This window comes from Papaver somniferum, chromosome 10 (genome assembly GCF_003573695.1).
Source record: "Papaver somniferum cultivar HN1 chromosome 10, ASM357369v1, whole genome shotgun sequence".
Taxonomy (NCBI): domain Eukaryota; kingdom Viridiplantae; phylum Streptophyta; class Magnoliopsida; order Ranunculales; family Papaveraceae; genus Papaver; species Papaver somniferum.
Window position 1 is genome coordinate 157,651,117 of NC_039367.1, and position 72,089 is coordinate 157,723,205.

At 38.7% G+C, this 72,089-nt stretch overlaps 1 protein-coding gene, 1 long non-coding RNA gene and 1 pseudogene across 4 annotated transcripts; all 3 read left to right on the forward strand.

Moving 5' to 3' along the window:
- Positions 1–8,842: 8,842 nt before the first annotated feature.
- On the forward strand, positions 8,843–9,250 carry LOC113316673. Its single transcript, XM_026564826.1, has one exon. It carries the CDS (start codon positions 8,843–8,845, stop codon positions 9,248–9,250), a length of 408 nt encoding a protein of 135 aa, XP_026420611.1.
- Positions 9,251–21,500: 12,250 nt separating this feature from the next.
- On the forward strand, positions 21,501–38,552 carry LOC113316674 (annotated as a pseudogene).
- An 8,828-nt stretch (positions 38,553–47,380) lies between these two features.
- On the forward strand, positions 47,381–50,243 carry LOC113317463. 3 transcript variants are annotated; one of them, XR_003343553.1, is made up of 6 exons: positions 47,381–47,512; positions 47,645–47,734; positions 48,698–48,781; positions 49,398–49,555; positions 49,659–49,724; positions 49,858–50,243. It is a non-coding gene; the product is annotated as an uncharacterized LOC113317463 (long non-coding RNA). The 3 variants fall into 3 exon arrangements; XR_003343554.1 differs by having other exon boundaries at positions 47,645–47,738; positions 49,398–49,724; XR_003343552.1 differs by having other exon boundaries at positions 49,398–49,724.
- The last annotated feature ends 21,846 nt before the right edge of the window (positions 50,244–72,089 follow it).

Sequence of the window (72,089 nt, forward strand, 5' to 3'; positions counted from 1 at the left end):
AGATATAAGTAGATCAGTGGATTAATGCACTAAAAGGTTGTTTGGATAGTCACATAGAAGTTTATTTTGAACTTAATTAAGCTGAAAAGCCGGAAGTATGAATGGAAGCACAAAAAATAGTGACTATTTTTCCAGAAGTCAGATAAGTTGTTTCCAGAAGTCACTATTTTTTTTGCTATATCAACCAGAAAATTTTTCTCCCAGAAGAAAGAAGAACCACGGATGAAAGAAGAAAAATAAAAGGTACTTCTGGGAGAAACAAAAACGGTTTGCTTCTTGCTTCTGAGAAAAGCAAATTTTCTCCTCGAATCCCGTATTAAAACATTTTCTTTTTATTTTTCTTCTTTCATCCGTGGTTCTTCTTTCATCCGTGGTTCTCTAGATAGGATTTTCTCAGTTCACCATATTGGAATTAACGACCATGAAAAACGATGAAGGTGAGCAAGATTTCTTAAGGATAATGTTGATGGGGTAAAACGTGGGAAGGAGGAACTAGCCCGAATCGCAGAAACTCCCAAGATATAGAAAGGTATATATAAGAAACAATGGTGGATTAATGATATCTCAATAAGTGTGCCCTCTTTCCCCTTTTATAATGACCATCTTATGAATAAGTGCCCATAAAATTAACATATTACTAAACTACCATTTCCCTTTCCTTAATTTAATACCAAACCCTAAGAGGCTTTCTTCTTGGGCTAAAGCCCAACCAACTTAACATGCTCTTGGATGGACTAGAACTATCTCATCCTAGTGGGTTAAGCATAGTCCCCTAGTCTCTCCATCCTAGAAGGGACCCTTGATAAGTTAAGGGGCTATCTAGTTTAGCATTGGTTGTTTTCATGTATCAACATTAGTCCCCTGACTATTTGACCGGTCAAAGATTGTGTCTACAGTCACACATTGATGCAACGGTTACAACTGGTGAATTCTGGGCGGTTTAAGTTCATGACCCTTGGGATACTACAGTTACTGGATTATCCAGTAACCGATCCTTCTTTTACCTCCCTATAAATAATGGGGACCTCACTTCTCAATCATCATTTTTTTCACTACGTCCCTTTCTCTTTCTTCCTTTTCCTTATTACTCGCCATGTCTAATGAATCGCCTAACCGCGATGCGCCCCTCAGGTCAGAACCATATATACTGAAGGAGATAAGGGATAGTACCTGACTCAAAGATCATCTACGGCCGCCTGCAGCAGATGATAATACTACTTTTTTCCCGACCGATGATAATTGGATTTCGCGCATGCGGAATCCTCATCCATTTCCTCCGTCCGGGTATGAAAGCTGGCTTATTCGTCCTCAATCGGATGTGCCTCCCATACGTGCATCCGAGGATATGCCTCTTTTAGCAGTTCACAGGGGGGATTATGTCTTTCCTTCGATCATTTTTCGCTCGTTCGTAGACTCTCACGCCGCCTGGGACCCGAGGGTAGTATATTTGCTCCAATCCAGATCATGAGAGGATGATATGTTCTTTAGGAATAGAAGCTTATTTAAAAGCTCTAAAGTTTAGATTCGTCCGACGAGATCATGATAGCTTGATTCGGTTATGTGCGCGTTGGGGAATCGACCCTCACACATTTCTATTTTCTTGGGGTGAAGTGACTCCTATTCTAGAAGACGTAACAGACTTAGACTACCAGCTTCAAGACTTCAAAACTGAGACAGATCTGGGGATAGAAGTGAAGACATTAGTCTTAGAGTAGGCTAGTGCATATGGTAGAAAATACATCCTGAACTTGACCAATTCTGTTCTAAATAACTGGGAAGCCCTTTTTGTGTATCGTCTGTTTGTAACTTTGTTTTCTTTTTTCTACCCAGGGTGGAGTTTTTGTAAATTCTTCATCTTCAGTATATTTGAAAAAGCGGTGGTCTAACAACACCACCCAATATTTCGCTTAGCAATCTATATGGACTAACTTCGAAATACTTTGCTAGAGAATCAACTAGACAGTCAGACTCAATCTAGATAAAAGTATCTCAAGGAGTTAATATATCTCTCTCTTGTTTTTGATATTACTCAAGCTAATAGAAATCAACGAGTCCTAATCAAACACAAGGAATACTTGGACGGTACCAAAGACCAATGTCCAAGGATCAATCAATATCAATCAACAACCAAAGGTTGGATTTTCAATTGATGATCACGAATGCACAACCTGTATTATTTCAATTATATAAAATATAATGCGGAAAAGAAATAACGCAGACACCAGAAATTTTGTTAACGAGGAAATCGCAAATCCAGAAAAACCCCAGGACCTAGTCCAGATTGGATACACACTGTATTAAGTCGCTCCAGACACTAGCCTACTCCAAGCTAACTTTGGACTGGACTATAGTTGAACCCCAATCAGTCTCCCACCGATCCAAGGTACAGTTATACTCCTACGCCTCTGATCCCAGCAGGATACTGCACACTTGATTCCCTTAGCTGATCTCACCCATAACCAAGAGTTGTTGCAACCAAAAATCACAAACTTGATAATAAACAGATCTGTCTCACACAGAAAAGTGTATCAAAGGATAAATCTGCCTCCCACAGATAAACCCTAGGTTTTGTTCCGTCTTAAGATATAAAATCAAGGTGAACAGGAACCAATTGATAATCCGGTCTTATATTCCCGAAGAACATCCTAGATTAATCAATCACCTCTCTACAATCCTTCATGACTACACAGGCGGTTTGTCGAGGAATCACAAACAGTGAGACAAAGATGTTTTTTGACTTATTTATCTTGCCTATCGGAGAACTCTCACGATCTCAAGCCAATCAATCGATTGTACTCGTACGATAGAAGATGCAATATCAGATCACACAACTACGATAAAAGTAGTATCAGTCTGGCTTCACAATCCCAATGAAGTCTTTAAGTCGTTAACCTGGGTTTAGAGAAGAAAATAAAAGGTTAAAGGAGAATGGACTCTAGCCAGCGCACTAGTATCACACAGACGTGTGGGGATTGGTTTTGCTCAAAGCTAGATGTCTCCTTTATATAACCTTCAAATCAGGGTTTTTCCTTAGTTACAAAGCAATCCATATTCACCGTTAGATGAAAACCTGATTTAGATTCAAGCTAATATTTCTCAACCGTTAGATCGAAAACTTAGCTTGTCACACACACTTGGGTAGACGTTTACTGGGTTTGCGAAAACCATGCCCAAACGTGTACGTGTATGTCGGTTCAACATAGTAACCAAAAAGGTTAACCATATGAGCATTTCATATTAACCTTGTTCTTCTTCACCATAACTAGTTTAATTGACTCAAATGAACTAGTTAAAGAGTTGTTCAATTGCTATGAGATCTTATGTAACTACACAAGTCATAATTAAAACAAAGATGATTCGATTCGATTGAATCGGCTCATGAAAATTATAGCCAAGGTTTGCATAAAGCATTCCTTAGTAATTTAATGTTTCATGTTCAGAGAACATCTTTAGATCATAACCTCTTAAGTTCACAAACAAGTTCGCGGACATAAGTAAAAAAGTTGAATTTTCCAAACTCAGCAGAAATTCTCGGAAAAAGAACTTCCGCTAGTTTGCGGATTGGGTTCGCGGACTGAGTTCGCAGACTTAGCACACAAACGAGTTTTGGAAAATCCAGCAGAAATTATCGGTCGAGAACTCTGGACAGTTCGCGGACTGAGTCTTCGGACTGGGTTCGCGGACTTGGAAAGCCAATTCCACAATCCTTCTGATCTCTCTTGATCAAAAAAGTTCGAAAACTTCGGTTCAAGGAATACATGGTTATGTAATATAAACTCTCATTCCAATCATTGAGACATTTTCAGAGGACGCAATGTAGCCGTTATTCACAGACCGATTCACGTCAGAGCAATTCTCAAAGTGATTGAAACTTTTCATGACTTTCATCACTAGGTTAAGATAAAATTGATCAAAGCGAAACGCTTTACCAACACATGATTTCGAGATAAAGATAAGCAATGAATGCTCAGCTCTAAATGTGTAATGTGTATGATCTAGTCTATATAGCATACGACTTTTGTCTCATAAGAAGTAGGAGATAAAATAGATAGACTTTCGAGTGATAGATAAGTTCAATTCTCCACATACCTTTTTGTTGATGAAGTTTCACGGTTCCTTGTATAGATCTTCGTCGTTGTATGATGAATCTCCATGAAGTCATCCAAGCCATCACAGACAAAACTGATCTTAGCACTTAAGAAGATGATGTCTGCGTTAGCAGAAAACAACCTTCTTTCTCCACAAGTAATACAGCAGAGCCTTGTGAATGAATCCTTCTTGCCTTAGGTCTGGCCGCCTTTCAAACACCGTATCGAATGTCTTTGTAAAAGCTTTTCAGATTTATAACCTTATGCTCTCGAGTCCATATTATGTAGCTTCGAACATGGAGGAATACCATTGCATAACCAACATATCTCCCACTGATCAATCACACCAAATCAAGCATCCACTACTGCAACTCGCTCACAAGCAGCTATCATCAAATCCCTCGAGACAACCCGTATGAGATCAAAAAATTCTGGAGCATGGACATTAACTTCACCGGAATGAAAATTGGTTTCATTTTACTAACAACAACCACCAACCTTAAAGACAATCATATTTTTTCTATTGCTTCATTGCATCTTAGTACTACTTTAATTAGGTCTTAACTGACTGAAAATCTGATGCCATTTATACTTCAATGTAATACTGTCACTTGTAACCCTTGACACTATCATTGCTGTGTCTTTCAATATTAACACAAATAACCCCATGGTATTAGTTGGTCAATGCCAAGCAGGTAGCAATCCAAATGACATTACAATGACTTGATATGGGAACTATCCAACATCTTCAAATGCTCCAGATGCACCATCCATAATACTCCCATTCTGTCAAGTTAGAATTTTGTCCTGCATTTGTGCTTGGATAATTGTTTGATACTTGAATTTCTGATGAAAACATCAACCATGCAAAGACTAGGACCCTCAGTAGCTGCAGCAACACAACCTCTTCTCAAACTGTATTGAATGAGTCTCCTACTACATGAAATAATCCTTTATTTTCATGTTTACCGAAAACAGATCATGCCATCATTCTTAAAGATCATCTCAAAGGAAATATTACCGAATAAGTACATGAGGATAGTTTCATCCGAGATTTAACCATAAACATGGTTCCATATGTACCATAGTTTAAGAATATGAAATAACTAGGGGAAATAGAAGTAGAATGTTGGAAATTCATCTCCATAATCAACTAACTTTATGCTTAAACATGATTATAGAATACCCATTTACTGAAATAAAACATAACCCTAGTCTTAACATACTCTACAACATCTTATATCGCTATTCAGTACATTATTCATTAACCTTTAGTTGAACAGGTAATCACCAACAGTAGTAGATAGCATGGTATTAATGATACAAGTTCCGAATTATGTAACACAACATAAGCACAGATAAATAACTCAAACAGAAACATGATAAGTTTAGAAGAACAAAAATAAAAGCATATCAAAAGAAAATCAGGTATATGACTTAGCTTCTACTTCTATTTCCTCTTGCTTAAGTAATGGATAAAACATAAAAACTATATAAATACAAGAGTCTAGAAGAGAGCTTAGTCATTAGCTATGTGTAATCCAACCTATCCATCATTAGTTGGATGACACCTCAACAGATGACTCATAGGCCACCTAAGCTGCTGACCATAATCCAACTTAGCATTAATCCAGATTAACCAAAAATAATTACCTTAAGCTAAACAGGATTACCTTAATCCAAGCAAGATTTGTTGTTAAACCAACATTAAGTCGAACAATCTCATCTTTATTTATGTCAATAAAAAAACGAATGAACTACAATATGTTGTTTAGTCTCACAGTGTGTGTGGGTAAAATACCCGACGGCCACGTGTCAACATCCCAAGGGATGAATACATGGTAAGATGAGGAGGTTGGAGCACCGAATCATTCGTTGAGAGAAGGATTTGTCTCAGTCGAGGCAACTGCACAAGCTCCACATGAATGACGCGTGTATGTAAAGGTCTAATTTGCTCAGACAGTCAAGTCTAAAAACCAAGACCGCATTTAATGAAGGATAAGAACAAGACTTGGGTAGTTGGGCATCGTGACAGAAGACTCGGACAATCTATACTATGACCCAGAGGCGATGGAACACGAGGTTCTCCACAGAAGGGAAGCACAACCCAAGGGAGAGCGAGACAACTCGGAGGGAGCCAGGACGATGGAAGACAGCTCACCCAGCTCGGACGATCGAGCGACCACGAGTTTATTCTGTCTATAAATACCAGTCCATGTACCAGGAGATGGACAACTTATGTAATCTTAGATGGTCTTTCTACAGAGTATTCCTGAGAGAGACTTAGATAGAGAGAAAGTGAGAAATCTAGAAGAGATCTGTAACACTTTCAAGGGTAAGACCTTATAATCAATAAGAAAACATCTTCTTCTCCGTGGATGTAGGTCTTCATGGCTGAACCACGTTATATGCTTGTGTCAATCTTTACATTTCATGCTATTTACATCTTGTTCATGTTGAATCTTGTATGTTTAAGTAGTTTTTAGTCTTTAATCTTACTTGGGTGTAGTAGTCAGAAAATATGCAGCTACATTTTGGCACTAGGAACAGGGAGGTATGAAGATCTAATCTACCTCCCTAACAATAGCTCTATATTGTTTTCATAATCTCTGTAAGAGAAGTGTTTTCACACTACAAAGTAGATTTCTGTTGAGATGAATGAGTAGAGATCGGAATCAAAAATGATCTTCACGATCTAAGAATTCCAGGAGAACCTCAAGATCAACAGATCTACGTTTTTTTACTAATTTTATTTAATATTTTTTGTTATTTTCAAGATTTTTAAAGTCTTCCTCAAGTAGCTCAGGAGAGTTGTAGATCGGAGTAAACATGGAGTTTTAAACCCTTCGGTGCTCAAACGATCTCCTCCATGAAAGAGCTGGGAAAAAATGCTTGTCAGTAGGCTACATAAGGAAGCAATCACCTGATGAGAGTTGAAAAAGACGAACTTTTCATGATGTTCATCATCAAACTCACCATAATCTTGGAATCTCCTTCTTAAAAATTTAAATTTAAGTCAAGGGGAGGAATTAATGAGTATATAATGAGTCATCAAACTCAAAGTTTGTTTGAAATCATAAGTTAAAAGATGATGAGATATATTTCCTAGAATGGGAAAACGTACTATATCGTCATAATTAGATTCTTTCCCTATAGGGGTATGACGTGTTGAAGGAGATATTTCCTCAAAAAAAGTGGACTGGAAAAACACCTTTTCTCCATCATCAACACCTCATGCAAACATGGATGTTTTTGACATTTTCACATGTCTCCAAAATCTACTGCAAAGTCTTCCTATACCAAACTGTCCAGTCTGAACTATGACTTAGTAATTGCATGTGACCTGCAAATTTAGGGTCCCACTTTTCTGAAAGAAAAGACAAATTAAGTATTATTGCATATGTTGCAGGGAAGGTAATGGTGACGCGACGATCTACTCCTGCGATCCAAGGAGAAAATGGTGGAGCCCAAACAGAAGGACTCGACGATATGGAGCCAGGCGAGTCTCTGATCCCAGGCGAGGGACAACCCGATGACTAATATCGGGAAGGACTAACTGATAATTCTAGCTCCGAAGGCGATGTAAACCCTTTAGAGAAGCGTGATGATATTTATCTTACTTAGCCAGGAGGGTTGAACCGCGTGCCGAGACAAGCAACAAATGGTGAGGTCAAGAAGGACATCCCTTCAGACCTCGACGATGCTAAGGCTGCCGTCGCGGCCATCCTGAAAACCCAAGAGTCCCAGGATAAGAGAATGATGAAATTAGAAAGGCGAAATAGAAAGATGGAACGGAGAAACCGCAGGCTAAAACGCGAAGTAGAAAAGAAGGTATCACTCACCACCATTGACGAAATCCCAAAGGAGGAAAACCCTTTTGAGCATCTGCAAGACGAAGAACGAATTAACATCCCTAACACCTCGAGAGAGGAAACAACGAATCGATTTCCTAAGGGAAGTAGAGGTGTGCCCGACCACGAGGATAGCCTATCCGAGGGGTCATTAGATGTTGATCCCGAACACAAACGAAACAAGAACCAAACCGACGAAGTAAATATTGACTACGAGACCGAGAATCTCGCAGCCACAAACCCAATGCGAGGAGAAAACCCAATGTCAACTCGCTCTAAGATTGTGTCATACGTTGAACAATCGGACGATGACTCAAGGCGATCAAGGCATCGCTCCCATGAACCATCTTTCTCGCTCGAGAGAGCTTTGGGAAGAATAAAGGAGTCCGAAATCAGGCGAGGTGAGGACGAACTCCAAGACCGGGTCGACCGACTCGAAGCAATGTATAGAGAAACTACAGGGAAGCAGGAGAATAAGAAGTTGGCAGTAGTCATGCAAGAAGCAGGACAATCTTGCTTATCCGAAAATCCATTATGATTGCCAATCCCAAGGAAATTCTCCCTACCGGTGTTCACACCCCCGTTCACAGGAACAAGAGATGCAATTGAGCACCTTAGGACTTACCATATGACACTGACCACTGGGGCACCCATACATCATGTGGAGATCCACCGCGAGGCACAATACTTAGGCTGTAATACCATATCACACTCGGCGATAGCCACCCCGTACGAGAAGTAAATATTACTGGACGACTTCACAAACGAAACTTCAACGGCGATGAAGTTTTCAGTGCAGCCAGAAAACCCCAATTGGAGGAATGGATGAAACTTCTCATTACCTTTTCAGCCTCAGAAGCACCAAAAGGAGGACAAAACCACAACGACCCACTAGTGGTCACGATGGTCATCGCACTCCCCGAGCACAAGGGCGAGGAGACAAAAAACAAGGCACTGCCATGGGCGATGCCCAGAATCTTGATCGATGGCGGCAGTTCTGTGGAGATCTTATTCTGTGAGACATTTAAACAAATGGGTCTCAAAGACGAATGTCTTGTACCCTCCACTTACAGCATATTTGGCTTCAATGGGTCATCAACCCGCCCAAAGGGTGAGGTAACGCTAGAAATTCAGGTGGGAAAGATCCTCACCCTAACCACCTTCTGTGTGGTAGATGTACTATCACCTTACACAGCCATTGTGGGACGATCCTGGGTCCACGAAATCAAAGGAGTGGCCTCGACTTACCATCAAATCCTAAGATTTCCCACGCTTGATGGAGTGGCAGAAATCATTGGAGATCTTGCCTAAGCAAAATACTTCTATGAGACAGAAGTTCAATATGGAGAGAACAAAATAAACTCTGCCAGAGCAAAAAAGAAACGAGCTAAGAACGCCAAAAATCAAACCGAAATCGATGCTGAAATAGCTAGAACGAATGAGGCAAGACGATCAGGAGACGAACTCGCAATGGACAATACCCCCCATCGGACTCACCCATGGGACCAGTACAAAACCTCTCCGACATAGGGGAATTAAAATCAAATTTCTCGGCCTCGGAGCCAACCAAGGAGGTCAACATCAGAATACCCGAAAACCCGGGTATGGTGAAAATAGGGACACTCCTCAGCAAGGAAGAAGAAGAAGAGAATCTAATACAGGTCATAAGGGAATATTCCGATGTCTTCGCGTGGAGAATGGAAGATATGCCAGGAATAGACCCGGAAGTGTGATGTCATGACCTAAAAATTGACCCAAAGCACAAGCCCATGCGGCAAAAAATGAGAAAAGTGGCACCAGAATACCATGAAGCCATCCAGAAAGAGCTAAAGAAAATGGAAGCTTCAGGGGTGATACGAGAAGTCCAATATCCAACCTGGATATCTAACATGGTGAGCGTACCTAATAAAAACGGGGGAGTAAGGATCGGTATCGACTTTAGCGACCTTAACAAAGCTTGTCCTAAGGACACCTTCCCACTCCCTAACGTAAACCAACTTGTAGAAGCAACCTCAGGATACAGATTGCTGTCTTTGATGGACGGATACTCTGGTTATAACCAGATCCCCCTCGACGAGGAATATCAAGAACATACCGCTTTCTTCACCCCTTGTGGCCTATACTGCTATGCCAAAATTCCATTTGGGTTAAAAAATGCAGGGGCCACCTACCAAAGAATGGTGAAATTAAAAAATGTTTGACGGTTGGATACACAAAACCCTAGAGGTATACGTATACGATATGATTGTTAAGAGAAAACTCCCACAAGATCATGCACATGATCTCAGGGAAATCTTCGCACAAATGAGAAAATTTAACATGAAGATCAATCCCGCAAAATGTGCCTTCGGAGTAACCTCAAGCAAGTTCTTGGGCTACTTGGTCACCAAACGAGGAATCGAGGTCGATCCCGAGAAGGTACGGGACATATTGGAAATGCCTTCCCCAGCAACGGTCAAAGATGTACAGAGACTGAATGGCCGACTGGCGGCTTTGGGTAGATTCATCGCCCGATCTTCTGACAAATGCAGAGACATCTTCAACACGTTAAAGAAGGGTGAAAATTTTTCTTTGACTATATATTATGAGGAAGCCTTTGAAAAAATCAAGGAACATCTAGAAACCTTGCCAATACTCGAAAAGCCCAACCCAGGTGAAAACCTCTACATCAACCTGTCGGCGACCAATACTTCAACTAGTGCAGTACTCACTCGCACAGATGCAGATGCGGGGTAACCAATTTATTTCATCAGCAAAACTCTGACGCCGGCTGAGAAAAACTATTCAAAGATTGAGAAGATAGTGTTATCTCTGGTCTACGCAACACAGAAGTTGCGCATTTATTTTCATGCGCACACCGTAACAGTCACCACTAAAGCCCACATAGAGTCCGTCCTTGACCATGCCGACAGAGCAGGTAGAATCTCCAAATGGGGGGACCAAATCAAACAATTCGGTGTCAAATACCAAGCCCAGACGGCAATTAAGACCCAGGTGGTCGCCGATTTGTTAGCGGATTTCCCGATCGACGATACTGATGTGATTGAGGAAATCCTAGGGATGGAAGACGAGTTAGAGGATCCTCCCGAACTACTTTGTTTCGAGGACCCTAAACGATGAGAAGTCTTCTCCTATGGGTCGTGTAACTCGGAAGGATCAGGCATCGGAATGGTTTTCACAACCCCAACCGGCCGAAGGATCGTCTATATCTTAAGGCTCGAATTCCCTGCCACTAACAATATAATCGAATACGAGGCAGTAATACATGCCCTCCGAGTAATCATCGTGCTGGGCATCCATAATGTGCGTCTCACAAGCGATTCACAACTCATTATCCGGCAGATAGACGAAACGTACCAAGCCTCGGATCCATGTTTGCAGCGATACCTTCAACTCGCCAAGCACTAGATCGAGCAGATACCAAACATCACGTTCCGCCACTTAAATCGAATCAACAACAGATATGCCGATGCATTAGCATTCATATCTTCTATGACAGTTAACCCTGAAGCTACCAATGTCATAATTGAAAGGGTCCTACTCCCCTCCATACCCTTGGAAGGAAACATGGACATCCTCCCTGTCGACTCAGTAACCCAGGAGCAAAGTCTGCCGGAGGATGACTGGAGGACACCAATCATCAAGTATATAGCTAACGGATACCTCCCCAGCGATCAATTAATCACACACAAGATAATATCAAGGTATGGGAACTACCAACTCCGGGAGTGCGTGTTATACAAACAATCCTACCTTGGGCCTCTCCTCAAATGTCTCTCATTTGTGGAAGGACAAACCATACTTAAAGAAATACATCATGGTTACGCAGGAAACCATAGTGGAGGACGATCCCTCGCTCACAAAGCGAGACTACATGGGTATTTTTGGCCTCGCATGAACGAGGACTCGAAGAAAATGGCAAAAACTTGCATAGAGTGCCAAAAATTTGGCAAAAGAAGACATGCAACTTCAATGGACTTAAAGTCCGTCCTAAGTCCTTGGCCATTCGCCAAATGGGGGGTGGATATTGTCGGACCCCTAAGAGCCGGTACTGGACAAAGGAAGTATTTAATCATAGCCACAGACTACTTCACTAAATGGGTGGAAGCCTCGGCTTTAAGACACATAAGAGACCATGATGTATTTAAATTTCTCTTCGATCATATTATATGTCGCTTCGGTATCCCAACCGCCATTGTATCTGATAATGGGCGCAACTCCGAGGGAAAAACATCGACCTTATCTTCAATTGTTTCAAGATCAGAAAAAAAAAAATCTACCCCAATCTATCCTGAGAGCAATGGCAGGCAGAGGCCACAAACAAAATCATCTCCGACATCCTCTAGAAGAAACTTGACGGATATGGAGCTAGTTGGTGTGAACAACTACAAAACGTCCTATGGGCCTATCGAACCACTAAAAGGGAAGCCACATGAATGTCTCCCTTCGCCCTCACATATGGCACAGAGGCAATCATACCAACAGAAGCCATGATCCCCACAACGAAGACCGAGGCATGGGAGAGAAACCTGACCTCCGACATGATACTCTCCAAACTGGATGATTTGGAAGAAAACAGAGAAATTGCTCTCCAGACAATAAAAAACTATCACAGAAAGTTAGCTCGGAAATACAACAAATGTGTTCACCAGAGACAATTCAGCCCAGGCGATAAAATCTAGCGCGAGATTCCACCCTACCAACGCGAGTCAGGTAAATTTGCACCCATATGGGAAGGCCCACTAACAGTCCTAACTAAGGCAGGTGATGGAGCATACAAATTGCTTAAATCCAACGGCGAAGAACTTGAATGCCCATGGAACATCAAATACCTAAAAGCTTACAATGCTTAGGAAGACCGTCCAGCGGTCCTAAAATGGGGCACGATCCCTACTTGTACACAGGTCATAGACCCTTCCCAGAATGTACTTAGAGCTTAACAAGCTCTCTTTTGACAAATAATAAAACTTCTCCTTTTGTGTTAATTTTGCTTTTTGGCTTTTTTTATTTGATTTACATTTATTCTTTTTTGTTGTTAATTACTTCATCCCATACTTGCATACCACAGAAGCCCATACACCACTATGGCACGGTTCTAGCCACACCTTCCATTCTGAACATAATAATGCAGGTACTTTACCTAAGCTACCCGACACGGACACAGACCTAAGGTAATGCCATCACGATCACGAATCGGGTGATGTCCTCCACAGCAGGAGATATCCAGAATCGAGATACCTGCCCCTGGCCGGGGCAAGTATCACTCGACCGAGGTATCACCCTCCAAGCCATATGGGGAAAATCTAGTCCCAAACAGGGAACCAAAAAAAAAAAAAGAGCGTGAAGGAAAAGATCCTATTGTTTATGCGTGAAAATTGTTTTTGCTGATTTTGGTAATTTCGGTGAGTGGGTGAGAAACAAATCTAAATCCTAAATAAATGTACTGCGTGGGAGTACTTTAGATTCGAGAGATCAATCTATACAAATCTGGCCTAAACCAAGAAATGGCCGTTCCGGATTTGCGTCGGTCACAAAGAGGAGGAGTAGGGATGGTTTAGGGAGGGAAGCGAAGAGAGTGTTGACACCAGAGCAGTTCTAGAAGAATAGTACTTGACTTGTATCAGAAGATGAAAGCTTTGAGAAAGATAGCAAGAGTTGCTTTTCTGAGTTTTGTATTTCTCCTTGACCAAAAACTTGTCTTTTGGTAGAAATAGGTAAGACCTATTTATACAAGTCTAAGTGAAATGTACTCTGGCCTCGTAAGAAAAGAAACGGATGAGTTAAATGGAAAGAGGTGGTAACTCCTGGTATTGATGGAATATGATGGAATTGATGTTCCATAATGTAGGAGCGTTTCACTATTACTTCCTGCATTTACTAACCGTTTTATTCTTAATGAGCATCCCCCAGTTTGTGACATACGTTTTTGATGTCTCGAGTGTTTTCGTGGAAAACATGTAGCATGTCGCTAGTGTTTGATAATTTGAGCTTGAGAGACGTGCCGGCTCAGTGATGACCTTCATCGGTCGAGATTTTGCATCTTAAGAGGAATCATGGCCTTTGATGTAGGCGCGGCATGCCAAAGTGCAAGGGTTGGACGACATGTGCCAACATCATGTTTGGAATGCCTTGGATGTAGGTTGCACATCGGGTGCAAGTGGCAATGCTAAAGTGCAAGAGTTGTTTGGCATGTGCCAATGGCGCGTGTGGCGGCTTTGGCCTTGGTTTGCACGGCTTGGCATGCCTGGTTGCAAGAGTTGATTTGCATGTGCCAATGGCGTGTGTGGTGGATTTGTCCTTGGTTTGCACGGCTTGGCATGCCAGGTTGCAAGCGTTGCTTGGCATGTGCCAATGGCGCGTTTGGAGGCTTGGCTCTAGGTTTGCACGGCTTGGCATGCTAGGTTGCAAGCGTTGCTTGGCATGTGCCAATAGAGAATGTGGCGGCTTGGCCCTAGGTTTGCACGGCTTGGCATGCTAGGTTGCAAGCGTTGCTTGGCATGTGCCAATGACGCGTGTGGCGGCTTGGCCCTAGGTTTGCACGGTTTGGCATGCTAGGTTGCAAGCGTTGTTTGGCATGTGCCAATGGCGCGTGTGGCGGCTTGGCCCCTAGGTTTGCACGACTTTGTCATGCCAGGTTGCAAGAGTTGCTTGGCATGTTCCAATGGAGAGTGTGGCGGCTTGGCCCCTAGGTTTGCACGGCTTTGGCATGCCCTAAGTTTCAAGAGCTTCTTGGCATGCGCCAATGGTGCGTATGGCGCAATGATTGTGCAGCTCGGACTTGGCACGGTTGTCGTGAAGCGGAATGATTGTGCGGCTTGGTTTTGGCATGCTACTGGCACGGTGGTGCGCTGGCATGTCTGGCATGCTGCTGTTGTGGTAGTGCGGCTGGCATGTCAGGCATGCTGCTGGTGTGGTGGCGCGGCTGGCATGTCTGGCATGCTGCTGGCGTGGTGGTGCGGCTGGCATGTTTGGCATGCTGCTGGCACAGTGGTGCGGGATTTAGGGTTTGGTGTATCGAAACCCTAATTTAGTGTTAAAAAGGTACCCCGGTAATTTTTGTGTAAGCGCGTTAAATGCTCTAATAAATGTGTTAGTGTCACCGGTGAGGTCATGCTATACGTGAGGTTTTACGGTTTTACCCCTGGTCCTAAAACCACCATCAACACCTATGTATCAAATTTCAATACTATAAGTGATGCCTTATCCAATTACAGGAATTGATCACTCCTTGGCTTTGACATCCATGATCGGACCAACATTACATACGGCCACTCCTCCGAGCCACACAACTCGCACAAAGCAATCAAATAAACAAACTCTGAACAGTACATAGCTACAAATTACACGATGCCTTCGGACAAGAGCATCGCGCTCGCGCCTCGCTTGGAGCAACGGGTTCCTCACCTACTAGTTCCTCGTCCGATGAGGCATCCACGAGCAGGAGCACAACCAACCGTTCTCTTCAAACATACCCTGGACTGGAGCAAGCCGCCAATCGATTTCCCACCGCTTTAAACATATGACAAGCCTCCGGTGCTACGGCATAAAACAGGGGAAAGGTATATATATATATATATATATATATATGTTTGAAAACAGAAATAGTATTTTATACCCTAACACCTCCACACAGCATACATTGTTCCCAAGGCCAATCGTAAGAAGAAACACAACACACGAAGTGTTTCAAAGCTTGCCCGTAAAAAGAAAATCAGTGATAAATACGAGATCCCATAACAGGAGGTGCAGACACTTGACGAACAGACGAGACTAAAGATGTCATGCGAAAAGATAGGTCTCTCCGAGAAGACATTGGTGAGAAAAAACGAAGCAATACATGAATGAGAGGACATACCATCATGATAAAAAATACATGAATACTTACCTTGATCCCATGGAGGACGAGGAGGAAAAAACTTAACATACATCTGAGAAAAGAATGAAGAAAAAAGGAGACCATACCCTCATCACAAAAGGACCCTTCTTAAATAGAAGAGGAAATCTTTGGAAAACTAACTAGATCTCCCAAATCCAAGAAGGTCAAAGGCGCGACAAGCTAGACGATAAGAATTCCGGAGGAAAAGTACAAAAGAAAAGACATCATGTTCCCAGAAAATCTGAGAGAACCAATAGATATCTTAAAACGAGCTGACAGGTACACAGGTGTCGAAAAAGGTGGGACAGTTACACAGTTTTCTTCCCATCATGCCTTCGGCAAGTTGCAAAGAAAATAAGCAAAATGTGTGGGTAAAATACCCGACGGCCACGTGTCAACATCCCAATGGATGAATACATGGTAAGATGAGGAGGTTGGAGCACCGAATCATTCGTTGAGAGAAGGATTTGTCTCAGTCGAGGAAACTGCACAAGCGCCACATGAATGACGCGTGTATGTAAATGTCTAATCTGCTCAGACGGTCAAGTCTAAAAAGCAAGACCGCATTTAATGAAGGATAAGAACAAGACTCGGGTAGTTGGGCATCGTGACAGAAGACTCGGACGATCTATACTACGACCCAGAGGCGATGGAACACGAGGTTCTCCACAGAAGGGCAGCACACCCAAGGGAGAGAGAGACACTCGGAGGGAGGACCAAGTATGCCATCGAGAGGGACGATATAGAACGAGTCCGAGGGAGCCAGGACGTTGGAAGACAGCTCACCCAGCTCGGACGATCAAGCGACCACGAGTTTATTCTGTCTATAAATACCAGTCCATGTACCAGGAGATGGACAACTTATTTAATCTTAGATGGTCTTTCTACAGAGAATTCCTGAGAGAGAGTTAGATAGAGAGAAAATGAGAAATCTAGAAGAAATCTGTAACACTTTCAAGGGTAAGACCTTATAATCAAAAAGAAAACATCTTCTTCTCCGTGGATGTAGGTCTTCATGGACGAACCACGTTATATGCTTGTGTCAATCTTTACATTTCATGCTATTTACATCTTGTTCATGTTGAATCTTGTATGTTTAAGTAGTTTTTAGTCTTTAATCTTACTTGGGTGTAGTAGTCAGAAAATATGCAGATACACAGTGAACATGGCGAAATAAAGTAAAAATTCCTTTATCTATTTTCTTAGTAAAATGATACTTCTATCAATCAATAACGATCAAAGAAAAAGAGAGACGAATCAATGCAGACGAATTCACTTACATGCATCAATCTCAAATTAACCGCACACTAGATTTACCAAAACTGAGAGGGTTTGTTCTTTGCCCTTCAACCCAATCAGTTTACTCCAACATCACAACTGATTGCATCACATATATATCTTCTTCTTTCTAATAATCTTCTTTTTTTTCTTTTTTGGCCGACCTTTTTTCTTGTAATCAGTTCCCTCCAACATCACAAGTAGTACAAAACTTCTTTTCTTTTTTCTTATAGTCTTATTCCTTCCCTCTGCCGTAGCTGTCCATGTGCCTATCAAAAATAATAAATTAGTTTCTATGTTTTTTTGAAACTATCTTTTGTGTGGTCTTCATTTATTCAAGAGGTCCGGCAATGAGCAAAAACAGCTCCATTTTAATATATGTAATAACTCCGTATATATATAAGTAGGTAATTAACGATGATATAAACAAGGTAGTGATGCTTTTGTCATTTTTGATTACATGCTGGATGTGGCTTCATGATTCATAACCGGTTTACCACCTTAATATTGTGGATGGAAGACTTCTGGTGGCACTGCTTGTTTTCTTTGCAATTTGAAATGAAATTTAATCCTTGTCGACTTGTCGTGAGAAAGGGGTGTGAGGTGAATTAAAAGTTACACGCGTAAATTATAATTATTATCAAGAAAAATCAATCGACGCGATCACTTACAAATAGATAGACCAAAAAGAAAAATGGTATATCCCCATGGTCAATCGCCAAGTTAAAAACTGCAGTAGAATTGCCGATGGTGCATGTGGGAGCACATGTTGAAAAAAAATGTTGTATAAAACTTCATCAAGCTAGCCATGTAAATTACCCTCTAGCTCAAATAATTTGTAGCATTTAGTGGAAACCGGAAGCAATCCAATGAGATTGAGATCGGCTAAGTGAGTGGTAGTGGGTTAGATTAACGAATCCCATCTCCAACATCCACAGAATTTTGGTTACGGATCCCATCTCCAATTTTCATTTAGACCTTCTTCACCATTCTACCTTGCTTAGATGCATGGTACTCCTTGTTTGGTAAAAAAAAATGGCTCGATTCTTGGATTTGTGCTTTCTTGCATTTGTTTAGTAGTTGTTTAATTTTTCTCTTTTTTTTTCCATAACCTTTTTTATTCCTTTGATCAAGAGGAAAACAGAGTCCATTGTTTAGTTCTAAACTTCCGGGTCATTCTTTAGTCGATAAGGTGTAAGGATAGGCAGAATACACATAAAAATAGAATACAGGTCTTGATATTACTCTATTTAAGTCAAAATCGATAATCAGGTCTTACTCATGCAGAATACACATAAAAATGAGTTTTATGCCCGATACGGCTTCTATTTTACTGCCTATCCATACACCTTATCAGTTTCCTCTAGCATCAACTTCAATACCGGTTGTTGTACTCGGAACTCCTATTTTGTTGCTGTTTTTCCCGCCTTAGCCCTTGATTTTCCTTGTCCGTCAAAACCAAATTTGTGTCTATTCTGGTTTCCGCTATGAGTATAAACTCAGGCAAGCTTACATTTTTATACATGTTATCACTAGGAAAAATCCAGAAAGTTAATGATATGAAACGAGGTAGTGATGAATTTGTCATTGTAGTTACATGCTCGATGTTGCTTAATTTATTTATTTTTACTCAAGAAAGGGCAATATATTAAGAAGGAAAAACGGTATTACCACAAAACAGTGGCAATGCTGCTGAGAAAGTTACAAAATCTCAAGCTCAGATGAAAAGGAGACCAAAAGAAAAGAAAAAAGAAAATTAACGAGACCCTAACACACCCTCCCAATGATGTTGCTTAATTGATGCCGTTTTATGGTGGACTGTGAAATGTGGGATTGCACTATTAAATATAATTGATTTCTGCGATCAATAGTTCATGCTTGTCAGGGACCAAGGTGGTTTGGTGCTCTTGGTGATGAAACTATGAGAGAGCCATTGTCTCTCTATCACTATTTTTTTTTTCTTTTTGCCATAAGTATTGCTCAACTTTCTTCTAACAAAGTTATTATGATATCGAAAGGTTGTGCCATAAAATGATTGTTGAAGTTATCGAGCCCCTAAATCCAAATAATGCACTAGAGATTTTTGTTCTTTATGTATAAGTAAAGTGTCGAACTTTAAGTCACTGAATTCATATTTGTTTTTGTTTTTTTTCAGTCTTCACCAAAATAATTTCTTCCTCTTTTGCTAGCCCGGTTAAGCGTCTGCTGCAATGTTCGCCTAAGTCTCGAGAATGTACATCACTTCTATCAATGTCTTCACTAAGAATTCTAGTGACTTTCCTTGCAGTTGTCCACTCTTTGTCCACCTTGCATGATTATTGATAACTATTTTAACATATGCTTCCAAATCCTTATCCTCTTTTGGGCTATTAGCTCTAATAGGTATTCTTGATGACTCATTTAGGTAATTATGGTAGTTAATCCTGCACTTGAGCAGATTCGAATAAGCTGCAGCAACTGTGCTTATTAAGCTCACAGCAATTGTTGCGTCGGTTCCTATAAGAACAACTCTAAGATGTGTTGTAGCTGTAAGACCTAATCCTATTAATCTACTCAAACATCCCAAGTAATTAACAACACTACTTTTCTTCTTTCTCATTCCTTTATGTTAAACAGAAATAAAGTTTCCTCGTTATTGTAGCGTTCTTTTATTTGATCTTCATTTCGTCAAGAGGTCCGACAGTGAGCAAAAACATACAGAGAATCAGAGACTACCCTTTTATATATGTTGCATGTAATGAGCGAATGATATAAAACAAGATGGTGATGAATTTTTCATACTGATTACATGCTCAAATGAGCTCAACGTGGCTTCATAATCCTTGACCGGCTTGCCATCTTATACTGTGCATGGGGAAACATCCTGTGGGAATGCATGTTTTATTGTTATTTTGGCAATATCGAACCAATTGTAATCCTTGCCAATAAAACACAAAAAGTATCAGGTATCACTAGCTGAACACAGAAATGGGTCTGAAGGAGTAATTAATATCAACAAAAGACGCGACCAATTTTGCTTACAAAGAGAGACACACCCCCGAAAGCAAAACGTATGTTCTCACACTGATCCCCAAATCAATATCTGTAGTATCATTGCCGCGCGGAAATACATGCCGGAAAACTGGTCCACCAAGTCATGTAAATTGCTCACTAGCTCAAATATTTTTAGTATTTAGTCCGTCAAGCACCCGTTGAATGACAGCTCGTTATGCTAAAATCTGGTCCACCAATCGGAAGCCCAAGTCAAGTTCTACAAGTGCTACCGCTTACCTTTACTAAGAGCATCTCCAATGCTAGGGGTGAAGGTCTTAAAAAGACATGACACATAGGATTTAACACTTTCTTAACCAAAAATTAATCTCCAATGTTAAGGTTAAGGTTAATGAAAATCATGACAAGGATGCCATCTCATAAGAAGGAGTAAAGAAGAAAGTCATATCTTCACCTTCTTCATGACCCTGGGTCTATTGACACATCATCAATACTTTATTCCAAAATTAGTTTCTTTTAATTAGAAAATATTGTTATTGGATGATAACTTCAAAGATGTTTTTTCCTTATAATTTTAACCCTTTTCCAAAATTGATTTTAGGGTAAAAAGGTTTTAGCATTGGAGATGAAAGTTGAGGTAAAATGTCAAATTTTCATTTGTTTTAGCCACATAGGAATCACCCCCAATAAAAAAATATTAATAAGACCCCCACATAGGATGACTTCCACCCTTAGCATTGGAGATGCTCTAAACGTTTCAAACCTTGACTTTAAGTTTTATTTTTTTATTTTTTTTTTGTCTAATGATCACAAAAACCTTTGTTTAAAAGTAAAAGGTTTCGTCATTTTTTCGTTTTAGTTTAAAAATACTAATATTTCTTTCTCGAAAACGGAGGAAACCTATGGTAATGAAAGAATAGAGGGAATATCATTTAAATATTCTCAAAATCCGTCCCTTAAAATATATTTTTAATCGATTTTTGAAAATACCCTACCTTTTAAATAGTAAAAGCAACCGGTAGAAGTAAACTTTTTAAAAAATGAACTGGCAAAAATTTTCAATTTGGATGAACACAGGCCGAGAGACTACTCAACAAAACTCCCTAATCTCAAATTTGGCTAAACAGATAGTGAGAAAAAATACGAATTGATTTGTTCTTTCCACATATAAGAATGAACTGCATATCTTAAAATGTGGTCGCATCACATAAACTGCAGTAATTGATTTTGCACTTTAGAGTTCAAATTCACAGATCACCGTTGATTTAGTTGTCTCCATTAAATGTATATATGAGTATTTGCCACCAAGAAGGTAAAACATAACACACTCTTATACCTCTATATAAAGACGTGCTTAGAGTTTAAAGAGAACAAAGCAAATCTGTAAAACAGAAAAACAAAGGGTGCTAGTGAGAAATGCCCACATTTTCCTTTATCTTGGGTCTCTCAGCGTATCTCTGTTTATCTATAGTAATTGTATCATCAAAATTGACACCAAAATTCAGTAGAGATGATTTTCCATCTGACTTCGTATTTGGTGCTGGAACGTCATCTTATCGGGTTCTTATTATTTTCCTCTATATTTCTCTTTCTCTGTTTCTCTTTGTATGAGGCTTTTATGAATGTTGTTTAATTAGGTAGAAGGAGCAGTAGCAGAAGATGGAAGATCACCCTGTATATGGGATACCTACACTCATGATGGTCATTTGTTATAACTATTTTTCTGAATTAGATTCTATATACCAACAACTAACTACACAGACTAGTGAATCAAAAAAAAAAAAAAACTAAGAACTCAACTATTAAAGTGGCACTAATTTAAAGGGGTGGCGTTTTCGCTTCTCAGAGAATATGATTTCTGAGAATAAGATTCCCTTTCCACCATCTAAACATATAGTATAACAGTTATACAGCTATCTTCTAATATACATTACCTACAGTTAAAGCGGTGGACAACAGTACTGCAGACAGCCGCAGATGAATATCATAAATACAAGGTAAATTTGTATATTGGAAAGTTATGGATTGGAATAGGATGCTCTAACGAAATCAAAACTTGAGTAACTTGAATTTATATCGTATATGACGTTGAACATCTCTACATTCTTCTTTCTTTCTTTCTAGAACATCAGATGACTTGTATAACAAGTGTATCCTTTCCTGTTTTAGACTTTATTATTTCTTCTCTAAAGTTTGTTTATTTTTTAGACTCTTATTTGATGCCTTTATATACAGGCTCGTATTTTGTTCAGAGACACAATTATTATTATTATTATCAAGTTTATGAAACTACTCTTTTACAGAGAACCTACCTTGTCTTGTTCTTTCTCTCTAACCTGCTCAAGATACCTCGTCTCTTTCGCATCTTTTTCTTCCTTCGCATCCCCTACAACCTCTGTGTTGTATTCTTCTCAGCAAGTGCTACATTAAGTGGCATCGAGCCAGCTATTTGAGATTTTTATCTCTGAATATTTCTTTAAAACCCGCTTCCGCAATTATCAAACCCTTTTACAAAAAAAAAAAAAATAATAATAAGGAAAAAAAACTTATTATTAGGTTTATTTTCAATGGGAGACCAAGTTATTAAAGCTGAACTTACCAAGAAAGGTTGGATCAACATGATACAACTTCTCCAAACATAAGAAATATCCTACAAGATTTACAAAAAGAGATTAAGAAGATGAATATTAAAATAAATTCTCTTGTTGAAGGAAGACCTGAAGATATAAAAAAATCAGAAAGTGAAGAAAACTCTGAAGATGAGAACAAATCTAAGGGAGACGGAAAACATTCTAGATCCAGATATTCTTCAAAGAATGGAAAGAAACATAATTTTATCGAGAACACTAGTACTCCAAAAGGTGTTAAAGACAAACTTAACAAAATTAGTCAATATGAAGGGTATGTCTGTCACCCTTACAAGAAGTTTGCAAATCCTCATGGTAACAGTAGCGAAGAAGATGAAGTTGAAGAGGTTTTAGATAAGAATTGGACAGAAGAAAAGCGCCTGCAATCACGTTAACACTCTTATGGATCTTTACTTGAGTACAAGCTTAAGGCAGACATTCCAACTTCCAATGGAAGATTCAAGATAGAGAACTATTAGATTAGTTTTATGAGGTTGAAACTTTTTTTGAATTCATGGAAGTGCCTGAACATTCTAAAGTAAATATTGTAGCCTATAAGATTAAAGGAGGTGCAGCTGCTTGGTGGACTAAACTTTGTGAAGACCGTATGAACCATGAAAAACCACAAATACGGACCTGGAAAAGAATGAGTGATCTTTTAAGAAATAAGTTTTTTCCTAGAGATTTCAGGCCACAATTGTTTATAAAACTATACAATTGACAACATGGTGCAAGGTTGGTTGAAGAATATGTAACCGAGTTTTACAATTTAATTGCTCGTAATGAACTCAGTGAAACAGAGGAACAACTTATAGCTAGATTTATAGAAGGTTTTAATCGAGCGATTCAAGAAGGAATGACCCAATCTTTTTATTTTATGGAAGAAGCTATAAAACAAGCCATCAAGATAGAACGTCGCGTTTTTCGTGCTCAAAAGTCTTCAACCAGGCAGTATAATCGATTCCAAGGTAACTTCAAACCAAAATCTTCAGTTAATTATTCTGAGAATGCATATGCTCAAAAAGACAATATACATTATTCTTCTTCTAATCCACAATATCAAACACCCAATTTTACTTATTCTCAACACCCGATACCGAAGAATTATCCTCCAATTATTGCTAATCTAACTGAATTTCAATCCATATAACAACAACAAGTTTCTTCTAGTCCAAGCTACATCCAAAATAGTCATTTTTCGTCAAAATATCAAACCTCTTTTCCACCTTTACCCAAAACACATAATCCTTATGCTAAGTTTAGGGGTTAGAAGTGCAAGAAATGCCATTTACCTGATCATACTATGCTGAGTGTCGTAGAGTCCATGGATTAGTGCATGAAGAACCACAAGGTAAGCATAAGTGTAGTGGGTTGACTAAGGATGACAATAATGATTTAGAGAAGTCTGAGGATGAAGTAGAAAGTGATGAAGTTGTAGAAGAATTGTACAGTGAACATTTTATGGGTATGATTCGAACTCTATTGCTCTCTCAACCATCTTTTTCACAGAGAAACAGTATTTTTAGAACAAGATGTTTAATTAAGGGAGTTACATGTGATCTAATCATGGACAATGGCAGCATGGATAACTATATTTCTGCTGAGTTAGTTAAAAAACTGGGATTACCAGTGATTCCACATCCTCATCCATAGTCTGTTGGATGGGTAAATAACACTTCTTCTCAAAAGATTACTCACCAATGTCTTTTGAGTTTACACTAAAGGGTTATCAAGATTCAGTTTTGTGTGACGTTATAAATATGACTGATGCACATTTACTACTTGGAAGGCCTTGGCAGTATGATATGTGTGCAGTTCATAATTGTTTTGAAAATACTTATACCTTTTTCAAGGATGCCAAGGAGAAAATTTTAGTTCCTTCTAAATCTACATCCATTTACAAAGACCATAGTGATGGAAAGACAAGTGCATTAGTATCTAGTATTGTGAAACAACTGCAAGAACATACGCTATATTCGCATGAAGACTCTAAGCCAATGATAGTCATTCCAGAAAAGGTACAACCCTTGATCAATCAATTTCATGTTATATTTCCTGATGAACTACCAAAATATTTACCACCTTTGAGATATTGACAATATCAAATTGATTTCATTCGTGGGCATCTCTTCCAAATCATTCTCATTACAAATTGAGTTCTAAAGAACATGAGATTCTACAAGGATAGGTAAGTGATTTATTAGAGAAAGGGTTAATAAGATTGAGCAAGAGTCCTTGTGTTAGTCCAGCTTTTCTTGTTTGCAAGAAAGATGGAGGTTGGAGAATGTGTATTGATTGTAGAGCTCTCAAATGAATCACTATTCCTTATAGATTTCCTATACCCAAATTGGATGATCTCATTTATATGCTTGTTGGGTCTAAAGTGTTTTCTAAGATTGATCTTCGCTTTGGTTATCATCAGATTCGCATTCAAATTGGAGACGAATGGAATACATCTTTCAAAACTCGTGAAGGATTATATGAATGGTTAGGAATGATTTTTGGATTATTAAATTCACCTAGCACTTTCATGAGATTATAATAAATCAGGTACTGCAACCTTTCCTTGGTAAATTCATCATTGTATATTTTGATGATATTTTGATATACAGTCGTAAAGAATATGAACATCTTTCTATCTTTCTCAAGTATTTCAAGCTCTTGTTGAGATGCACTATATGTGAACCTTAAAAAGTGCATATTCTTAACAACATTTGTGACTTTTTTGGGTTATGTTATTTCTCAAGGAACTTCAGTGGTTGATTCAAAGATTAGAGTCATTTCTGAGTGGCCTACTCCAACAAGTATTAAAGAAGTTAGAAATATTCATGGTTTGGCATCTTTCTATAGGCGTTTTATTCGCAGCTTTAGTTCTATTGCTGCTGAAGTAACTGATTGTTTGAAACAAGAAAAATTTCTTTGAACTGAAGCACCAGATAAGAGTTTTAATTTTCTTAAGGAAAAGTAATGTAGTGCACCAGCTCTTGCAATGCTATACTTTACTAAAACTTTTGAAATGGATTGTGATGGATCTGTTGTTGGGATTGGAGTTGTATTATCTCAAATTGGTCATCTAGTTGCTTTTCAGAATGAGAAGACTTCTAAAGCTAAAAATAGGTGGTCAACTTATGAACTTGAATTATATGCTTTTGTTCAAGCTTTAAAAAATTAGCATCCTTATTTAGTGCATAATGAGTTTATTGTCAATACTAACAATCAAGTTTTGAAGTTTTAGCAGACATTAGCTAAGATAAATAGAATGCGTGACAGATGGTTATCTACCATAAATCAGTTTACCTTCTCTATTAAACACAAGAGCAGTAAGTTAAACCAAGTAACTGATGCTTTGAGTAGACGTGCTCACCTTCTTGTCACTCTTCATAGTGAAAGTATAGCTTTTGATTACATCAAAGACTTGTATATTGATGATGAAAATTTTAAGACAATTTGGGAACAATGCAAGAAAATTTCCTCTCTGTTTGATGATTTTCTTATCCAAGATGGATTTCTTATCAAAGGTAATCGTCTTTGCATTCCACAGGGTTCTTTAAGACTTCATTTAATTCATGAACTTCATGGCAGTGGACTTGGTGGTCATTTTGGTCGAGATAAGACAATTTCTTTAATAGAAGAGTAATTTTAAAAAGAGATGTACAGAAGTTTGTTCAGAAATGCATGGTGTGCCGACGCTCCAAAGGTACGATTCAAAACACTGGTCTATATACTCCACTACCAGTGCCTGAAGCTCCTTGAGTTGATGTGAGTATGGATTTACTTGGATTACCAAGATCAGTTAAGGCAATGATACAGTTATGGTAGTTGTTGATAGATATTCAAAAATGGCACATGTTTTACCTGTAAAAAAACTAATGATGCTTCCAATGTGGCTTACTTATTCTTCAAGGAGATAGCACACTTGCATGGAGTGCCTAAGTCTCTCACTTCAGATCGTGATACTAAATTTCTCAGCTACTTTTTGGAAGTCTTTATGGATGAGATTGGGAACTAAGTTACAATACAAAACTACGACACATCAACAAACTGATGAAAAAATTGAGGTTGCTAAAAGATCTTTAGGAAATCTGATACGTGCAAAAACTGCCGATTCTAACGAGAAACAATGGGAAACTTTTCTTCCTCATATGGATTTAATAATTCGGTAAATGTTCTACTGGTAAGTCTCCATTTGCGATTATGTACTCCAAGGTTCCAAATCATATTATGGATTTAGTAGTTCTGCCTAAACTTTCACAGTCTCATGTGAAACTTGATCAACTGGTCGACAAAGCTTCTCAGCTTCATCAAGAAGTGTGAACTAAACTTGAAGATTCTAATGCTACATACAAGACAGTAGCTGATCAACACAGAAGGATTAAGACTTCTAAAGAAGGAGAACTTGTCATGATACATCTTCGGAAAGAAAATTTTCCAACTGGTACATACAACAAAACTAAAATGAAAAAGTATGGTCCTTTCAAGATTTTGAAGAAAATAGGCGACAATGCTTATGTGGTGGATCTTCCTACAAGCTGGAACATATATAACATCTTGAATGTGCAGGAAATCTTTACGTTCCATGGGGAGAATGATATAAACTGATCAACTTGAGGCCAAGTTGTTTTTCAAGAAGAGGGGACTGATGTAGAACATCTCTACATTCTTCTTTCTTTCTTTCTAGAACATCAGATGACTTGTATAACAAGTGTATCCTTTCCTGTTTTAGACTCTTATTTGATGCCTTTATATACAGGCTCGTATTTTGTTTATAGACACAATTATTATTATTATCAAGTTTATGAAACTACTCTTTTACAGAGAACCTACCTTGTCTTGTTCTTTATCTCTAACCTGCTCAAGATACCTCGTCTCTTTCGCATCCTTTTCTTCATTCGCATCCCCTACAACCTCCGTCATGTATTCTTCTCAGCAAGTGCTACATTAGTATAATAGTGGCATTCATTGTGAAATTTTTATAACATGTATCCAAAGGGATCGCGTTTTCGCTTCTCAGAGAATATGACTTCTGAAATTAAGATTCCTCTCCCACCATCTGATATACATTACCTACAGGTAAGGCTGTGGACAATAGTACTGCAGACATAGCCGCAGATAAATATCATAAATACAAGGTAAATCTGTATACTGGAAAGTCATGGATTGGAATAGGATGCTCTTAAACCTAATCAAAACTTGAGCAACTTGAATTTTATATCGTATAATATTTTTGGTGATCTTATGCAGGAAGATGTGAAACTTATGAGTGACTTAGGTCTTGAAGCTTACAAATTTTCCATTTCTAGGTCAAGACTTATTCCAAGTAATTTGTAGTCCATTACAAGAGACTTATTAGGCTGATTTTGAATAGGCTGATTTTGAATCCTTTGTAGATGTAAGAGGGGAAATGAATCCGAAAGGCTTCAAATATTACAATAATCTTATCAATGAGATAATTGATCTCGGTATAAAGATAGAACTGCATCTATATGTGTAGGAGTAAAATATCGCACACGTCAGTAATCAAGCGAAGTAAAGAATACAACCTAAGCAAAGAACATCGCACACAGCAAAGTTGAGATGACGCACCAGATGATGTCAGCAAAGTCACGAGTAAAGTGTGAAGAACTGTGCGAAGAGGTACGCTATGCAAAGATGAGCGATTGTATATGAGTGAATGTGTCGCATAGTGATCCCGAAATAATGGGTTTCTTAGCTGTCATCCACTATGTAAAATCTTATATAAAGGAGAGAGGTCATTACTTGTGGGGGTTCTGGAGTAAGTCTTAGTCAAGGAAGAGAGAGAGAGAGAAAGTAAATCTAGGGGAAATATATCATTGTAATAATGAGATCAATTCTTGTAATTCTATCTACATTTCACATAATAAGAAGATGATTACTTGAATTCTCATTTAGTGATAGTGGAATGTAATTGTCAGATTACCGACAACTACATTTTTGGCGCCAGAAACAGTGCTGGATGATAATTCCTGATAGTATATCATAGATTTTAAGAAAAAAAGTGATATCTAAAAATTTAGAAATGGTAAGGATTGAATCTGTTGTTGAACAAGGGATGACAACTAGAAGAAGTAACAGAATTGCTGAACGAAGACGAATTACAAATCTTGAGCAACAAGAAGAAAGAGTGGACGAACATCAAAGAACAGAAATTCCAATTGGATCTCAGCGAGAACAAGGACGAAATAATGATATAGATTATGATAGGGTGAGTGTCCATACTGCAATGACGGATTCTACAGACGAAGTACAGAGAATTGAGAATGAAGGACCAATTACAGCGAGTGAAGGAAATGTGACGATTGCAGAGCTTAGGCAAAGATTACTAATTAAAAGAAAGAGAGAAGAAGAAGAGCGTGCGAATCTAATCCGTCAAAATAATGATTTACGGGAAGAGAATCTTAGACTACAAGAACAAAGGTCAAGGAGTGCTACACGTTCAAGGTCAAGATCAAGTAGAAGTTCTTCCCGACAAAGTCAATCTAATCGAGGAAATGATAGGCGAAGGCAACACATGGAAGTCATTGAAGAAAACTCGCAAGAAAATAAAAATTTGGAAGATCAAAGAGAAAGGAGACGTATAGTTGACTTAGCAACTAATCGGTATGAATATCCACGAGAACTTCTTCGTCGCGCACATATTAATTTGGAAAGGGAATAAGAGGATCCAAGGCAAGGACAGATGATATTACATGGCAGAGAAATATTAAGAGACGAATATGAGAGAGAATGAGAGACTGCACGTGCAAGGGATAGACAGAGAAGAAGGGAAGAATTATAAGAAAAAGAATTACAAAGAGGATTGCGTCATATTGATTATGATAATCGAGTTACGATACGCGAGCGTCATCGCATGGATGATACAGAACAAGGTCGAGTTACACCACAAGAAAGAGAAATATCAAGACATCGATATGATCGCACAAGCAACGAAGAAAGACATGATATAGTACAAATTGAAGAAAATACTGAAAGGTGTAGCGAAGAACAGAAGAAATTGAACAACAGGAGATACAAGAAGCAATACGCCAAAACAATCATGAGAATAGATTGAGACAAGCAAGATTAAAAAGACCCATGCGAGAAGATTTGGATCAATCATTAAGCAAAGAAATTCTAAAGGAGATGGCAGAATTAAGAGAAATGATGACTACAAAAAGAAATGATGGAAGAAGACAACTAGAGGAAGCAGTGGAGGAAGCTGGAAAAACTCCATTTACAAAAAAATTCAGAGAGCACCGATACCATCTAAGTGCAGTTTACCGGCATTTACTAGTATATTTGATGGGAGTGCATGTGCGATACAACATGTGAAAGCTTATGCAAGATCTTTATTGCAGTGGGAAAATCATGATGCAGTAATGTGCAAATATTTTGCTGCAAGTTTAGCAGGTGAAACTCTGAAATGGTTCGAAGGACTACCTGTGGAGTCCATTGGTTCGTTTCATCATTTACAAAATGTCATTTTAGGGAAATACATAAGTAATAATCTATCCAGACCAGGGATTGAGACGGCATTCGTACTTCGCAGAAGAACAAATCAGAGTTTGCGTCATCTAACGACACGTTGGAGAACCATGTGTAGTGATATGGGAAGACGGGTGGATGAGAGACATCTTATTCTTGCATTCATTAATGCTCTCTTTGCAACAGATCTATTATATACCCAAATATTCAGAATAAAGGATACAATAACAATTTCGGAGCTGCGCGAATTTCAAGAAGAATACATAGCACTTGAGGAAAAGCAAAGAGATATGGAATCTTACCCAGTCGCAATATCTGATTCGAAAGGTGGAAATACAAGTTTACTTCCAAGGCTGACAAATGTTGTTGCGTGTACATCACAGAGAAATCAGGGAAGGAATAATGCAGAGATGGAACAAAAGTTAGTGGCTATGGGCAGTGCAGATCAAGCAGAGTTTGATAAAGAGTACAGAGACAAGAAACTTCAAAATCGTGGAGGTACTGATACAGTTCAACCAGGAAATTCTGCAGGACAACAAACACATTATAACAAGAAAACTAGAAGAATAGTGTGGGAACAGATAAATTTACCAAAGTTGAATACTACAGTAGATAAAGTATGGGAAGCCACTCTCCTAATGGATGATATACCCGAACCACATAATGTAGGTGAAGAGCCACCACCAGGGAGGAGGAGTAAAGAATTTTGTGTCTACCATAGATTCCGCGGTCACACAACAAGCAACTGTAGAAATGTGAGGAAGATTATATTGCGAATGATTGAGCAAGGAAAGTTGGACCATTTCTTACTAAAACAACCAAGGAATTTACCACCACCACCACCTCAAGGAAATACATATGCAAAGGAGAAGGACAAGAATACATTTGTTATTGAAGTAGGCAAAAAGGCAAAGAATTTATATTGTAACTCGATCATACACTCGTTCAAAAATATAGAAGATTTTCATGATAATGTATTAAGTCGAGTATATGCGAGAGATGCTGAAGGAAGGGAAATTTTCAATCTGGCAAAAATATCACCCTTGAAGGAATGGCAAAGGCATAAAATCTCATTCAGTGCAGATGAAATACCAGAAGGAAGAGAATCACATGAGTATCCACTGGTGGTGCGATTGGGAATTAATGTGAAGCCATTGGAAGAAGATGAAGAAGAAAATCAGAAAAACACTTGGGCGATAAATATGATACTTATAGATACTGGAAGTTCTGTAGATATTCTGTTTTACCATACATATAAAACAATGGGTGGAAGAGATGATGAGTTAATCCCTTCAACATACAAAATCTATGGCTTTAATGGTTCTGTGAATAACCAAAGGAGAAGTGGCTATGCGAATTCTTCTACAAAATTTACCAACAGATATTACATTTTGTGTCGTGGATGTCGAGTCGCCTTATAATGCTCTCATTGGAAGACCATGGTTGCATGGTATATTAGTTGTTGCATCAACATTTTATCAATGCATCAAGTTTCCTTTAACTCAGGGTGTCGGCATTATAAGAGGAGATATAGTTGAAAGTAAAAATTGCCAAGAAATTGATGTTGACAAATGTGAAGAAAGAGAATTCAAGCGAAGAAATTGGAGAAAATATGCGGTAGATAGTCAAAGAGTAGAGAGACTGGTGGTTGATGCGGTGTACGAAGTTGGGGAAAAAAGTATGCGAAGTGCTGGAATAGATTCTTCTGCGAATAAAAAATGTTAATCAAGATTAGCAACACAGTTTCTATTGAAAGAAAAAGCGTAGAGGCAAAATATCAAAAATTGTAGGGTACAATGACTTTCACACAAAGCCAGCTGAATGGTTATGTAAATGAATATTCTGAAAAACATACGCGAATTAGAGAAGGTTCAAAAAATGCAGAAGGCAAATGAGTAAAATGGATAGTGTATCTGATTTTCTTTGAACAAGATGATTCGATAAAAGCATTTATGTACTAGAGTTGTACGAATTAAAAGATTGGAATGAGAAATTTTAATTTCATATGGTAAATCCAAAATAAGAAAACAAAAAGAGAAATCTTTAAAATAAGACCTTTATAAAAGGCTACAAAAAATGATATTTGTTATCAGATTGGCTAGGAATCCGAATGTGGCGTGCACCCTAGTTCGCTTATATGCAAGAGGCAATATAGTAAGACCTATCACACGTCATAATTGGAGAAACCTAGAAGGCATGACTCAAGGGAAGGCTACACCGACCCCGGAACTTGAGTTGTGGAGATTTGGGGTGAGAATAAAACGATAATGCCCATCCGGGAGAGATACCTTAAGTTTTCAGTCTAAGATTGTAATCTTAGATTGAGAGCCTAAGGTGAGAAAGGCTCTCCCAAGGAGTGCAGAAACTCGATCAGGGCTCCGAGGTACACGGTTGAGTCAAGAATGCCCGGGGCGTCTGGAGCGTACCTTGCCACTCTTGACAAGTCCTGACTATGATGCATTCGGTCCGAAGAAACCCCATTTAGGGTGTGGTATTGTAACTGAAAGGCTATAAGACTGCGAAATGAACTGGTTGTTGAAAAACTGGATGGGAAGAGCCATAATCTTAACCCGATAAAGGTAAGCTTCCTTGAAGGGGCAACCAAGGGGAAGATAAGGACGGCACCCTCCATTAGGGAGCTGAATTGTGTCAAAAGTCGTAAATGTCACAATACTTTTAACTCATACGAGTATTAAGACTTGTGATATTTACGCAAACTAACCTAAAGAGTAAATAATACAAGAAAATGATAAGACGAGATCAATGGGTCAATACACTATGGTGTAAAGACTGCCTGCGATTTCGTCGTACATAAACAGAGGCAGCGTAAGACCTTTATATAGGAAGGAAAAAATAAGAGCTCATAGATAATACAAGAAAATAAATTATTCATGAAGTTAAACATGTGCTTGCACCAAGAGAAGTTTATGATAAAGGATAACAATCATACTTGGTCTATCAAGATATGACAGATAACAAGAGGCAAGAATGGGAATGCAAAGGAAGTGTTATTTTCCCCATTTTGATAGTCTTATATGCATATGAAGAGGTCATAAATACGAAGCGAAGAAAAGAAGATTTATATTAAAAAGATGAATTTACAAGAATTTACAACAAAAAATTACAACAAGAAGAAGCGATCAATTTTTATCTTCCTCGTTTCGCTTAGTTTCAGAATCACTAGTTTCTTCTTCAGAATCTTCTTCTCCATCAGTAACTTGGATATTAGGAATGGGTACATTTTCAGGAATCACTGGAAAACTTTACTTTGAAAAAGGAATACCATTCTCCATACAAACTCTTTTAACAGCAGCCTCACGCGAGCGATTAGCATCGTTACCATTGTTTTGGACTAAGTTGAACCAATATTCCTTCAATTGCTGATACTTGGAATTACGAGCGGATGATTCTTCTTCTTTAGCAGCTAAGCGAGTTTCTAACTCTGCAATTTTCTTTTGATACTCATTCTCTTTCTCTGCGAAGTATCAACAAATGAGTTAATATAATAGACAATTATTCTTAAGAGTACGAGTGGAGATCAAAGAACAACAAATGACCTTCATAATTGGAAATAATGTATGCGACCAGTATGGAATGGTCAGTGTGAAGGCTAACATTTAAACCTAAATTATTTCTAGCATCGTTCAAAACTCTAGCAGCCCAATTAAATTCAGCTTCACTTTCTATAAGGAGTTGAGATCGAATTAAGTTTCTTTCCTCAATAAGCGTGTCCCTCTCACGAAAAGCTGAATCACGTTATATTTTAACTTCAATAATATATTCTTGAAAATTTTTTAGTGCCTTCGCACCCCTAAGAGCGATTTCATCTTTTTCAATAATAAGTTTGTTCTTCTTCGCCTCCAATACTTGAATTGCTTCCCTCCCATCATAAAAACGTCGTTTAAAATTATTGGCAGAGGATAATGCACTTTTATGGCATTCTCTAAGAGTAGTATATCTTAATCTTAATTCTTCCAAGCTATGGTTTTCAAATCCTCGAGTAGGATAATTGTTTAAAGAGGAATTGAGGTGCTCTAAAAGGATTTCAGCATCAGGAAGATTAGCGGCTTCATCTGAAAGGTCATATAGGTCTGCGAAGATAACAAAGTAAGAGGTGTGAATGATCGCATAAGAGAAAAGGAGTGAGAAAATATAAGTTACATACCAATGAGTTCCTTGTTTCTTTCTCGAGTTTCGAGAACCAATTGAGAATTAGTTAAATTCTCATTTCTAAGTTTTGTATTCTTGCTTGTAAGATTCGCATTGGCATCCGAAAGATTAGACTTCTCATGTATCAACTTGGTAGTCTCATCTTGCAACTTGCGAAGTTTTCTTTCATTATCTAAAGAAATCGCATAAGATATGCGGGCATTCTGTGAAAATATAAAAGAAGCATTATAAATAAAAGAAGAAATATTAAGGAAAGGATAAAAGACAAATGTTGCAGAATATTACCAAGCCATTCATTGCAAATTGAAAATATGGGTTTATCGCAGAGGAAGGTCCACGAAGAGATCGATCTTCCCAATCAGAAGCAGTACAGATCTTTGAAAACATCTTGAAGGCACGATCCATTTCATCATCCTCAAGAGTAGCAAAAGCATCTCCAGAAAAAAGATCAGACAACTTCTTCCGATACAAATCGATCAACACCTCTTCTTCAGAAACAAAAGTATCATCATCTGAAGATTTCGAACTTGAGGAAGAATCATATCTCGCACGCTTCCTAGAGACATCATCTTTTGATGAAGTTATCTTGGATACAAATTTTGATGTGTATTTCTTAGGAGCGCTCTTTCCCTTGCCTAAAGTTTTGTCATTCAAAGGATTCACCTACGCAAATAATCAAGATAAGAAACAGAGGCAACAATATTGTTAAAAATAGAAAATGTGTTTCTTACTTCCTTATTCTGCGAAGTTGATACCTTGCGCGAAGTACTGAACTTTTTGGTAGCCTGCGAAGGAAAAGAAATAAGAGATAAGAAGGAAAGTTATGAGAGGTTACAAATTGGATCAAGAGGATCACATACCGCTACTTTCTTTTCTTCATTTTCGAGTAATTTAAACTCCCAAGGTTGGTAAAGAGGGAAATCCTCGGGCATAGGATTGTCAGAACCATCCTCAGCTTTACCAGATACAAAGGAACCTTCTAAGATGACAGGGCAATTAAGCCAACTAGAATCATTGGATATGCGAGCAGCACGGTTAGAATTTAAATTCCAATCAACATCTCGCATAATTTTCTTGTCTTCAGTGATACCATCTACCCTTCTTATGCGAACATCCCATTTAGTTACGTTACTTTTCATAACAGCGACGTAATAGTTATTAAAGAAATTATCGAGAGTATACTCAGCGGGATCTATAAGTTTATCACGATGATCCTCTTTTCGCACTTCATCAGGGTAAGAATTTCCAAGACCAGCTGCGCGACGAGCATACTCTAATGGTATCCTAATAGCATCACCATTCAACTGAAATATTCCTCATGCGAATCTTTCATCGGCAAGAATTCTATATAAGAGAGGAAGCTCAAGGTTATATAGCGGAATTGGTAGAAATTGAAGTTGACCTAATGCAACGATGATTTTTTTATTAGATCAAGGTTAAGTTTTGATGCGAAATTAGATGAAGGAGGAAGAGAAAGTTCATAACCCCTCTGATTGAATTCAGTTTTCAATTTGTTAAATTCAATCTCCATCTTTTTACCAGCGAGAGCCATTGAAGAATGGGAATGAAGAGTATAGACTTACAGAGAAGGTGAAGAAGAATAAAAGAAATAAAAGGAGTAAGGAAAAAACTAGAAGAGAATATATAGGAAAGCGCGACCCATTTTTCGAGATTTATTCTCATTAATGCGAAGAATTGAACGAATAGAAACATACGGTTAAAAGGACGTGTCGAAAGATGAGTGGTTAAAAGTTCACGCGTACATAAAGAGAGCTTGAAATCAGGGAAATTGTCGGTAAAATAAAACATAAAAGAATTAACATGTGTGATGACATAAGATGGAAATTTATCATATCGCTCATTCTGAATAATAAGCGAAATGAGAAGAGGCAAAATGTAGGAGTAAAATATCGCACACGTCAGTAATCAAGCAAAGTAAAGAATACAACCTAAGCGAAGAACACTGCACACAGCAAAGTTGAGATGACGCACCAGATGGTGTCAGCAAAGTCACGAGTAAAGTGTGAAGAACAGTGCGAAGAGGTACGCTATGCGAAGATGAGCGATTGTATATGAGCGAATGTGTCGCATAGTGATCCCGAAAATAATGGGTTTCTTAGCTGTCATCCACTATGCAAAATCCTATATAAAGGAGAGAGGCCATTACTTGTGGGAGTTCTGGAGTAAGTCTTGGTCAAGAAAGAAAGAGAGAGAAAGTAAATCTTGGGCAAATAGATCATTGTAATAATGAGATCAATTCTTATAATTCTATCTACATTTCACATAATAAGAAGATGATTACTTGAATTCTCATCTAGTGATAGTGGAATGTAATTGTCAGATTACCGACAACTACAATATGTACAGAATCACTGATCAATGCTTTCACATAACTATATCTAGGAAGTTCAAGACTTTTTTCGTTGTTCCTTCACAATACTTCAAATATTTAGTTAACCTTTAATCTAGCGTTTAATTTTATTTCACTGTGACTTTAGGAATCCAGCCACATGTTACTCTCTGCCATTTGGATCTCCCTCAAATTCTTGATGATGAATATGCAGGGTGGTTAAGCCCAAAAATTACGTATATACTACTTCTTATGGTTTTGTTTATTTATAATAATATTCAGATGTAATAATTCTTTTAAATAATTATTTACTGTAAAACAGTGAGGATTTCACAGCCTACGCGGATGTTTGTTTTAGAGAATTTGGTGATAGGGTTTCACATTGGACTACCATTAATGCACCAAATTCATGGAGTATAGCATCTTATGACACGGTAGATGGCCCCCTCAACGACGCACAAACCCAACTGCGGGGGGCGACATTCATTGTACAACGGGAAATTCTTCAATTGAACCTTACATAGCTATGCATAATGCTTTATTAGCACATGCATCAGCTGCAGCTATTTACAAAGAAAATTATCAAGTACGTAAATCCAAGTTCCTCGGTTTGCGCAACTTACATTTCAAAAGGCCTGATATTCATCTCCAACTTGAGTTTGTTTGATGCAGGGCAAACAAAAGGGTGTAATAGGGTTTGTACTTCTTTTACAAATTCTAGTTCGGATATTAAAGCAACTCATAGAGCCCGTGAATTCTTAATGGGATGGTAAGATTATTCATTCTCGTCAATTCAATATTTCTATGCTCGGTTAAATTGTCAGACATCTGAATTCCTTTTGAAATAGGACCATAAATCCTCTAGTTTATGGAGATTAGCCTGACATAGTGAGGGGAAAAGTTGGTTCTCGGCTTCCACATTTCACGAAACAAGAATCCGAACTCATAAAGAGATCATGGGACTCCATCGGGTTGAACCATTATTACACAGTTTACATTGAATATGATCCTAAGAATAGTTCAGAAACTGGTCTCATAGATTACTTTTCTCCTATGGGTGTTAAAATGGCAGGTACACTATTAATTATACGTTAGTTGGACGGATATATATGAATGGACATGATTAAGCTTTCATTAATGTTTTTGTGTTATTGGCGTTTGATGTACAAGTTTCAAAGACAATACACCTGTACCGGCTAGTCAGTTTTCTCTTAGTTCCTCGGCATCCAATCCTCCGGGTTTACTAAGCTTGCTTAACTACATGAAGGACTCTTATGGAAATTCTCCTATTTATGTTCAAGAAAATGGTTGAGTCTCTCTCTCTCTCTAAGTACATCTATATTTTGATGAGGTTTAGACTTTGGTATTTCCGGTTTAAAAAAGGTGCGTGGATTCTCCTTATACATGAGTTATATGTTCTTATGATTAGGTTATGGAGCACCACAGAATGAGTCACTTAACGACATTGAGAGGATGAATTACGTGAGTGGGTTCATCTAAAACACACTTTGGGCAATCAGGTAGGTATGATCATACATCTATAGTTAAGTTATTACATACAACATGACATTATCACCTAATTCTGAAATGGGATTTTGAAACAGAAACGGAGCCAATGCAAAAGGATACTTTGTGTGGTCATTCCTAGACGTTTTTGAGGTATTGTTCGGGTATCAATCACGATATGGACTCCTTCATGTCGATTTTGATGACAATCAGTTGAAAAGAACACCAAAATTATCAGCTCTCTGGTACTCGAATTTTCTCAAGAAGAAGAGAAATAAGCTGCAAGACATAAACATTGAAAATAAGAATGTAAAGATATGGAATCTCGAATGATAAACTGGACTTACTTTCGTTTATCCACCGTTGAACTATTGTAAATTTATTATTTAAAAGTTCATTAAGCGGTAGTCTATTACTCCTTCGGAGTATTGTTTCCTGGGCATTTCAACTGGGATTATGTTTTCACTACTCTTGTTTCTGTTTTTCTTTCTTTTTCTGTTCTCTCTTCTCCTCTTCTCTGTTCTAATCAACCTCTTGTAAATTGCCTCTTTTGCTTATCAAAAGGGGGAAAAAAAATGTTGGCTCCATAAAATAATCTCTTTCTCATTTCGAATGGCCCTCCATGGTCAAGTGTATTATAAAGTAAACTAGCCGAGTGAACTGGATGCTTCACCTTGTATGGGTGTTTAAAATAGAAAACTGGACGTCCGACAACTAATTAAAACAAATTTGTCTGACAACATCTTAATTACTTGGAGCAATTATACAGACTTATTTAAATTGAAACAATAAAACAATTAATAATATTTAAAATTATAGTTTGTGTCGAGCTTAAATTCTAACACGTTTACACCCATTTAGCGGGTTGTTTCAATTGTTAGGCCTTGCCCTATCAGTTTCCTCCAGCATCACAATTAATTAACTAGCTTCATTACAGCCTTACACTTACTGGTACTATTTGTATTGTTGTACTTGTAACTCTTATTTTGTTGCTTAATCCTTTTTCATGTCTGTCAAAAACAAATTTGTGGGCTTCAATTATTTGAGAAGTCCAGCGATGAGCGTAAAATCAGAAGGCTTACCATTTTATACATGTTATTATCTCAATAAGAAACAAGTGAATGATATAAAACTAGATAGTAATGAATTTGTCATTGTAGTTAAATGTTCAATGTTTCTTCATGATTCTTGACCGTTTTACCATATTAATGGTGTGAACCCTAACTTGGCTTGGTGATGGGGCAAAAACAACAATACCAGAAGAAACCTATGTGCCTCCTCGGAAATTTATGATAGATTCTGACCTTTGTCAAGGAAACAAAAACAAAAAAGGAATCAAGCGATCCGTAATATGACAGGAGGAAGGGGTCTGAAGGTGATTTCGGGTTAAGCACAACCACACATTTAGATGCGTATCAAAATGGAGTGGAGTTGCAATAGGCCCAAGCCCAGAAAGCAACAAGGTGATGTTATGCGTCAGGAGTCAGGCCTGGAATCCATGGTGCGAGGTATGCATTTTGGACGAAAACTGTAGATTGAAGTGGTGGTGGGTTAGATCGAGCTCGTAAGAGGTGGTGTGCCGATTTGACGAAATAACAGTCATTCTGGGAAGAGGCCGACTCCAAACAAAATGATCTGGTGTGAGGGATGGTGCAAGCCAAGGGGATAATGGCGATCATAACCAATGCCAATTCTCCCGGACAAAGTTGTGGGGAAAGTCTTGAATACCAAAATCTGCAACCAATTTAGCATATAGAGATTTGACGTTGAATATACCGGAGTTCTGAAGGGACCAACGTCTAGTATCTGGTAGACTGTCTAACACCGGAGGGTAGTTACCAATCCTGAGTAAAAAATCAGCAAAATAACTTGTTTCCAGTGTATTGAAATTTCTTTTAAAATTGAAATTTCAGTTTCCATCTCATGTTATCATATCTGTTAACTTGTGGAGTGAAGGGTAATCAGAAGCAAGAGATGTGTTACCACACCAAGCATCATTCTAGAACGACATACCCTTTCCCCAGTGAACTATCAGGACTGAGTTTAGACTTACCAAATGTGCAGAATCAGCAATCGTTTTCCAGCACGATACACCATGAGATGTTTTAATCTTTATTGGCACCCATCAAGAGAAATCATCACCATATTTATCAACAATAATTTTATACCATAACCTATTTTTTTCCCGACCAAACCGCCAACACCATTTGGTCGGCATAACAAGATTCATAATCATCAAGTTACAAACACACATACCACCCTTTTCCTTATCAGCACAAACTAGCCCCAATTTATGAGATGAGAGATTTTTGAACCAGCACCATGTTCCCATAAAATGTTTGCCAATGATGAGACGGGGTAACAGAAAAACCACTGAAAAGACCGAGTTGAAAAGCTCTGTCCACTCAATGATGACTCATGACCATTCTACCTCAAATTAATGTGGATGGAAGAGCTTCCCGTTGCACTATGTCAAAGGCGAGGATAAAATAATGCAGTTTTGTGCTTCCTAGCATTTTAGGATGAATTTTTAACTTCGCCAATGTTAGAATATAATCCTGTGAAGAGAATCTTCACTGAGTTATGCGAGGAATATCTTCACGGAGTGTCATGAGTCATGAGTTGCAAGGGTGTGAAATGCACATTGTATTGTAACTAACAGTAGTGGGTCATATGTACATTGTAACTGGTTGTAGCAGGTCGAACTGAAATGTCTATAAACACACACAAAGAATGTGTGTTGAATCTGTAATGAAAATCAACATTTCAAAGATAAATGAAAGATTTGAGAGAGTGTCCAACGACATGATCTTTCTCAACATGGTACCAGATACCTGTTGTTAACCCTAATTTCATCAAACATCCATCCTCTTCATTATTAACAATGGAAGAATTGACAAAACATGTTTCTATAACTTCCAAATCACCTTCAAAATTATCAAATACAAACTATAATCTCTGGAAATCTCAAATTGTTCCACTTCTTCGAAGTTATGATCTATTCAGATTTGTTGATGGATCATTTATCTGTCCATCCAAGTATTACAGGCGTACATCTGCTGAAGGTCTCAAAATTATTGAAGCTCCTGATTTCGTAGATTCTGATCCAGACAATGATTTTGTTCGTAATCCTGTGTATGCATACTGGTTAAATCAAGATCAAGCTATCTTCTCTTGGTTATTTACAGCCTGCACTGAGGAAATTCACTCTCAGGTGGTTGATTGCACCTTTTTTTATGAAGTTTGGACTCGATTGGAACACAATTATAATGCTACCAGCAAATCCAGATTGATGCAATTGAAATTTGATCTTATTACACTGAAGAAGAGTTCTGATTCGATGTTAACATACTTCAACAAAGCTCGATCTATTTCTCATCAACTTTCACAAATAAATCGACCAATTACTGATGAGGATCTTTTGCTTCATATCCTACCACGCTTACCTGCAGAGTTTAATTCTTTCAAAACATCGATCTACAGTCAACAACTCAAGAATGAGAACCTAATTACTTCATCAGAGTTTCTAGGATTACTTCTCTCAGAGGAATCGAGAATGAATGTTCAATCTAATTTGGATCTCACTGTTGCTTCTGCCAATGTCTCTCAACAACATCAGGTAAATTCTTCTCCTGCTTTTGGTAATCATTTCAAAACCTCTCATAATCCTAATGCAAATTACTACAATCATTCATATGATTATCCACACAATTATGATCCTGTATCAAATCAATCGAACTCATATCCATCTAGAGGAACATTCAATAGATCTGATAACTTTAGAGGTAATAGAGGTGGTCGACTCAGTGGAGGTTTTCGTGGAAGAATGTATAATGGTGGTGGTAGATTTGCTCCACCTTCTCAACCAACTAACTTTTATGCACCAACTATGAGATTCAATCCTTTTACTGATTGTCAGCTTTGCAAGAAACCTGGACATTTGGCTCCTACATGTCACTATAGATATGCACCATCTGACAGTTATATGGATCAAGCTTATAATACTTCCTATGACTACTTTGGTGATTATTATGAAGAATTCTGGTGTCCATAACCTGAATCCTTTGCAGTATATAATGATGATCCTTATACTTCACAGCATGGTATTTCTACATCATGTTTTGCTGCTTCTACCTCTCAGTCTAGTTGGATTCCAGATTCAGTTGCCACACATCATCTTACATCTGATTTGTCTATTCTCAACTTACACTCTGAGTACCAAGGAACTGATCAAGTGCGTGTAGGAAACAGCTCAGGTTTGCACATAACTCATATTGGTTCTTCTAGTTTTCAAAATGGCTCAACAATATTTTTTATGTCCAATGTGCTTCATGTACCTTCAATTACTAAGAATTTAATATCAGTGCATCAATTTACCAAAGAAAATAATTGTTTCTTTGAATTTTATCCTGATAAATTCTTTGTGAAGGATATGGTTACTCACAAAATGCTCCTTCATGGTCCTGTTAAAGATGGACTTTATCATCTGGAATTCACATCAGCTCAACTTAAACAATCTTTTGCATCAAGTACTTCTACTCTCTCCAGTTGGCATAAAAAATTGGGACATCCTTCATATCAAACTCTGAAGCATGTGTTGTCTTCTGTTGATGAGGGTATTAGTGATCATTTGTCTACTACTATATGTCATGATTGTCAGTTAGCTAAGAGTCATGCTTTTCCCTACTAAAAAATGTCTACTGCAAAAAATTATGGTCCTTTAGATCTTATCACACTGATATATGGGTATCCCCTTTATGTTCAATAAGTGGCTACAAATATTATGTGCCTTTCATAGACTCATTCAGTAGATTTACATGGATATATCCTTTTGTATACAAGTCTGAAGTTCTTTCTACATTTACCAAATTTAAATCTCATATTGAGAAATTATTATCAAGAAGCATTAAATTTGTTCAGTCAGACTGGGGAGGTGAGTATAGGAATGTGTCAACCTACTTGGATTCATGTGGAATAGGTCACGAAGTGTCCTATCCTCGTGCTCATGTTCAAAATGGCACAGCTGAGAGAAAACACACGCACATAATGGAAACTGGTTTAACACTTTTATCTCATGTTTGATTGCCATTATCTTACGGGTCATATGCATTTGAAACTGCTAATTTCCTTATCAATAGACTTCCCACTTCAGTGTTACACAATGTCTCTTCTTTAGAATTTTTGTTGAAGTTAAAACTAGATTATAAGTTCCTAAAGACATTTGTATGTGCATGTTATCCCTGTCTAAGACCCTTCAATAATCATAAATTGAAGCCAATATCTGTGAAGTGTGTTTTTCTGGGTTACAGTAATTTACACAAGGGATATAGATGCTTAAATATGCAAACAAACAAGATCATAATTTCTAGAGATATTGTTTTTGAAGAGACTGCATTCTCTTATGCCAATCTATTTTTATTTTAAGACTCTACATATGTAACTTTATCTAGTGTGTCAACTGTACCCTCACAAGCTACTATGTCAGCACCAACTATTTCTAATGAAGTAATTGTTCAACTCACTGACCTTCAAGAATTTCCTCCACTAGGTGCATCTACTTCCTCACCCCCTTAAGCCCTACTAATAATCATCCTATGCAAACAAGAGGTAAACAAGGTATATTTAAACCTAAAGTATATGCTTCTGAAGTATAATCTTTATGTGAGGATATCACTATTCCAACTTGCTATACTGAAACCTGTAAATATCCCAAATGGAGAGATGCTATGGATGAAAAAATCAATGCATTAATTCAAAATGGCACTTGGAGGTTAGTTACTCCAGCTGATGCATACGATGTTATTGGGTGTAAACGGATATTCAGGATCAAACGAAATGCAGATGGGTCTATTGAGAGATACAAAGCTAGACTAGTAGCTAAGGGTTACAATCAAGTAGAAGGCATTGACTATCAAGATACTTTCAGTCCAGTTGTGAAGCCTACCACAGTAAGAACAATTCTATCTATAACTCTTTATAAAAGTTGGCAAGTTAGACAATTGGATGTCAAGAATGCTTTTCTGCATGACCATTTATCTGAAGATGTTTTCATGGTGCAACCTCCAGGCTATTCTGACACAGTTTTTCCTCATCATGTCTGCAAACTTAAAAAGGCTCTTTCTGAACTCAAACAAGCTCCTAGAGCTTGGTTTGAAAGGCTAAGCAAATTCTTACTTCAGAATGGTTTTCAATCCTCTAAGACTGACACTTCATTATTTTACAGATTTACTGCTTCAACCACTGTCTATATTCTTATCTATGTGGATGATATCTTGATCACTGGAAGTTGTCCTTCTATTATCAATTCTTTAATTGTAGCCATGAACAATGAATTCGATATCAAAGAGCTGGGGGAGCTTCATTTTTTCTTGTGCATACAAGCTACTCATACTTCTGAAGGTATTCATCTCAGTCAAAATCAATATATCTCCAATTTACTCTCTAAAACTAAGTTGAGTGTCTGCAAGCCTAGTGACACACCATATTATAAGCCTCAATCAGCTGAGCAATCACCCTTGTTTGAAGATGTTGTTTTGTATAGAAGTATTGTTGGGGATCTTCAATATGCCACCATTACTAGACCTGACATAGCCTTTGCAGTAAACAAAGCTTGTTAGTTTATGCATGATCCTACAGAAGCTCATTGGATTGTTGTGAAGAGAATTCTGAGATATCTTCAAGGTACTTTGTCTTTTGGTCTGCAATTTACGAAGTCTTCTTCTCTGCAGTTACAAGCATACTCTGATGTTGACTGGGATGGTGATACCTCTGACAGAAGATCCACAAGTGGCATGCAAATTTTTTTGGGACCTAATTTGATTTCTTGGTTCTCTAGAAAGCAAAAGACTGTTTCCAGATCCAGTACTGAGGCAGAGTACATAGCCTTAGATGATGCTACCTCAGAGATAATATGGGTTCAATCTCTTCTATCTGAACTTCATTTTCAGTGCCCATATCGTCATGTACTTTGGTGTGATAATATGGGAGCAATATACTTAACAACCAATCAATTTTTCACAACATAATGAAACAGATTGAAATTGCATTTCACTATGTCAGAGAACTAGTAGCTGCCAAGTCATTGGATGTTCGTTTCTTATATACTAGAGAGCAGATTGCAGATATTCTCACAAAACATCTATCCACCAAGCGCTTTTGTCTTCTCAGGTTCAAGCTCAGTGTCTCAGCACCTGCATAGACTCTGGTCTTGTGGGGGGTGTTAGAATATAATCCTGTGAAGAGAATCTTCACTGAGTTCTGTGAGGAATATCTTCACAGAGTGTTATGAGTCATGAGTTGCAAGCGTGTGAAATGCACATTGTATTGTAACTGACAGTAGTGGGTCATATGTACGTTGTAACTGGTTGTAGCAGGTCGAATTCAAATGTGATGTCTATAAACACACACAAAAAATGTGTGTTGAGTTTGTAATGAAAATCAACATTTCAAAGATTAATGAAAGATTTGAGAGAGTGTCCAACGACATGATCTTTCTCAACGGCCAACAAAACCAAAACAAGAAACAAAAGATTATGTAATATTATCAGAGGTAAGTGGCCATTCGGATATAGACACGACAAAAAATTGTAAACAAATGAGATTCACCGGAAATAGTAAGACAGTGAACATTAAATCCATACACTTTCCTGACATCCGAAACTAAGCAAAGTTCTCTATTGTGGGGGTCAACTTCTCTTTATTTTGACTCACTACAACAGAAAGCCCTATAGATCACACACTAAACATCACAATGTATGAACGCTTGTGGCTTTTTAAGGGCTAAAACTTAAAGACCATTAATATTATAGTGTTTGTGATCTTATATATAAAGACCTATCCATTCATCTCATATATTTTAAGAAGTGTGATCTTACAATTTAAGCATTACTACTCTAACCGCTATTTTGTGATAAAAAATCTGGCCATTGAGCATTTTTGATAAATTTCAAGAAATATTTGCAGTGGGTGTGGCTTGAACCTGCGACCTTCAGGTCCATTAGAGGAAAAAAAAAATAGCACACAAAATTTTGGAGAGGTCCAATTAGGGATGTCAATGGGTCAGGTTCCTCCCGGGTATCATACTACCCAGAACCGGACCCGATTATTTTTATCGGTTCCGGTTCCGGTTCCCGAATTAATAGACCCAGAACCGGACCCTATTAAACGACTGGGTATTCAACGGTTCCAGGGTAATTAACGGGTACTTGCTTAAACAATTTGAGACCATTCTGTCAACGTCAAAACCTAGATTTCTATTTTTTATACAATTTCTGAATCAAGGGGTACTCTACTATCTACGATTTAACAGAGACTATATACATAAGAAGAAAATTAAAATACACATCCAGAAAAGAAAAAAATATTAACTGCTAAATGACTACAAGTCCTGTAAAATCTTAACTCTTAATCAAAATCAATGCTCATTTGAAAGTAGAGCTTAGAGTCTTAGATACAGAGAACTCATTCATTAACTAGGTGATAGTTGCCACATTAGATTTGGTACGTAATACTACAAAAGGGTGAGTTGTTTTGGAATGTTGTATCACCAAATTACTAACGACATCACAACAACAGTACTGCTTTTAGTACTAGCATTACAACATCCACAGTCGAAGTATCACACATTAGTTAATTGATTTAATGAGGCTTAAGCAGCAATATCTCCTATCTCTCCGGAATGAAACTAATAGGATTGAAAAACGAAGCCTAAGAAATAGAGAAAAATACGATGTCGTAGTAACACAGGAAGTTTGTGAGGCGAAAAATGATGATTCAGTGTAGATTTATTAACGGATACTCTATTGTCAGGGCATCATACTAATTTTAGTCGGGTACCCAATTATGAAAAGTGAAGAAAATATCAAAGCCAAAAGTAGCAAAATACTTGTAATTTTACTAAAAAGAGAAATAAAAAATTGAATAACCGGATATCCATTATCCGCGGGTACCCATCGGGTATTACCCGTTTGGACCCGTTAAGATTCGGGTCCAATCGGGTAATTACCCGCCGGGTCTTAACTTGTTATTGAATATTGAGTCCAATTTTAGGACCCGGAACCGAATCCTATTTGATCGGATTCGATTCCGGGTAATGGGTACTCATTGACGGCCCTAAATTTTTCGTCCAATAGTAAAACCTAACTTCTACTCACCTACACCTCGAATTCTCAGAACTCTTTTCTCATTTTTTTTTCACTCTCAAAACTCTCTCCGTCTCTCTCCTTCCGTCTGCTCTCGATTTTTCTTCAATTCATAGAGTTTTCATAGAAATCGCTAATTTCATTTGGATGCAGGTATGATTCAACTGATTCCCCTCTTGTTTGGGTTATATATTTAATCAGATTCGAAAATTGAAGTTGAGATTTGGAATTAGGGTTGATTTTTTAGTTGTTTTAATATCTGATTTCAATAACGTTTTTCTGCAGGGTTGATTTTTGAAAACAACTCGAAGAAGAAGAAGAAGGAGGTGAAGGAGGAGGAGGAAATTTACTTCGAATTAGTTCAAACTTGACCAGGTAGGTACGGATCGTTTTAATTTTGATTATTTTTTTTTTTTGTTTGTTTAATTTTTGGTTTGATTTGAGTACTTTTTTAATGTTGGCGTTATGATGAGGTTTGGTTTTGGTTTGGTCTGGTCTGGTCTGCACTGGTTTTGAGTTAAGTTTGTATATTAGGTTTTGATTGTGATGGAATGATCTTTTGTTTGATTTGAGTTAATGATTTTGAAGAGTAATATCTTGATTATTAGGGAATTATTTGGAAATTTACTTAATAGAGGTGTGGAATCTTAGGGTTTTGTATAATTTGGCTGGGGATGGGGATGAGATAGTTGGGGTTATGGTTAATTAATGAAAAAAATGAAGGATTGGTTGCCTAATTGGGTTCAAACAGACACGGTAATGTTTTTGATTAGGAGTTCTGGTGCTAATCCAGGGGTAGTGGTATAAGATGTGAACTGGTATAAGCTTAGTTCTGCAATTTTGTTGGTGAACATGTGAACAGAGATTAGTTTATATAAGGTGTCAATCTCGGAGATAAAATCATATGCAAACTAATGAGTAGAACCAGCCATACATCGATCCGTGTGCATACACATTACAAAGTCTCTTGCCATCTGATTGCCAAGCTAGGTTTAGATAACGTCAAAAGTAAACGCCCATTTTGAGTTATCAGTATTTGCTGTATACTAATAGATCTATGAATTAAAGATGTTTGTAAATATTGCTTGTCTAATTTGTGAAATCCTTAGTTTAGAAATGTCATCCATCAATTGCAAAACCTCATGGCGACAATGTTATAACCTACAAAACTTTGGATGTCAGGAGCAGGACATATCATAAAGAACAACGATAATAACTATGTTCTTGTCACAGTTGATAGATTCATCTGTGGTCTTTTTGGTGTATGTTATGTTGTAGAGTATCTGTATATTTCCCACTTCTGGCAGTTGTCTCACTAATGCTACTTTGGCATCTCAGGTCTTGCTAATTACTGGATTTAATGGCGGGAAATCAACTGCGGATATTGGTGTACGCAATGGAATTAATCCGTACTCAGTTGCGGTAATGAAAATCTTGATCCCATTTTGTAATGTTTTAATTCAATTTTAAAGAGAGTCATGTTTAATGGTTTTGTGTGTCACTAACCACTATAGGATGAGAAAACCTAGAGTTGGTTCTGGTACCTAACTTTGCCCAGTTGGCCCTTCCATCTTAGTCGTTGGCCTCAATTTCAAGCAAAATATCTATGAACATACAAGTAGAAATACCATCTTCATCCCCAAAACTCAATATTCACTAAATTTCTTTCAAATAAAATAATCGCATGTATTGGGTCAAGAAGCGCGTTAAAATAATCAGATAAATTGACAGCGTAAAGTGAAACTACAGTGATTTTGAATGGAATTTCAATCAAAGATTAACCGATAATCATAATCGACATGTGATATCACAGCATAGTTAGTAAAACTAGATCCACGGATAAAAGATGTTAGTAAAGAATTGCATGCATACTTTAGTAATCCTTATTTTGGAAATGCTATTGATCAATTTCAGAACCTCGTGTGATGATGTTACTCCTAAGAAACTTCCGAATGTTCGCAACTGGACATAGTATTAAGAAGAATGATAAGAACTATTTTCTGGTTATATTCATAACATTGGATTCTGAATTGCGCAGAACCCTTAGGTGACGGCGTTGCTCCAATAAGTTTCAGATGTCAGCAGCAGGGAACCTGTGAACAGATGGCGGAAAGGGAGATGACATTGTAGAACTAGGAAAGTCTGTCTTGCTATGTCTACTTGGAATATTTATTTTTGCATTTAATGTTTGGAGAGGTGCAGTTAGCAATAATTACATTGACTGGAGTTTTTATGCATTATGAATATGTTTTCCACGAAATGGTGTAAAAATAAGGTCATTCTGATGTCGGCAATGCAGACTGGCAAGGAAGTGGTGCAGGAGGAAGCTTTGACATCTCTAGAATCAGTGGCTGATTAGTCACAGGTACCTTATGGATTCCGCTTTCTCTGTTATCTTATGTTTCACTTGTGGCATCTGTCTCTGTTTGGCGTGTTAGGAAATGTATGCCTATGTCCTGTATCTGATTTACTTATTCTCTTGAGCGTTCATTTCACAGCTAAAGCTTATGTTGGGTGTGCAAAGTATGGGAATTCCTGGATATGTTGAGTGAACTGTTTGCAGGTTGTTCGGTACACACAGCTTGATTTCCCCCTGAAGCTGGACTAAGTTTGCTTTCCCGTGCTTATGGTTGATGACTGAGATTTCCCCTTTTGGAACGGAATTTGCAACTGGAAATTGCATTATAATTTATAGTAGAACTTTTATTCATGTAATGAGCTTTATATCAGTATGTTTGGTCTTTAAATTGATAGACTCAGCAGACCCAGTACAGGTTGTTCACTATATACTTTGATCTGATGTAGTACTAAGACTCTGCAGAAATGTGTATTTGATTCAGACATGGAATGAATTGAATTCAGACATTGCTTCCTCTTTATATCACTTGCTGGATTTGAGTTACAGGTGCAGAAATGGTATGGGTTACAGGTGCATAAATGGAATGGAATATACTGTTTGTATAGGGCAGATTTGGGTTGAAAACTTAGAGGAAAGATCACAACTTTGAAAACTTTGTCTTTTAAAAACCTTGTCTTTAGATCTCTACTTTTCAAAACTTTATGTTCTTTGAATAGGGTAAGATCACACTTTTTATTGCAGAAGATTTGTTATCTATGAATCACCCTTTAAATTATACTGACAAAGATCACAGACTGCCAGTACTTAGATCACACTTTTGAAGAATGATCCATGTGTGTTTTTGTTGTAGTGACTGTCACTAGCCTTTTTCTTATTTATGAAAAAACATAAATTAGAGTGAACTACAGTATGTTGTTTAGTCGCACAGTGAGCATGGAAAAATATAAAAAAAATTCATTTATTTGTTTTCTTAACAAATTGATACTTTTAAAAAATGAATTAAAAAAGAGAAATCAATCAACTTAGACAAATTCAATTACATGCATTAATTTCAAACTGACTGCACACTAGATTTACCAAAACTGAGAAGGTTTTTCTTGCCCTTCAACCTCTAACATCACAAGTAATTGCAACTCTTATCTTCGTCTTTCTTTTAATCCTTTTGGTTTTTGTTCGATCTTTTCTTGTAATCAGTTTACTCCAATCAGTTCACTCCAACATCATAAGTAATTACAATACTTCTGGTCTTTGTTCTTATAATCTTATTCCTTCCTTTTGCCGTGATTGTTCGTGCCTACCGAAAATAATATTTTGTTTCAATATTTTTTCACTTTTTGTAACTATCTTTTTTGTGGTGTTCATTTATTCAAGAGGTCCGGAAATGAGCAAAAACTTAGAGATCTACCTTTAAATATATGTTATATATCATCAATAGGTAATGAACGATGATATAAAACAAGGTAGTGATGATTTTGTCATTCTGATTACATGTTGGGTGTGGCCGGTTCGTGATTCATGACCGGTTGGAAGAACTTCCGGTGGTAATGCTTGTTTTTTTCTTTTCGCAATTTGAAATGAATTTTAATACCTGTCGTGAGAAAGGGTCTGAAGGTCAATTAAAAGTTACAAGGGTCAATTATAATTATTATCAAGGAAAATCTATAGATGGGACCAATTTACTTTCAAAGAGATGGACCAAAAAGAACAAATTTATATCCTCATCGTGATCGCCAAGTGAAACTACAGTATAGTTGCCGATGGTGGGAGCACAGGTTGTAAAAATGTTATATAATACTTCACCAAGCCAAGCCATGTAAACTTACCCTCTACTCCTCTAGAGATTGATGAGATCGGCCAAGTGAGTGAGTGGTAGTGGGTTAGATTAACGAACCCCATCTCCAATATCCACAGTTAGATTTTTGGTTACGGATCCCATCTTCCGTCTACCTTGTTCACCACTCTACCTAGCTTATTTAGCAAAAACGGTTTGATTCTTGGATTTGTACTTGCATTTTTTTTTCCCTATACTATTTTTTTTTGAAACGGTTAGATTTTTTCCCTATCCTATTTAATTCCTTCGATCAACAGGAAAACAGAGTTCATTGTTTAGTTCTAAACTTCCTCGTCATTCTTGATTGTAGTAGATCGACTTGATATTTTAAGTCAAAATCCATAATTGAAATAGGATTTGCTATTAAAATCAATGACTTCTTCCTAGAAAACATTGATAACTATTATAGGTGTCTTACAACACTTGTAAAGAGTTGATTTAAAATGTGATCTGATCCTTAAAAAGGTACCCAAGTAAATAAAAAATCAGGACCTTACTCATGCAGAATACACATAAAAGTTGAGTTTACGCCCAATGCAGATTCTGGTTTACTTCCTATCCTCACACCTTATCAGTTTCCTCCAGCATCACAACTAAGTAACTTTTATACCTGTTGTTGTACCTGTAACTCCTATTTTGTTGTTGTTTTTCCCACCTAACGTGGGATTGCACTATAAAATACTCCCTCCGTTCCGAATTACTTGACGTTGTAGAGATTAAGAAATACCATAGAGAATAAAATATTTCCAATTCTACCCATATTAATTCTTCTTAAAATTTTAAATGACTAGTTTTTAGTTTCTAGATTTTAGAGAAAGTCAATTCCCTAGTAATTTACTTGGGATATACTACCAAGCTAGAGTAGATTTAAAATTAGAGTATTGATTACAATAAAAATTAATGATATTGTATGATTCCAAAGCAAGGGCAAATCAGTGAGAATATGAGAAAAATACTAAAACTATCATTTATTTTGGAACATAAAAAAAAACCCTAAAACATCAAATAAAATGGAACGGAGGGAGTAGTTGATTTCTGCGATCATACTTGTCAGGGACCAAGGTGGTTTGGTGCTCTTGGCGATGAAACTACTGGAGAGTAATTGTCTCTTTATCACAATTTTTTTTTTTTTGCCATAAGCACTGCTCAACTTTCTGCTAACTAAGTTATTGTGATTTGGAAAGGTTGTGCCATAAAATGATTGTTGAAGTAATCGAGCCCCTAATTGTATGACCTAATTGTTTGTATTAAATCCACATAATACAGTTGAGATTTTTGTTCTTTATGTATGTAGCGGAATAAAACCACACACTACATCCAATGGTATAGAAGATGAATTAAAATTAAGTAAAGATGTTCAATAAACATAGACACAAAGATATACGTGGTTCGGTATGATTACCTATGTCCACGGGGTGAAAGGATGAATGTTATTATTTCTTTTCTTTGATTACAAGGTGTTCTCTCCTTCTCAAATGGTGTAACTCTAAAACTCTCAAATGTAGTGTCTTGTTTCTCTCTCTTTCAACCTGCCTTTGTCTCTCTCTCGACCAGCCCTTGTATTTATAGGCCAAGGTCGACATACAACAGAATTACAGTGTTGGTCACATTACATCAGTTTAGATGTTCCCTATCGGGCATGTGTTGGCGCTCGCCCATCTTTCTAGTATGGCCGATAGAGTCTTGGTCTTTGATAGTTCTTCACCCGAGGCCGAGTCCTGATCATCTGGTTGACACGATGTCGCCCTTCTTTCTTATCGTCCCATTGTTTGACCATCTCCCTATGTCTGACCGAGTGCTTTCTGATCGTCCGTCCGACTTGTCAGAGGATAAGGGTCACGTTCTATCCGGCAACTATAGGGCCGTCACGTCCGACCCACGTGACCCTCGCTCTTTGCGCTATTTGGTTCTATCCTGTGCTTCGCCGCTCTTTTATCTTCGGTGTATCATAGCTTAAGATCTCGCCACCTAACCCTGTGGATTATCTACACCTATATTTATGCCCCTTCTTTCGCTCGTGTGCTTGGCACGAGGGAAAGAAAATCGTTCCATCTTCCCACGTCCTTGATCATGCCGAGAATTCCTCCATGCAGTTCCCCACTAAACATCCCTTTTTGACTTGTAATCGCTGTCGTCGGTCAAGACACTTCATCCTATAAATATCCCCCTTTATGTTCTCTTTCCTCTATTCGCAATTTTCAAAGAAACCAAGCTTTGTTCTTTCTTCTTCTTTACCTTTCCACTACTTGTGCCTTCACTGCTGTCCTCATTTCGTAGAAAACATTGAACTGTTTAATTTGTGCCCCCCATCTGGAGATCCTTCCATATCAGCCTGCATTGTCCAGTACCGCCTCAATAGGTGATCTTGTGAGTACGCGGATCTGATGGACTTGGAAATACGTCCTTAGCTTCAGGGTAGCAAAAGCTAGCGCTAGAATCATCTGTTCCATCCTTGTATAATTTTTCTCGGCCGGACTTAATGTTTAGCTGACGAAGTAAACAGGTTTTTCCTCGCTCCCTTCATTTCGAACTAAGATTGCATTGTAGCATATGAATTTGCCCCGAGGTACAATGTTAGGACCTCTGATGGCTCGGGTCTTTGTAATACTGGAAGAATTGCAAGATGTAGCTTAATATTCTGAATCGCCTCCTCATAGGCGTCCGTCCATTTGAATTTATCTCCTATTTTAAGAGTGCTAAAGAAATCCTTGCATTTGTCGGACGACCGATATATGAATCGCCCCAATGTTGCTATACTACCGTTCAGCTTTTGTACGTCTTTTATTGTGGCTGGTGACGGCATCTCGAGGATGGCTTTGACTTTCTCGGGATCTGCTTCTATCCCCTTTGGAGTGATGATATATCCCAAAAATTTGCCCGATGTGACCCAAAAATCGCATTTGGTCGGGTCAACTTTCATTTTATATTCTCTCATCGTCCGAAAAATTTCCCGCAGGTCTCGGATGTGATCCTTATCTAGGCGACTTTTTACTAGCATATCGTCTACATAGACCTCAATGGTGTTGTGGATCTGGTCTTCAAACATGTCTCCCATGATATGTGGTGCCTGCATTCTTCAGCCCAAACGGCATCTTGGTGTAGCAGTATAGGCCCCTTGGTGTGAAGAAGGAGGTGTGTTCTTGATCCTCGGGAGCCAGCGGGATCTGGTTATACCCCGGGTATCCGTCCATCAATGTTAGTGCCTCGTACCCCACTACAGATTCCACCAGTTGATCGATACTTGGGAGAGGGAAACTGTCCTTCGGACAAGCTTTGTTCAAGTCGCTGAAGTCGATGCATATTCTGACTCCTCCATTTCTCTTTGGTACCACGACCATGTTAGATATCTACTGTGGGTAGTGTGATTTCCTAATTATTCTCGATTCCTGTAACTTTTTTAGCTCCTTCTCGACGGCCGTCTCTAATTCTGGCGCGACTCGCCACATCTTTTGTCGGACCGGTTTGAAGCTTGGGTCGATCTTTAAATGGTGACAGCATACCTCCGGGTCTATGCCCTCAATATCGTGCACGCCCCATGCGAACGCGTCCATGTTCTCCTTTAGCACCGCCACGAGCTGGTTTGTTTGCTCGTATGATAGTAACGACCTGATCCTCACTATCCTTGGTTCTTCTACAGTTCCCAAATTAATATCCCGAGTAGGTTCTACGGCTGAGAAGCTTGGTTTTGGTTCCTTCATTGGTGTCGTCTCCTTTAATTGCTATGAAGGTTCGCTTCCTTGTGTTTTGTATGCCATGACCGCCTGCGAAATAACTTTTTCCAAGTCCTCTGCCACTTTGGCTTCTTTAGCCTTGTTCTTATCTCTCTTTTGCCATGCTCACCGCTCCTCATTTATTTGGGCATCGACCTGCATGCACTGTCGGGCTTCCTGTGAATCTCCTACGACCTCAGCTATCCCCTTGTACGTTGGGAATCATAGCCTCTGATGATAAGACGATGCCACTCCTTTTATTCCCGCGATCCACGGTCTCCCGATAATAGCTTCATAGGGCGAGTCGACATCGACCACACAGAATGTAGTTAACGTATCTAGGTAACCACCTCCATCTGATACCCTTAGGGTTACGTCACCCTTTGGGATGGTCACGGTCCCATTAAAACCGTAGATACGATATGTCGATGGGACGAGTATATCATCTGAAAATTCCATCCTCTTGAACGTGTCATAGAAGAGTACTTCGACTGAGCTCCCACTATCCACTAGTATCGTTTTTACCCCTCATTCCTCAATCAACAGAGTGATAACCAAGGGATCACTGTGAGCTTGGCCGTTCATCGGGACATCCTGAGCCGAGAAAAAGATGGGTCGCAGCATCCAGGGCTCCATCGGAAAAGGTTTTGCTACACTGAAAATTTCCTTTCCATTATGATCCCTCTTGTGGATTCTAGACATGATTCCAGGATTCAGATTGTACGCTCGAGTGGCTGAATGAGAAATCGTGTTGACAAACTGCGTGGATCTGTCGATCCTGACCTGGTGGACGGGTGCATCGGGCGCTGCGGTCGTCTGGGCCGGGTGTCGGACGAACTGTCTTAGGTAATCGTCTCGAATAAGATGTTGCACCATGTCTTTTACTTCTCGGCAGTTATTTGTAGAGTGGCCTCGATATTGATGATAATGGCAATACTCTGGGTGATCTTTGGTCTCCTCGAACTGTATCCCTATTGAAGCTGGGTATATGATGTCACTCCTTTTGTCGACCTCTTTGAAGATTTCTTCTAGTGGAGCATTCAAAGGAGGGATGTATGTTCTCGCCTCGTGCCTCGGCCTCTTTCCTTTAGCTAACCATTCATTCTTCCCATTTCCTCGCGTAGGTGGGCTCGGTCTCTTCACTGGCCGATGTTGAACATCGTCCAATTTCGACTCGGGGCGCCGCACTAGCCTCTTGCACTCCCATATCCCTTGATTCCTCCTGAATTTCGTTTAGGGCGATGAAATTCTCTTGCATCTTCCTCATTTCTTTCAATGTCTGTGGTTTTTCAGTAAACATGGCTATCCAGATGGGTTCCGACCTCCCTAATGCGTTTTCGAACCCGAATATCTGTTGGTCGACTGGTACTTTCCCAATTTTTGTGCACAAATTTCTCCATCGATCGGTCAACGACCTGAGTGGCTCTCTAAACCATCGGGCCAAGGTGAATAACCTGTTGACCCTAGGCCGAGGTTTGCTGTTGTGCATGTAAGTTTCGAGGAAGGCTTCGACTAGAGTCTCATAACTGTCGTATGTTCCTGGTGGGAGATTGTAGAACCACTTCCTTGACTCGCCCTCCAGGCTTGCCGGGAAAAATTTACACATTACCACATCATGGTTCTTCCATTGGATTAGGGACATAGTGTAAATCTTCAAATGCTCGACTGCGTCTCCCGTACCGTCGAACCTAGATGGAAATGTGGGGAGCGTGCACTTGGGTGGGAAGGCCCTTAGTTCTATCTCTTGGGTGAAAGGGGTCCTCTCGGCCTCGCTTATGACCTCGGCTAGTGATGAGTGCCAAATATTGTATATATTTATCCCTTTTTGTTGACATTTAACTCATCTTTTGTGCAGTAATTCTACATTTTATCCCATATTCTGTATTTTCATTGTTTTCAAGAATAAATATTTTTATTAATTAATTTTGCATTTTTAGGTAATAAATAAAGTTCGGATGAGTCGCGGAGCGAAAAGAGCAGAAAAGTAGTGAAAAGCCGGAGAGAATTACGCAAGGAAGCCGCGAAGAATGGTGCGCACAACCTCATTTTCTACACACAAAAGCGCCTCCGTTCTCAGCCATCAGATCAGTTCTCAGAAGCATCCGACGGTCGCTCCTGCATAGAGCATCAAATCTGAAGTCTCTGCCAAGCACCACAGCGCTGAAATTCCAAGCCTTCAGATTAGATGGTAGTTGAATCCAACGGTCGCTCCATTGCTGTGCATCAAAGTTTGATATCTCCGCCTAACACTACAACACCTAACTCCATCTGGCATCGTTGATTTCGTTGTATCAAAAATCTAGCGGTCGCTACAAGCTTCACTCCGCATCACCGTCTGATCACCTACCAGCTTCGCATCTCGCGGCCCATCTCACGAAACATCAAGACTAGATGAATTCGCTCAACACTCTATCACCCGAGCCCTACCACCTAACCAAACAACCCCCTTCTCCCATTCTATCGAACCCATCTACCACCATCACCCCCCTCTCTGCAGAACCACCTCCTTCCCTGCCGCACCACCATCATCACCACCACTCCTGCAACAGCCACCAAACCACCAACTCTCCACAACAACCACAACCCATCACTACTATCATCACCCCTATCACCTATTACTATTCAACAACTCCACCATCCTCTTCACTGTTAGGATTGGATTTGGTGAATTAGATTGATAGATGAAGCAATTGGAGGCGTGGATAGCAGCAGGAGCGTCAGAGGAAGGATGGGGTCGTCGCACATGGGAGGAATTGTGCCATAAAATTAGGTAATTTGCAAACCTAATTTCACTGACTTTGGGGAAAAATTTGGGGAAGAACCCTAATTGTGTAATTTAGGGAATTTGGGTCTGTGACTATAAATAGCCTTATGGTGTGTTGTAAAACCATGCTTGGAATAGCCAGCATCCAGGACTTTCATGTCCTGTTAATTGTTATGTTTGTGTTTATTGTTAATGTTTGTGTTAATTGTTATGTATGCTTGGAGTAGCCAACATCCAGGACTTTCATGTCCTGTTAATTTTCAATTACAGCTCAATTTCAGTTCATGTTATGCTTATGTTGTCTCCTGTTAATTGTTTGTCTCCTGTTAATGTGTTAGATGTTTGTGTGTGTTCATTGTTAATTTCAGTTGGTTATGTTCATAATGTTTGTGCAATGTCCTTTTCATGTCCTGTTAATTGTTTGTCTCCTGTTAACATTTGTTGTTGCTCACTGTCAGTTACATGTCTACTGTTATGTGTAATTTGCTGTCACAATTGATGGAATGCTAGGCTAGATATCTTAGACGCTTTGTGCTGATTGTGCAATGGAAGAAATCAGTGCTTAAAGCAAGCTGATTTTCTTGCCATTCCTTGTGTATGCTTAGGTTGCACTTTGATTGAGCATTGGGAGAAACTAGTGCTCATAGCAAGCTAGTTTTCTTCCCATTCTATTTGTTTGCCTATATTCTTGCCTTAGTTTTGCTCCATGTTAGTTTCATTATCATCCCTGCCCTTGGCTTAGGCCTTGGTTCATCTTGTGTTTGTTTTCTGTTGCTTTTGTTCATCTTTGCTTGCACTGTTTTCTGTGGCTTAGGCCTTTGCTGCTATTTGCTTTCCCCTGCTGTGTGCTCCCTTGTGCTGCTGTGCACTGCTTGTGCAGCTGCAGCTGCTGCTGCCTTCCCTTCTGCTGTTGCTGTTGTCTGCTGCAGCTCCTTTGCTGCAAACCCATCTGCCCTGCACTGCACTGTGCACTTGCAGTGCTGCTGCTTCCATCTTTGCCTTGTGCTGCTGCTGGTGCCTTCTCTGTGTTGCCTCTGCTGTTGTTGCTGCTGCTGCTGTTGCTGCTGCTGCTGTTGTTGCTGCCAATCCTGCAGCCAAGCAAAAGCCCATCAGTCCAGTTCAAGGCCTAGTTCTCAGTTCTAAGCCCACTGTCTATTGTTTGTACAACTGAGCCCAAGCCTAAGTTTAAGACCAAAGCCCAAATTCATTATTAAGGCCCAATCCAATTCAGGCTTAACCCAAAAGCCTAATTCAGAGACTAACTGAGCCCAAGCTCAGTTCATTCTATTGTTATCAAACCCATTAGTGCTCAAAGCCCAATTTAAGCCAAAAGGCTTCATAGCCCAATAGCAACTAGAACCTAAATAGCTAGAACACTACAAAACACTCCCAATCTCTGTGGATCGACCCGTACTTGCACGAGCTACAACTGACGACCGTGCACTTGCGGTATTACTGTAGGCCCCCGTTTTATTCGCTAATTTTACATATCCCAAGCCTATCAAGTTTTTGGCGCCGTGCCGGGGATTGGTGCTGTGTTTTATCTGTGTTTTTCTTAGCTATTTTGCATTTCATTTCATAGCATTTGCATCTGCATCTGCTTCATTTCATTTGCTGTTGGACCTGCTGATTCTGAACCTGTTTTTCCTCTGCTGGGACGCCACCAAGGAAAAGAACCAAAACCCAACTGGGTTTTTGCAACAATATCAGAGCAGCTGGGCTGTGCTAAAAAGGTAAGCCCATTTAGAGAACCCAACCTGTGGGCTTCCAATTTTTAATTGTGGGCTTGTAATAATTAACCCAATTTTTTGGGCTTTTTATTTTTATTTTGGGTTTGTAATAATTTATTTTGGGCTTGTTGTTTAATTTGTGGGCTTGTATTTATTTTGTGTGGGCTTGTTTAAATTCTTCATTGGACTTGTATTTTGGACTCTGGGTTTAAACCCAGCTGAGCTTATAACTGATTGTGGACTTGTAAGTGGACCTCGAAACCAAAGTTTTAAAACAAACGTCGGGCCTTAACCAACTGGGCCAAATTAAACTTTCAAAATTAAAACTTGGATTTTCGTAGGCCGCAGCCTTCCTTCCATTTCATTAGAGGCTTGCACAGTGGGCTTGCTCCCATTTCAAAAACCAAATTTTATTTTCTTCATTTTATTTTTAAAAAAAAAAAAAAAAAAAAAAAAAAAATTCTTTTGCTCCCATTTTAAACCAAATTTTCTTTTACTCCCATCAAAACCAAAATTCCCATAAACCAAATTTTTAAATTTTCCCATTTAAAACCAAATAGTGGGCTTTGTGTCATTTCAAAATGGACCAACCTCGTGCTCTCCATGAATACATGTATCCATCAATACAAATTCCATTATCATGTATTGTCTTACCTCAAACCAATAACCCTTTTAAAATAAATGCAAACATGATACAAATACTTCCTATATTTCGAGGGTTCGATTCTGAGAACCCCTATACTCATGTAAGAGAGTTTGAACAAATTTGTCGGACTATGCAACCTGATCATTTGTCCGAAGACTCTCTGAAATTGCGTTTGTTTACATTTTCTTTAAAAGAAAGGGCCAAAACATGGTTTTACGGTTTGAGACCACAATCAATCACCACTTGGGAACAACTCACTAATCAATTTTTCCAAAAATTTTTCCACACCATAGGACCATCGCTATTCGTCAAAATATCAATTGTTTTGTCCAATTGGATGAGGAAACTGTTTTTCACTATTTTGAACGTTTTAATGATTTGTTGAGTGAATGTCCGCACCATGGAATTGAGAAGTGGAGACTTGTCGTCATCCTCTATGAGGGACTAGACTTTAAATCTCGAACCATGGTTGAATCTATGTGTAATGGTGAGTTTATTGATAAATCTGTGGATGATGCATGGAATTTTTTAGCCGAGATTGCAGAAAAAACCCATCAATGGGAATCCGTTAGGGAAACAGGAACAACACCACATGATATGAATCACCCTCATGAATTAGAGTTTTATTCTTGTAATAGCTCCGACCTTAGGATTGAAAATTATCCTAGATTGCAAAATGCCTATCATGATGATGATGATGATTATGATGTTATGTTAGAAGAACATGTCTATACTGAAAATGTTATGGAACCTTTGGGTTCAAATACATTAGGCTTCTCTGCCCCGACCTTAATGCATGATATTTCTTCTAGTATTCCATGTGATGTTTCCCCTGATGTGCCGATACATGAAAATAATCTGTTGATGATGTTGATAATTCTGATTGTAATCTTGCCAATGATTGATGATTGTGAGCATGATGTGACATGTGTAGATGAGTTAGAAGATTTTGATTTGATTGATAATGATATGCCTATTCTTCTACCTAAGTCACAATCTGATGGCCTTCCACCCAACCTAGATTTGGTTTGTACCAATATTGTAAAACCAATTTTTCTGAAAATTCCTAATCTAGGATTGGAACTGTGTGCTTCCCAAGTCCTCTTGGACTATTTTGCTTCAAAATATAACACTTTTAAAGAGCCACAGTTGGAAATTGCATGTTTGCCCATCCCGAAAACAGTCCATTATGAGTTAGACCTTTTGAATCCTGAACCCTTAAAATTAGATTTTGTGCTTAAAAGTAAACCTGTTGAAAAATTTAGGTTTAGGGTGATTCATTCGGTTTTTCACTCTCATTCCCATTTAAGTCCAATTTTAGTGTTTTGAAACTTTCTTGTCTCTACACTTTCTTTTGGGTTGATCCTCAACTCTTTAGATTTTAGTGTATGGTGAATTTTTTGTATATAATCCAGTAGATAAAATTTTAAAAACCTTTTGTTCCTTTTGTATATATTTTGCTAATCCAATATGATCTCGGCTGAAATATGTTGGATTTTTGCCTTGAATAACGGAGTTTTAATTCTGCTTTCGCCGAAATCGGGTATTCTCTCTCCTTTTACTCTACTCAGCATGTCCCTTTCCATATGTTGCATTTTAATTCTTTCCATATTTTGAAACATTGAGGACAATGTTTAGTTTAGGTTTGGGGGTATAGAGTAGATACCACGATAATTTGCCATAATTAAAACGAACTCCTTCTTCTTTTTGAAAAAATTGAAAAATTCCAAAAAAATTAAAAATCAAAATTCAAAAAAATTAAAAAATGAAAAAAATCATAAAAATGGAGCTCATTTACCTTGAAATGTTGACTCTTGTGCAAATATGTATTTTTATTAGGAGTCTTAGTCTAGATATTTAGGCACCCTGATTCTAGCACAATTCACATAGTGATAAGAAATTTGCACGCGCACGATCTACCAATACATGTATGGCCTCGATCTTCAAGGTGTTGGATAGGAAGTTACGATTGCCAATCACTTTAGAATACTGAACGAAACTTGACTAGCTTGTTCTTTGGTTGGTTGGGATAGAAGGTGGAGGTTACATTAAGAAAGACAACCATCGAATTTAACTGGGTGCATCAAAAAGGGCTACCTCTTGCAAAGTGTCATGTAATCTTTTGTTTCTTTTTATGTATCAAAAGTGTTTCCTTAAAAAAAAAAAAAAAAAAAAAAAAAAAAAAAACGATGTATATATTCAGAAAAAAAAAAAAAAATATCAGAAAAATACAAAAAAATCAAGTATTTATCAATTCCATCATCTCTTGTTCCAAAAATAAAAGAGAGTAGTCAATGTAAATAAGAGTCATGTAAATAGTCATTTTGTTGTTTTTTGTAATAAGCAAGGAGGGTGTATGCCATTGATGTACAACGCGAGTAATTGTGAAATACCTCCAACTCATTCACAATTCTCGTAAAGTCCGGACAGCTAGCTAGATTTCGACCTCAGTTCTTAGCCTGAGAAACTATCTCTTGGTGATTAGTAGTCATAACATCCGATCTTTCTTTACACATGTGTAGATACACTTTACACAATTATCACATGTCTTTATTTGTTATCAGTGCTAGGATTGTGCCTTCGATAGCTAGATTGACATCTCCATTTTGCTGTGAGCTTAACTGACTTGCACATGTCACATTTGATGGAATCTGAGCTTATATTTTGACCTAGAACTTTGTAGGTACGTTCTAAGCAAACCTTCACGAGACTTCAACTCGTCCACTAGGGACACTTAGTGGTTTAAAAGGCTTAGTGCATACGCTAAATGCATTCGAGAGACCAGCGACAGTGGTATAGTTAGGATTTCCTTAGTTTTGTTTTACTTGAGGACAAGTAAAATTCAGGTTTGGGGGTATTTGATGAGTGCCAAATATTGTATATATTTATCCCTTTTTGTTGGCATTTAACTCATCTTTTGTGCAGTAATTCTACATTTTATCCCATATTCTGTATTTTCATTGTTTTCAAGAATAAATATTTTTATTAATTAATTTTGCATTTTTAGGTAATAAATAAAGTTCGGATGAGTCGCGGAGCGAAAAGAGCAGAAAAGTAGTGAAAAGCCGGGAGAAATTACGCAAGGAAGCCGCGAAGAATGGTGCGCACAACCTCATTTTCTACACACAAAAGCGCCTCCGTTCTCAGCCATCAGATCAGTTCTCAGAAGCATCCGACGGTCGCTCCTGCATAGAGCATCAAAATCTGAAGTCTCTGCCAAGCACCACAGCGATGAAATTCCAAGCCTTCAGATTAGATGGTAGTTGAATCCAACGGTCGCTCCATTGCTGTGCATCAAAGTTTGATATCTCCGCCTAACACTACAACACCTAACTCCATCTGGCATCGTTGATTTCGTTGTATCAAAAAATCTAGCGGTCGCTACAAGCTTCACTCCGCATCACCGTCTGATTCACCTACCAGCTTCGCATCTCGCGGCCCATCTCACGAAACATCAAGACTAGATGAATTCGCTCAACACTCTATCACCCGAGCCCTACCACCTAACCAAACAACCCCCTTCTCCCATTCTATCGAACCCATCTACCACCATCACCCCCCTCTCTGCAGAACCACCTCCTTCCCTGCCGCACCACCATCATCACCACCACTCCTGCAACAGCCACCAAACCACCAACTCTCCACAACAACCACAACCCATCACTACTATCATCACCCCTATCACCTATTACTCTATTTCAACAACTCCACCATCCTCTTCACTGTTAGGATTGGATTTGGTGAATTAGATTGATAGATGAAGCAATTGGAGGCGTGGATAGCAGCAGGAGCGTCAGAGGAAGGATGGGTCGTCGCACATGGGAGGAATTGTGCCATAAAATTAGGTAATTTGCAAAACCTAATTTCACTGACTTTGGGGAAAAATTTGGGGAAGAACCCTAATTGTGTAATTTAGGGAATTTGGGTCTGTGACTATAAATAGCCTTATGGGTGTGTTGTAAAAACCATGCTTGGAATAGCCAGCATCCAGGACTTTCATGTCCTGTTAATTGTTATGTTTGTGTTTATTGTTAATGTTTGTGTTAATTGTTATGTATGCTTGGAGTAGCCAACATCCAGGACTTTCATGTCCTGTTAATTTTCAATTACAGCTCAATTTCAGTTCATGTTATGCTTATGTTGTCTCCTGTTAATTGTTTGTCTCCTGTTAATGTGTTAGATGTTTGTGTGTGTTCATTGTTAATTTCAGTTGGTTATGTTCATAATGTTTGTGCAATGTCCTTTTCATGTCCTGTTAATTGTTTGTCTCCTGTTAACATTTGTTGTTGCTCACTGTCAGTTACATGTCTACTGTTATGTGTAATTTGCTGTCACAATTGATGGAATGCTAGGCTAGATATCTTAGAAGCTTTGTGCTGATTGTGCAATGGAAGAAATCAGTGCTTAAAGCAAGCTGATTTTCTTGCCATTCCTTGTGTATGCTTAGGTTGCACTTTGATTGAGCATTGGGAGAAACTAGTGCTCATAGCAAGCTAGTTTTCTTCCCATTCTATTTGTTTGCCTATATTCTTGCCTTAGTTTTGCTCCATGTTAGTTTCATTATCATCCCTGCCCTTGGCTTAGGCCTTGGTTCATCTTGTGTTGTTTTCTGTTGCTTTTGTTCATCTTTGCTTGCACTGTTTGCTGTGGCTTAGGCCTTTGCTGCTATTTTCTTTCCCCTGCTGTGTGCTCCCTTGTGCTGCTGTGCACTGCTTGTGCAGCTGCAGCTGCTGCTGCCTTCCCTTCTGCTGTTGCTGTTGTCTGCTGCAGCTCCTTTGCTGCAAACCCATCTACCCTGCACTGCACTGTGCACTTGCAGTGCTGCTGCTTCCATCTTTGCCTTGTGCTGCTGCTGGTGCCTTCTCTGTGTTGCATCTGCTGTTGTTGCTGCTGCTGCTGTTGCTGCTGCTGCTGTTGTTGCTGCCAATCCTGCAGCCAAGCAAAAGCCCATCAGTCCAGTTCAAGGCCTAGTTCTCAGTTCTAAGCCCACTGTCTATTGTTTGTACAACTGAGCCCAAGCCTAAGTTTAAGACCAAAGCCCAAATTCATTATTAAGGCCCAATCCAATTCAGGCTTAACCCAAAAGCCTAATTCAGAGACTAACTGAGCCCAAGCTCAGTTCATTCTATTGTTATCAAACCCATTAGTGCTCAAAGCCCAATTTAAGCCAAAAGGCTTCATAGCCCAATAGCAACTAGAACCTAAAATAGCTAGAACACTACAAAACACTCCCAATCTCTGTGGATCGACCCGTACTTGCACGAGTTACAACTGACGACCGTGCACTTGCGGTATTACTGTAGGCCCCCGTTTTTATTACGCTTAATTTTACATATCCCAAAGCCTATCAGCTAGCTTATCTTCTTCGCCGCTTCCTGACAGCTTCCTTATCTTTTCTTCTAACTCCCTTAGCTTGGCTTCGGTTGCATTATCGGCCCGTGTGCCTCTCTGTTGATGATTCCTCTCGCTCCCTTCGTCTTTTGTTGATGAATCCTCGGGTGGACCGTACCCTCGGATAGGTGGTGTCGGGTTTGTCCTGATCAGCCTTGGTGACCCTATATCCCTCTGCTGGAAGACCCTCTCGACCTCGACCTCAAGTTCCGTAGATGATAGTTCTCAAACTCTAAAGCGAGGTTCCTCTGTTGAAGATCCCTTAAAGCCGCCTCTTGCCTTCTCTGACTTTCTATAATTGCGAGTAGCGTTGGATCCGTACTCTCATGGCTAGAGTGACCATTTGGATGGCCTAAATGAGCAGGGGGTGGCATCGTCATCATGGGTAGGGGAGGTGGTACTGTAGGGGGCATCTGGGACGATACCGCTGGATCGACTCCGATAGTTGTTTCTCGTCCTAACTGTACTCGCCTAAGTCGTTCTTTCTCTCGTCCGAGTGCTTCTTGATACTCAACTTGTCGCCTGGTGTTTCGTCTCTGGGCATGCAGGATTAGCGCCTCCTCATCATCTTCTGTGTATGATGCGGTAAGTCCATCTATTTGATCATCCCTCCTCTGAGTTGAGACGATTCGCTCCAGAGGCGAGGGGTCATCGTCTCGTCCCAGATCAATTTCCTTATCCACAGTCGGCATACCCCTTACAGCTGCTCGTGATTCCTCAGGTGGTGGATGCCCATCACTTCCCTGCCTCGGCCCCGTTACTCCTCCTTGCATGCTACTTCCGGTGATCGTGCGGTTCCTCAGAGTTCTCCCCATCCCTGACGTACTAGACATCGGACACAGTATGTTGTAAGTCCGAGAGTCGTTCCTACCTACGTCAGCAGAAACAGACAACACCTTACTTTGACCTGTTTTTGAAAAGTTTCTCTAGTACGTACGGTTTTAAAGGAAAAAGGTGACTGACACCAAAAATAAGTTTCAAAAGTACGATTCCCTCTACTCTATCATGCTGACCTCGCCAGTCTGCCCTGTTTTGACTCTAAGTGTTTCTTTTAGACGGGTATCATGCTACGTCGCTTTCAAGGTTGCACGACGTCGCTTTCAGTACCACGACTCTGCATTAACTACAATTTGTCATACATTCCCTATACTCCAAATCATTAACTCCTAGTTCTTTGCGAGTAAAAGATCCAAATTCGTACTTTTTATGAGGTCAGCACACCACATTGAAATTTGGATCAAAACTTATGAACTTCCTTGGAACTACACAGGGATGTCTTCTCTGAATTCCTTGGGTTCCTTCGCCGGCGACTGATAATCTCACCGTGTTATTGTTTTGGAAATTTCATAAGCCAACATGGAACCTCAATCAACTTCAACCACACATCGAAGATGTTATTTGGGAGTTTTAGAGGTATTTCGTTGTTGAACTCGTATGACGAAAACTAAGATTGAAATATGGAGATAAGTGCGAAAACTAATACGAAAACGAAGATTGAAACATGAAAACGGACTCGCCTCCGAGCATGGCTAGTCGATCTGTTATTAGGATCCTTCCCTGGCCTCGACCAAACGCTAACAGCGTTATTTGGGAGCTCTTGAAGGATTCCCTATCAACCCGACTGCTCGGAATTGACCAAACTGAAAATACTTGCTAACGACACGACTTCAACAATGAAAACTCAAACATATCAACAGACTTCAAAACTAAACAAACATAAACAGACCACACCATAAAGAGTTCATCCCATAACATCAACTAACAGACAAGGTGTTCTTAGGAGCTTTTGGATCGTCTCTGTTGGCACACGCAACCAAGGTATCCGGAGAACTTAGACGTTCCCCTTAGTCAGCGCCAGAATGTAGCGGCATAAAACCACACACTACATCCAATGGTATAGAAGATGAATTAAAACTAAGTAAAGATGTTCAATAAACATAAACACAAAGATATACGTGGTTCGGTATGATTACCTACGTCCACGGGGTGAAAGGATGAATGTTATTATTTCTTTTCTTTGATTACAAGGTGTTCTCTCCTTCTCAAATGGTGTAACTCTCAAACTCTCAAATGTAGTGTCTTGTTTCTCTCTCTTTCAACCTGCCCCTCTCTCTCTCGACCAGCCCTTGTATTTATAGGCCAAGGTCGACATACAACAGAATTACAATGTTGGTCACATTACATCAGTTTAGATGTTCCCTATCGAGCCTGTGTTGGCGCTCGCCCATCTTTCGAGTATGGCCGATAGAGTCTTGGTCTTTGATAGTTCTTCACCCGAGGTCGAGTCCAGATCGTTTGGTTGACACGATGTCGCCCTTCTTTCTTATCGTCTCATTGTTTGACCAGCTCCCTTTGTCTGACCGAGTGCTTTCTGATCGTCCGTCCGACTTATCAGAGGATAAGGGTCACGTCCCATCCGAAACTTATAGGGCAGTCACGTCCGACCCACGTGACACCTCGCTCTTTGCGCTATTTGGTTCTATCCTGTGCTTCGCCGCTCTTTTCTCTTCGGTGTATCATAGATTAATATCTCGCCACCTAACCTGTGGATTATCTACATCTACAATGTATATGTAAACTTTCGAACTTTAAGTCACTGAATTCATATTTGTTTTTGTTTTTTTTCGGTCTTTCCCAAAATTTATTTCTTGCTATTTTGCTAGCTTGGTTAAGTGATAGGCATTTAAAGATGTGAAAATAAGACAATAAATGGATGCCTACAGTGATACCTGCAAGTGCACAGGGTCAGTTGTAGCTTGTGTGCAAGAACAGGGTCATTCCACAGGGACTTGGGAGTGTGCAATGAAGTTACACTATGCTGATAATTGATGCAAAACTAAATGCAAGGTCACAAGGCTGCAGTGACAGTGAAACAGAGATGGTAAAACATCTAACCAAGGCTATGAGCCAAGGGCAGGGAAGGCAGTGCACTGATTTCAGTGCACAGCAAGATGTGAAGTGCAAAAGCTAAATAAAACAGCAAGGAAAACTCAACTGAGCAATAAGAATAACAGAATTGGAGTTGCAAGTGACTGTAAAAACAAATTGTGGGCTAAGCTACGGCTTTGAATCCACCCTTGTGACCGAGCCAAATAATGTAGTTCTAGGTTGAATCCCTAATGGAACTAGGTGACAGTTAAGGCCAACTTAAGATCCTAAGCATACAAAAAGGGAATAACAAGATAATTAGCTTGCTCAACTGATGTGCTCCTAGTATTGATTGTCTTTTGACAGTACAATCAATCACAAGCACTAGTGAGCACTGATTTCTCCCATTGCTCAATCAATTCAGTGAACTAAGGCTTCTAACCTAACATTTCACTACCTAACAGTCCACTAAAGCTTCATCTGAGCCTCAGCTAGTGAGACTTAGCTCATGACTAACATGCTAACACAAACATACATCATACAAGATAATTGAAACATGAATTCAAATATTGAACATAAACAGAGCATTGAACTACAACCCTTGAGACACTGGCTATTCCAGTGCTCTTGGGTGACACACTGGCTAGTCCAGGCATGGTTACAACACACACCATATCATCCTATTTATACCCAATTTACACAATTCTAGTTCATACACACAATTCCCAAAAATCCCCAAATTTAACAGTGAATTAGGGCTATGAAATTTACCTACTTTGATGGGTCAAATCTTACCCACAATGTCGACCCAATCTTCCTCTGACTTCACTGCTTCATTCCCACGCCTCAATTTCTTCTTTAGCTTCACCTAATTCATCAATCTCTAACCTAAGGTTTCAGGGGTAGGGAAGGTGCGAGATTGATGAAGTAGCAGGCTAGAAATATGGGGAAAATGATGGGTTTTGCTTTTATGGAAAAGGTAGAGTGGTTTGGTGGTGTTTGGTGGCGTCAGGGAGTGGTGGCAATGATGGAGAAGGTGGTGACAGTGGAGTAGTGGTTCTGCAGAGGTGAGGTGGGGGAAGATGGGTTCGATGGAAAAGAACGAAGGTTGCGTTTGGTTTGGTAGGGGAAGGTGTTAGGTGCTCGTGTGTTTGGCGAGTTTAGCAATTGTTGATGAACAGCGAGGATGCGACGTTGGATGCGAAGATGATGGATCGATCTAACGGCGAGACATAAGGAAGCGAGGAGCGACCGTTGGATGCGGAAGTACAACGAAACTGACGGCTCAAGATGGAGTTAGGTGCTGTAGTGTTTGACAGGAGCTTCAGACTTCGATGCACGACGATGAAGCGACCGTAGGATGCATCTGTGGATCCAATCTGACGGCTACGAGCTTAGGCAGGCTTTGGGCTTGGTTTTGGACTTAGGTTAGAGTTTGGGCTTAGACAATTCTGAGCCCACTTCTTCTTTAAGAACAAATTCTTCCTTCCAAGCCCACTTCTAGTTGGTCCGGCTCTTGCAAACATCATTCTTCGCTGCCTTTCTGCGGGAGTCTTTGTCGTTTCTTTGCTCTTTTCACTCCGTGAGTTAACCAGGCTTTATTTAGTACCTAAAAATGCAAAATTAATTAATAAAAATATTTATTCTTGAAAACAAAGAAAATACAGAATATGGGATAAAATGTAGAATTAATGCACAAAAGATGAGTTAAATGCCAAGAAAAATATATAGAAATATGCACTTTTTAGCACTCATCAAATACCCCCAAACATGAATTTTACTTGTCCTCAAGTAAAACAAAACTAAGGAAATCCTACCTATACCACTGTCGCTGGTCTCTCGAATGCATTTAGCGTATGCACTAAGCCTTTTAAACCACTAAGTGTCCCTAGTGGACGAGTGAAGTCTCATGAAGGTTTGCTTAGAACGTACCTACAAAGTTCTAGGTCAAAATATAAGCTCAGATTCCATCAAATGTGACATGTGCAAGTCAGTTTAAGCTCACAGCAAAATGGAGATGTCAATCTAGCTATCAAAGGCACAATCCTAGCACTGATAACAAATAAAGACATGTGATAAGAGTGTAAAGTGTATCTACACATGTGTAAAGAAAGATCTGAAGTTATGACTACTAATCACCAAGAGATAGTTTTTAGGATAAGAACCGAATTCTAAGCCAAGCTAGCTGTCCGGCTTTACGAGAATTGTGAATGTTCACCCAATGAGTTGGTGATATTTCAGTTTACCCGCGTTATACATCGATGGCTGCACCCTCCTTGCTTATTACAAGACTATTTACAACAAAAAGATGATCTTTACATGACTCTTATTTACATTGATTACTCTCTTTTATTTTTGGAACAAGAGAGAATATTGTCTTTAACATGACAAAACATGGAATAAATACTTGATTGAATTTTTTTTTTGATTTTTTTTTTTTTGATTTTTTTTGATTTTTTTTTTTTTTGTAAGAAATAACTTTGATCTTTACAACATAGTGACACTTTTGATACATGAACAAAAAGAAAAACATAATTACTGACTCTTAGCAAGAGGTGGCCCTTATCGAATGCATCCGGTCAAATTCTATGGTTGCTTTTCTTAACGTATCCTCCAACTTCTATCCCAGCCAACCAAAGAACAAGCTAGTCAAGTCTCATTCAGTATTCTAAAGTGATTGGCAATCTAACTTCCTATCAAACACCTTGAAGATCGAGGCTATACATGTATTGGTAGATCGTGCGCGTGCAAATTTCTTATCACTATGTGAATTGTGCTAGAATCAGGGTGCCTAAATATCTAGACTAAGACTCCTAAAATTACATATTTGCACAAGAGTCAACATTTCAAGGTAAATGAGCTCCATTTTTTTTTTTTTTTTTTTTAATTTTTTTGGAATTTTTAATTTTTTCAAAAAGAGGGAGTTCTGTTTTCAATTATAACATGTTATCGTGGTATCTACTCTATACCCCCAAACCTAAACTAAACATTGTCCTCAATGTTTCAAAAGATGTAAAGAATTATAATACAACATATGGAGAGGATTATGCTGAGTAGAGAAAAAGGAAAGAGAATACCCGATTTCGGCGAAAGCAAAATTAGAACTCCATTATTCAAGGAAAAAATCCAACATTTTTTTAGCCGAGATCATATTGGATTAGCACTATATATACAAAAGAAACAAAAGATTTAACTAAGAAACTATCTACAAGAAAATTTGGTTTTTAATGGGATTGGACTTTTGGGAAAAATTTGGTTTTGTCGGGAGACATTTGGAAAACTTTGGTTTTTATGGGAGAAAAACATTTGATTTTTAATGGGATAAGGAGACCAAGCCCACTGTTGGGTTTTGCGAAGCCCAGCTACGTTTTTGAAAAACAGGCCCACTGCTGGCGAGTAAAGCTCACTGTTGGTTTTTGGAACTTTGAAAT

What these genes read in the sequence shown, in the direction of transcription:
- LOC113316673 (XM_026564826.1), top strand. Translation starts at nt 8,843, where the DNA reads ATGGTCATCGCACTCCCCGAGCACAAGGGCGAGGAGACAAAAAACAAG.